At 37.8% G+C, this 72,089-nt stretch overlaps 2 protein-coding genes across 4 annotated transcripts; both read left to right on the top strand.

Moving 5' to 3' along the window:
* Positions 1-26,883: 26,883 nt before the first annotated feature.
* Positions 26,884-36,194, top strand: LOC131248554 (transcription factor LHW-like). 3 transcript variants are annotated; one of them, XM_058248887.1, is made up of 12 exons: positions 26,884-27,393; positions 27,495-27,778; positions 30,435-30,524; positions 31,031-31,139; positions 31,592-31,633; positions 31,924-31,983; positions 32,320-34,158; positions 34,240-34,341; positions 34,477-34,626; positions 35,126-35,251; positions 35,363-35,666; positions 35,783-36,194. In XM_058248887.1, exons 2-11 carry the CDS (start codon positions 27,684-27,686, stop codon positions 35,549-35,551), a joined length of 2,802 nt encoding a protein of 933 aa, XP_058104870.1. In that variant the 5' UTR covers positions 26,884-27,393; positions 27,495-27,683; the 3' UTR covers positions 35,552-35,666; positions 35,783-36,194. The 3 variants fall into 3 exon arrangements, with proteins under 3 accessions (XP_058104870.1, XP_058104868.1, XP_058104869.1); XM_058248885.1 differs by having other exon boundaries at positions 31,031-31,145; XM_058248886.1 differs by lacking the exon at positions 26,884-27,393 and having other exon boundaries at positions 27,419-27,778; positions 31,031-31,145.
* Positions 36,195-59,741: 23,547 nt separating this feature from the next.
* On the top strand, positions 59,742-63,375 carry LOC131249562 (aluminum-activated malate transporter 10-like). Its single transcript, XM_058250367.1, has 6 exons — positions 59,742-60,063; positions 61,405-61,545; positions 61,711-61,983; positions 62,183-62,298; positions 62,411-62,554; positions 62,881-63,375. Exons 1-6 carry the CDS (start codon positions 59,742-59,744, stop codon positions 63,373-63,375), a joined length of 1,491 nt encoding a protein of 496 aa, XP_058106350.1.
* The last annotated feature ends 8,714 nt before the right edge of the window (positions 63,376-72,089 follow it).

The raw sequence follows: 72,089 nt of genomic DNA, 5'->3' as shown, positions 1-72,089 counted from the left end.
TAATTTTTTTACTGAAGAATCACACATACACACACACACACATACACACACACACACACAGAAGCACACACGCATACACACACTTTTGAATAAAGTAGTTTTATCTTCTTCTTTTTTTCTCTCTTTTTCTTCTCTACTTTCTCTACACATCTTGTCTTTCTTCTTTTTCTTTTTCCCTATGGATGCCAACTTTTTCTATAGCCTTCTGTGTTTTCTACATAATCACAAAGTCTCATTAGTAAAGGGGTTAGTCATTTTTTAAAATATTTTTTAGTCATTTTGAAAAATATGATTTTACTTCTGGTTTGTGTTAGCTTTCCTCTTTCAGAATTTTTTTTTTTTTTTTTGACTCGATTATGTCGACATCAAGTACTATTGTTCCTTAAGTTCTTATAATGAAGAACTATGAAAATTAAAAAAAAATCTGGTTACAAAGCTACTTTTGGGCAGAGGTTTTTGAGATATTATAAATAATAGCAATCTTAAATCGATAAATGGTCATCAAGTAAGACTTGCAAGTTCCAAGAAGAATAATAGAAATGATTCACATACAATATAAATCTTGCATACATTAAATATATTTTTATATCTTAAAGAATTATATTTAATGAAAAAAGTGTTAAATCACTTGGCTATTGTGCACAAGAAAGTAAGTGGCACTAGAAAAGCTTTTTTAGAAGTAAAATTAAGGATAATTCAACAAAGAAACGACTCCTTGATGGAGTCTTCTTGAAAATGGAAGGATTTATGCCATTAGGTAGAGGAAATTAGCATCACATTTGAAAATAATTCTCATGTAGCAATAATCTTGAAAAATCTATACAAATTAAGTCTGACTCTATGAGAATGTTAATTCAACAAAATAAGTCTATTATGAAATAGGCAGTGAATATATTATTACAAGAAGAGACTTTAAAAATAAGTAGATTAGAGCTTAAAATGGTTTTTAAAATGTGAAGATTAGTAGTTCAGATATTTAGCGTGTTGAATCACATGATATAAAGAAAATCTCTTCATTAAAAAAGAGTCAACACGAGTGCATTAAGTGTAACCGTTAAGGACAACACCTCTCTAAAAGTTGAAGGCAAGGATAGAATGATCATACGAAGATTCTAATATAAATATCAAGCATATTTTTAATGTCTTGCATATGCCAAAGATATGTAATAATCTTATGTTCGTGGGACTTTGTATATCGAGTTGACAATATTATATTTAATAATAAGGAATATGAAATTCTATTAAAGGATGATGGTAAGACTATCTCTCATAGAAGAAAAGTTAACCAATTATTTACACTCACGATGAAATTCTCCTATTTTATTTTTATTTTTTTGTCTAAAGTTACCAATTTATAGCATATGAGATTGAGTCACTACAACTTTAGAGAATCAGAGACATCTTATGAAAGAGACTTGTTACGGGAATGCCGACTATAAAATACAATAGAAATTAGACATGTGAATTTGCAAAGGCGACAAGACATCCTTTTATGCCGTCCATGACTACTTATTATTTGTTTGAAGTTATCCATAATAATGTTTGGGAGCTAAGCTCGGTGAAATCATATACATACTTAAGATACTATACATATCATTCATTAAAGAACTTTTAGTAATATTTGAATTTATTTTATACGTTAAATATCCAAAGTATTTAAATACTTTAAAGAATTTAAAGCACTATTAAAAAAATAATTCAATAAAAAATACAAATTTTATAAATTGTTGATAATTTTAATGATTTTATTTTAAAAAATTACATGGAATCAAACGACCAATCACTTATCTAAGAAGACCTCAATAAAATAGGATTATTGAGAGGAAGAACTTTCACATAGTTGAGTTCATTCCAGATATTATAGTTAAAAAAAATTACTTAAAATTTATTGGTTTAAAGTTATACATATTGCAATACTTAATCAATTAGATGTTATTAAGATCCAAGTATAAAGGTTCTAGATCAAATTCTCTATAAGAAGAATGAAACTTGACGCGTCTGCATGGTGTTTAGATATATAACCTATGTGAAGTACAATAATAAAAATTACGACAAACTTAATGAGAATATTATAAAATGAGTTTTTCTTAAATACTTATTTGAGAGAAAAGTATTCAAATGTTATAATTTAGTATAGCGTCTAATTTATGAGAGCATAGATGTGAATTTTGATGTGAATTCACAATGGATTTAAGCTTTAAATAGTAAAATAGAGTCTTTATTTTTTTTTACTAGATGTAAAATCAAATATAAGATCGTTCACTTCATAATCATCTACGTTTGTAAAAGATTTTAAGCCAAATAATTAAAAGAAAAAAAAAACTATATCATCATTAAGTAGTGATACAAAAAAGAAGATTATTATTTTTATAAAAGATTTCTTTTAAAAGATTTACATATTATTATGTCTTAAATATACACTATGCGTACATATGCATGCAAGACATGGATTCATATGTATTGAATACCTTCAAACGAAACGGTTAATGATCCTCAATTACAACATGTCATGGAAGAAGAAATGAGTACATTTTATTTTTTATTTTTTAAAAAAGGTTATTAGCTGTAAGTAGATATATAAAATAAAGTAAAATAATACAAGTAAAATGAATCATTACAGTGCATTTTGGTGACTAAATATTTCTCTCAAAGTCACAAAGAAGGCCATGATAAAATAAATAGTTCCATGACTAAAATCTCAAGTGTGTGTTTTTATAGTGTTGATAGTTGCAAAAGGTTGAGTGCTTTAATGGATAAACGTGAAGAATGTATTCTTTAAAAGAATTTTTTTTACAGTAATAATAAATGAAAGAAGAATATTGATTCTTAAAAAAATAGTCCAGACTTAATTGTAAAATTTGATTTATTACATTTAGAATTAATTACAATGTCAATTGAAGTTAATCATAAGCTGCGAAGGATAAATGAGAACTACTCACATATGCATAGGCTTATCAAGAGATGGTTGGTACCTAATATGCTTAACCATTACTTGTTCAGATTTGGCATATCTGGTTGAGGTTATTAGACAATTTATACAGGAGCGTAAAAAAAACCATATATACATTAATGAAATCTTGTGATATGTGAAAGCAACTATGAACGAATGGATATTGTATAAGCTCGATGTACCAGTACAGCTTGAAGGTTAATGATGAAGATTGGGCCAAGGATCCATGTATACACCATTCAACATTAGATTTTTATTTCAATCTTGATTCGAGAAGCGTGTCATGTGAAAGTAAGAAGAAACTCATTGTTGTATCACTACCAAAAAAACGAGCAAAGGCTACGGATGATTGGAGTCTTTAGCTACGGATATAAACCGTAGCAATATTACCATGGATTAAATCCGTAGCTAAAAACTCCAATCATTCGTAGCCTTTGCTCGTATTGATGGTCTCTTAGAAGTTCTATGGGGGACCCACCACAATTTTTGTGTTCAATCTAATCCATCCATCCATTTTGAAAAATCATTTTAATGCGTTAGCTCAAAAATTAGATAAAGTTAAAGCTTAAGTGGACCACACCATAGGAAACAATGGAGATTTAGTCCCTTTTGTTGATTTGAGGTGTGGTCCATGTAAGTCTTCTATTTGCCTCATTTTTTGGGATAAATCCGTAAATAATTTATTGAATTGAATGGAAGGAATAGATAAATGACATACGTCATGGTGGGCCACACGGAACCCCTAACATGACCGTCCATATCAATTTGGCGGCTGCGTGCGCAAAAAAACAAAATAGCCCGCCCGCCCGCTGCATTTTTCATTCTCGCGCCCACCTCTCTCTCTATCTTCTCTCACTTCTTTCTCTCTATCTTCTCCCCACTTCTCTCTCTCGCTCCCTGCCCATCCTCAACTGCGTGAGGGACTCGTTCGGACGGCTCCACTTCTCTCTCTCTCTCTCTCTCTCTCCCTGCCCATCCTCGACTGCGTGAGGGACTCATTCGGACGGCTCCACTTCTCTCTCTCTCTCTCTCCCTGCCCATCCTCGAACGCGAGGTATTTCTCTCTCTCTCTCTCTCTCTCTCTCTCTCTCTCTCCCCCTGCCCATCCTCGACTGCGTGAGGGACTCATTCGGACGGCTCCACTTCTCTCTCTCTCTCTCTCCCTGCCCATCCTCGAACGCGAGGTATTTCTCTCTCTCTCTCTCTCTCAATCTCTCTCAATCTCAATGTTAATTTATGAATTTGGGGATTTAGTAATTTGTGGATTTCCAATTCGAATATGGACCATCATTTAGGGATTTGGGGATTTTAGGGCTTACAGATTTAAATGTGGACCTTGAATTTGGGTTTTTCTAATTTTACAAATTGGGGATTTGGGGATTTTAGGATTTTGTTTCATGGGCTGTGGATATTGTGAAGAAAACATTGATGGACCTTTTAGATTATGAAGAAAATGTTGAATCAATGGTTTTGTCAAATTCCGAGAACATCGAACGGTTAACAGCAAGTTTTTTTTTCAGCATCTGCATACTCACGCATCGAAGCACTCTCTCACTATCCAGTTCTATGCTTGCCTGTTCAGAACTCGCAATGGTTTCCACCAGCTTTCCATCTGATTCCATGGCCTTCTCATTTAGAACAACATCAATCCCAGTAGCTAGATCGATATTTTTGCATTTCGCGTCTCCACCCACATCTGATGTAGAATGAGTGGCCATTTGAATTTGATCAACCTTATCAGTCATCACCTTTTCTATGTTCCCTACAGCTGTTTGAGTCTGATTAACCTCATCCATCGCTTTCTCTTCCATATCCACCACAGCCAAGTTACCACCGTCTCCTGCAGCAGCTGTCAGGGGATGACCAACTTGCTTGATGGGAAGAGCATCTCGGTTTTGGCCTTTTGAAACAGAGGAATGATCCTCAACCAGTAACTTGGATTCGACATAACTATTACTATTTGTTGCAGTATCTTCTTCACCTGCAGCTTCAACATGGTTTCCTAAATCACAAGCTTTATCTTCCTCTACAACTTGAACATCATTTCTAAAATCACTTGCTGGATGATCAACTGGCATCTTCTCCTCCCTAGTCATTGAATTCAGAATGGCAGTCCCTTCAAGACCCATGTCAGCTTGAAAAGGAATAGAAGGATTTTCGACCAAAGCGCCTATCAGGTTGTCGCTACTCCCAACAGGGAACTGATCTTCACTAGTATTAATCTCTTTGTGATTCTCACTGTCTAACAGAGTCATCTTTTCCTCATTCACAGTGGCAGCACCATTATCGGATAGGCTCATATTCATGCTAGTAACAAACACGAAATTAAAATTTAGATCGGGTAACACAAACCTTGTAAATTCCACAAGCGTACAAATAGCCCCTCTACAAGCTGCCACATCTCTCAAATTGGCATGTGTGCCAAACAAGAAATCCCCAATCAGGTGGGCTTGCTCGTGTATATGTTTTATCACCAAAACAGGCATGTACCACCATTGGGTACACTAGTCTATGAAACAAATGGATGACTAGAAAGAAAGATATTCGGCCAACTTTCTTCGGTCATCTATTTGTTAGGTACACTTTGCATAGCCCTCATGAAAACTACGGCTTAATCTTTTCGCGAGGGATAATATACACACAGGGCCTGCTTGATGGAATGCTTGGATTCTTGCATGCATATGCCACATTAGTATATGTGATCGCTTGTAGAGAAACTGATAGATGGTTTGGATCTCAAGCATGTACCACAATCCATAATAGTACTATGTGGCTTCTAGAGTTACTGGGATATACAAGCATCACAAGGATACAAATGAGGATTCTGTGGATTTTCTTGCTTTCTTTTTTATTTGTGATGTATGCATTTCTATTCCCCAACTTCTTAGAGGGCATTATTGCAATCTTCTCTTAGGCACTTCACAAATAACCAAATTGTGAAAATTCATCAACCATGAATTTGTATATCTGCATCCAGACTGTCCACATCTTGTGCTCATAGTTGATAGAAAGTAAGCTGAAAATTACATCCATCAAATGATTCGAACCATCCATTTTGTGGTTGATGTCATACTTGGGCAGAGTGTTGGACCATGTAAACCAACAATATCTTTGCATCAATACCATGGAGTTTAATAAACTAAATGCGTACCAGGAGATGTTGGGTCATTGTTGAATCTTGAGGAGGCTCAGAGACTTGTTCTTGCTTGCCTTCTCTCCCTTTACATCACTTTCAAGATAGGGAAGAAGTGGAAGACATAAGAGATGCTTGGGGACCAATACTTCTATATACAGGGGACTCTTAAGAACATTCAGCCCATCAAGGTTCCTTAGCCCTCAAGTCTCTATGCTTTTAGAATGCCCACACTTGCTAAGATCCCACCACATGAGTGTCTATGATCAGCCCATATTATGTAGGATATGATCAAATCATAAGTGGGGCTCACAAACATGCTCATTAGTTAAGATCCAACAACTTGATTCAAACTATTTAATCAAATCATTGATCTATGATGGCCCACTAAACGGACAATAGTCTTACATTCTCCTCTTGAGCCACATAGATCAATGCTTTACTTGTAAAAATGAGTTAAGTGTTAACTGACAATAGTCTTGGTATTGATTCCCTAGTGGGGGTGGCTAACAGTGAAGTGTTAACTGACAATAGTCTTGGTATTGATTCCCTAGTGGGGGTGGCTAACAGTGAAGTGTTAACTGACAGTGGGGTGTACTAACAAGCTATAAAAAAAATTAAATTTTTTTTTTTAAAAAAAAAGAGTTTGGAAATATTTTTTTATATTCAATTTTCTCATACCATGGAGGAATCCGGGCCATTTTAGGATGCAGTCCCAAAACTCAATCAGATTCAAATCTCAAGTGAAACACACAAGATCTTGTTTTTAGCACGATATAACTTTGTGCTTAGCATCTCCAAACTTTAGTGTCAGGTTGATTTTGTCCAAGAGGTTTATATGGTGCCTAGCTTGTTGTTTGGTTTTTGGTTTAAAAACTTGACACTTACACATGCTTCATATTAGTCGAAGCTCGAATTGTTTTAATTTTTAAATCTTGTTAATTTTGAAAAGCTTCTCCATATTTATCTTTTTCATTTGAATGCATTTCAAATTGTATTGGATGGTATCAAGGTTTTATTGATGTTAAGTTTTACCTACTTGTCTCCTCTTTTATTCAACTATGGAATGTGGATTTTTTTTTGTGTGTGTGTGTGGTTTCTTTTGCAAGAATAATACTTGATTTATATTTGATTCCAGGTAGATCTCCTTTTGTCATATGGCTATGAAGATGACTTAAAAGCCCTTATCCCACATGTCCCTCGACACTACCAATGCCTTCTCATGTCTGCTACTTCAAGGTATGGTATCTCAATTCTTTGTGTACTGGATTTGAAAGCTCATTCCTTTTCATTCATCACTTACTGTTACTAGCTTTTAAAGTTCATATCTATGTTCTTGTACTACTTTAAAAAAAGTTCTTGGAATACTTTAATGGCTGTCAATGTCAATAGCCTTAAATGGTCATGTAGAAGAAATCAATTATACCTATTTACAAGTGCGGGCATGGTCCGGTGATCCAGCTTGTTGATCTGATGGACCACACCTTGGATGGAATGTGCTCTAACCAATTCTGGTTAATTTTTAACCAAGTTACTGATTAAAGTTAGCCAAGTTGGATGGAGTCGATCTGACTGGGCTAGTTTTTTAGTACACGACAGTTTTCAGGATACTGCGTTAGTTGTAGTTTATCAGCTAACTTTGAAACTGTGCACAGGTTGCAAGCTGGGGTGCTTACCTGTTGAAAAGAAATGTATTGGCAATGTCCTTTGCACTGAGGGACTCACACGAGGCACAAGTGCAATTTGCTTTGGAAAGAGGTGTGCCTACCAAGGTACCCCTATTACTAAACTTGTTGCCGCTGCATGCGATTGGAACTTGGAACCGTAGGAGCAACCTAGATCTAAGTCTCTTCATAACTTTTTGTTGATTTTATGCATGTCTTCTATATTCTAGGACTTATCTGGCAGTTGCTACTTAGCACTGATACAACCAGATATGGTTATTCATCCGGGATTTCTTTCTGATGGATCTACTTACACTTGTTTATATCAAGAAGCTCCGGAAAACATCTATTAACATCCTTTTGGAACTCAAGACTGCAAAAGATATTCATAAGATACTGATGTGTGATGCTCTTCACACTGTGATTGATTGACCTCATTGGTGGAGCCTGTACTTCCCTTCTTATAATTCTTCTAAAAATGTCAATAGTGACCAGATTTGATGTTATCTATTAATACCTTTAAAGTATATGGATCTCTAATAACTTCAACTTCCAAGAAGCATTTAATTTAGCAGGGTGCTATTTGCTTTAAAGTACAGGTGGATGTTGTACATTCCTGTATTGATTACTCAAGCATGACGGTTATGCACATTCTTTCAAGTGGATGTTGCATGTGGGAGGGTTGGAGTTGTATATTTCAGATTCAAGCATTTGGTACGTCTCTTGTCAAGAATGCACATGTGTAGTTTATCAAACAATACATTATGTGATATCGTGTGCATGATATCTATGTTGTAATTTCTCTCATGTATTTTGCTTAAAATCCATGTTTATGTATGATTCTCATGCATTAACATGGATTTGGGCTAAAAAAGATCGAAATGAAAAATTTGAGAAAACAGGGGAGATTTTCTTTTATAAAGTAAGTATTTGGGACCAAGTGGTTATGTATTTGCTCTATTAAATTTGCTCAAAATTAATTGAGCAGACCCGGATGTGCGTCGGAGCTATCCGGATGAGCGGGAGTCCCTGGAAGGTGGGAACCGCTGTTATGACCATGATGAAGCTGTCTATTTCCTATGGACAGCATTGGAGGAGCCTGGCCATTTGGACAGGCCGTGTTTATGTATTTGATCGAAATTAATGGAGCAGACCCGGATATGCGTCGGAGCTATTCGGAAGAGCGGGGTTCCCTGGAAAGAGGGAACCGCTATTATGACCATGATGAAGCTGTCCATTTTTTATGGACAGCATTGGAAGGGCCTGGCATTTGCGTCGGATGGCCGTGTTTATATTTGTATTTGCAGGGACCATACCCTTAACCTAAACCAAAACCTATGACCTAAAACCTTAACCTATAACCTAAACCTCAACCTTAACCTAAACCTAAACCTTAACTTAAAACCTAAAACCTAAACCTAAACCTATAACCTAAATATATTCTCAAATCCCTAAACCTAAACCTACACATAATCTTAATCTTAACTCCCTAACCTAAACCTATACCTAAACTTGAAAACCCAAACATAAACCCGATCCCGAACCCAAACCCGATTTCCTAAACCTAAACCTTAACTTATTCTCAATTCCCTAAACCTATATCTTATAACCTAAACTTTAACCTAAACCTAAACCTTAACCTATACCTATAACCTTAACCTAAACCAAAACCTATGACCTAAAACCTTAACCTATAACCTAAACCTCAACCTTAACTTAAACCTAAACCTTAACCTAAATATATAACCTTAACCTAAAACCTAAAACCTAAACCTAAACCTATAACCTAAATGTATTCTCAAATCCCTAAACCTAAACTTATACCTAATCCTAATCTTAACTCCCTAACCTAAACCTATACCTAAACTTGAAAACCCAAACATAAACCCGATCCTGAACCCAAACCCGATTTCCTAAACCTAAACCTTAACCTATTCTCAATTCCCTAAACCTATATCTTATAACCTAAACCTAAACCTAAACCTAAACCTTAACCAAAACCAAAACCTATAACCTATAACTTAAACCAAAACCCATGACCTAAAACCTTAACCTATAACCTAAACCTCAACCTTAACTTAAACCTATAACCTAAACCTGAACATATAACCTTAACCTAAAACCTAGAACCTAAACCTAAACCTATAACCTAAATGTATTCTCAATTCCCTAAACTTAAACCTACACCTAATCCTAATCTTAACTCCCTAACCTAAACCTATACCTAAACTTGAAAACCCAAACATAAACCCCATCCTGAACCCAAACCCAAACCCGATTTCCTAAACCTAAACCTTAACCTATTCTCAATTCCCTAAACCTATGTCTTATAACCTAAACCTAAACCTAAACCTTAACTTATACCTATAACCTATAACCTAAACCAAAACCCATGACCTAAAACCTTAACCTATAACCCAAAACCTCAACCTTAACTTAAACCTAAACCTAAACCTATAGCCTAAACTCAATTCTCTAAACCTCAACCTAGACCTAAACCTAAACCTATAGCCTAAACTCAAATCCCTAAACCTTAACCTATAACCTAACCTAAACTTATACTTAAAACCTAAAACTATTCTCAAATCCCAAACCCTATAACCTAAACCAAAACCTAAACCTAAACCTATAACCTAAATTCAATTCCCTAAACCTCAACCTAGACCTAAACCTAAACCTATAGCCTAAACTCAAATCCCTAAACCTTAACCTATAACCTAACCTAAACTTATACTTAAAACCTAAAACTATTCCCAAATCCCAAATCCTATAACTTAAACCAAAACCTAAACCTAAACCTATAACATAAACTCAATTCCCTAAACCTCAACCTAGACCTAAACCTAAACCTATAGCCTAAACTCAAATCCCTAAACCTTAACCTAGACCTAGACCTAAACCTAAACCTATAGCCTAAACTCAAATCCCTAAACCTTAACTTATAACCTAACCTAAACCTATACTTATAACCTAAAACTATTCCCAAAACCCAAACCGACACCTAAACCTAAACCTAAACCTAAACCAATAACCTAAACTCAATTCCCTAAACCTCAACCTAGACCTAAACCTAAACCTATAGCCTAAACTCAAATCCCTAAACCTTAACCTATAACCTAACCTAAACTTATACTTAAAACATAAAACTATTCTCAAATCCCAAACCCTATAACCCAAACCAAAAAAACCCTATAACCCAAACCAAAACCTAAACCTAAACCTATAACCTAAATTCAATTCCCTAAACCTCAACCTAGACCTAAACCTAAACCTATAGCCTAAACTCAAATCCCTAAACCTTAACCTATAACCTAACCTAAACTTATACTTAAAACCTAAAACTATTCCCAAATCCCAAACCCTATAACCTAAACCTAAACCTAAACCTAAACCTATAACCTAAACTCAATTCCCTAAACCTCAACCTAGACCTAAACCTAAACCTATACCCTGAACTCAAATCCCTAAACCTTAATCTACTCCTAGACCTAAACCTAAACCTATAGCCTAAACTTAAATCCCTAAACCTTAACCTATAACCTAACTTAAACCTATACTTATAACCTAAACCTATTCCCAAAACCCAAACCGACAACTAAACCTAAACCTAAACCTAAACCTACAACCTAAACTCAATTCCCTAAACCTCAACCTAGACCTAAACCTAAACCTATAGCCTATACTAAAATCCCTAAGCCTTAACCTATAACCTAACCTAAACATATACTTATAACCTAAAACTATTCCCAAAACCTAAACCGACACCTAAACCTAAACCTAAACCTAAACCTATAACCTAAACTCAATTCCCTAAACCTCAACCTAGACCTAAACCTAAACCTATAACCTAAACTAAAATCCCTAAACCTTAACCTAGACCTAGACCTAAACCTAAACCTATAACCTAAACTCAAATCTCTAAACCTTAACCTATAACTTAACCTAAACCTACCCTAAACCTCAACCTAGACCTAACCCTAAACCTTTAGCCTAAACTGAAATCCCTAAACCTTAACCTATAACCTAACCTAAACTTATACTTAAAACCTAAAACTATTCCCAAATCCCAAAACCTATAACCTAAACCAAAACCAAAACCTAAACCTATAACCTAAACCCTCTCAACTCCCAAAACCCAAACCTCAACCTAAACCTAAACCTAAACCTATAACTTAAACACAAATCCATAAACCTAAACCAAAACCTAAAAAAATAACCTAAACTCAAATCCCAAAACCTTAACTTATAACAAAACCAAAACATATACTAAAAACCTAAAAATGTTCACAAATACCAAAACCAAATCCCAAACCCTATAACCTAAACCTAAACCTAAACCTAAACCAATAACCTAAACTCAATTCCCTAAACCTCAACCTAGACCTAAACCTAAACCTATAGCCTAAACTCAAATCCCTAAACCTTAACCTATAACCTAACCTAAACTTATACTTAAAACATAAAACTATTCTCAAATCCCAAACCCTATAACCCAAACCAAAACCTAAACCTAAACCTATAACCTAAATTCAATTCCCTAAACCTCAACCTAGACCTAAACCTAAACCTATAGCCTAAACTCAAATCCCTAAACCTTAACCTATAACCTAACCTAAACTTATACTTAAAACCTAAAACTATTCCCAAATCCCAAACCCTATAACCTAAACCAAAACCTAAACCTAAACCTATAACCTAAACTCAATTCCCTAAACCTCAACCTAGACCTAAACCTAAACCTATAGCCTAAACTCAAATCCCTAAACCTTAACCTAGACCTAGACCTAAACCTAAACCTATAGCCTAAACTCAAATCCCTAAACCTTAACCTATAACCTAACCTAAACCTATACTTATAACCTAAAACTATTCCCAAAACCCAAACCGACACCTAAACCTAAACCTAAACCTAAACCTATAACCTAAACTCAATTCTCTAAACCTCAACCTAGACCTAAACCTAAACCTATAGCCTAAACTCAAATCCCTAAACCTTAACCTATAACCTAACCTAAACTTATACTTAAAACCTAAAACTATTCCCAAATACCAAACCCTATAACCTAAACCAAAACCTCAACCTAAACCTATAACCTAAACTCAATTCCCTAAACCTCAACCTAGACCTAAACCTAAACCTATAGCCTAAACTCAAATCCCAAAACTTTAACCTAGACCTAGACCTAAACCTAAACCTATAACCTAAACTCAAATCTCTAAACCTTAACCTATAACCTAACCTAAACCTATACTTATAACCTAAAACTATTCCCAAAATCCAAACCGACACCTAAACCTAAACCTAAACCTAAACCTATAACCTAAACTCAATTCCCTAAACCTCAACCTAGACCTAAACCTAAACCTATAGCCTAAACTCAAATCCCTAAACCTTAACCTATAACCTAACCTAAACTTATACTTAAAACCTAAAACTATTCCCAAATCCCAAAACCTATAACCTAAACCAAAACCAAAACCTATAACCTAAACCCGAACCCATTCTCAAATCCCAAAACCCAAACCTCAACCTAAACCTAAACCTAAACCTATAACCTAAACTCAATTCCCTAAACCTCAACCTAGACCTAATCCTAAACCTATAACCTAAACTCAAATCCCAAAACCTTAACCTATAACCTAACCTAAACCTATACTCATAACCTAAAACTATTCCCAAATCCCAAAACCTATTACCTAAACCTAAACCTAAACCTAAACCTATAACCTAAACTCAATTCCCTAAACCTCAACCTAAACCTAAACCTAAACCTATAACCTAAACTCAATTCCCTAAACCTCAACCTAGACCTAAACCTAAACCTATAGCCTAAACTCAAATCCCTAAACCTTAACCTATAACCTAACCTAAACTTATACTTAAAACCTAAAACTATTCTCAAATCCCAAACCCTATAACCTAAACCAAAACCTAAACCTAAACCTATAACCTAAATTCAATTCCCTAAACCTCAACTTAGACCTAAACCTAAACCTATAGCATAAACTCAAATCCCTAAACCTTAACCTATAACCTAACCTAAACTTACACTTAAAACCTAAAACTATTCCCAAATCCCAAACCCTATAACCTAAACCAAAACCTAAACCTAAACCATAACCTAAACTCAATTCCCTAAACCTCAACCTAGACCTACACCGATTCCTTTTTTTTGGTTGAAAAATGATGAATTTATTAAGCCTAAAAAAGAAATACAAAACCCAAGCAATCAACGGCAACAGGTGACCCTCTTGTCAACCCACCAAGATCAAGAGGCAGCACACCACTCAACAACAACAACACAAAAGAAAACAACAAAAAGCCCGAGCCCCCTAAACCATGCCCTAGAAAGGGAGCATCACAAATGAAGAAATTGTAATTGCCAGCAATTACAATTTACAATAACTAGGCATTGCAATACCTTGTAATTGAAATATCTAGGGCATCGAAATGCCCCAAATCCAATTGACCCCCTAAACCAAATTAGGTTGAAAGGGTAGCTGGATACATCATATCAATGCAATTTTTACTATAGCCCTCGCAAAAGGCTCTTGAAAAATGATGAATTTATTAAGCCTAAAAAAGAAATACAAAACCCAAGCAATCAACGGCAACAGGTGACCCTCTTGTCAACCCACCAAGATCAAGAGGCAGCACACCACTCAACAACAACAACACAAAAGAAAACAACAAAAAGCCCGAGCCCCCTAAACCATGCCCTAGAAAGGGAGCATCACAAATGAAGAAATTGTAATTGCCAGCAATTACAATTTACAATAACTAACATAAAACCTAAAACTATTCCCAAATCCCAAACCCTATAACCTAAACCAAAACCTAAACCTAAACCATAACCTAAACTCAATTCCCTAAACCTCAACCTAGACCTAAACCTAAACCTATAGCCTAAACTCAAATCCCTAAACCTTAACCTAGACCTAGACCTAAACCTAAACCTATAGCCTAAACTCAAATCCCTAAACCTTAACCTATAACCTAACCTAAACCTATACTTATAACCTAAAACTATTCCCAAAACCCAAACCGACACCTAAACCTAAACCTAAACCTAAACCTATAACCTAAACTCAATTCCCTAAACCTCAACCTAGACCTAAACCTAAACCTATAGCCTAAACTCAAATCCCTAAACCTTAACCTATAACCTAACCTAAACTTATACTTAAAACCTAAAACTATTCCCAAATCTCAAAACCTATAACCTAAACCAAAACCAAAACCTATAACCTAAACCCGAACCCATTCTCAAATCCCAAAACCCAAACCTCAACCTAAACCTAAACCTAAACCTATAACCTAAACTCAATTCCCTAAACCTCAACCTAGACCTAATCCTAAACCTATAACCTAAACTCAAATCCCAAAACCTTAACCTATAACCTAACCTAAACCTATACTTATAACCTAAAACTATTCCCAAATCCCAAAACCTATTACCTAAACCTAAACCTAAACCTAAACCTATAACCTAAACTCAATTCCCTAAACCTCAACCTAAACCTAAACCTAAACCTATAACCTAAACTCAATTCCCTAAACCTCAACCTAGACCTAAACCTAAACCTATAGCCTAAACTCAAATCCCAAAACCTTAACCTATAACCTAACATAAACCTATACTTATAACCTAAAACTATTCCCAAATCCCAAAATATATTACCTAAACCTAAACCTATAACCTAAACTCAATTCCCTAAACCTCAACCTAAACCTAAACCTAAACCTATAACCTAAACTCAATTCCCTAAACCTTAACCTAGACCTAATCCTAAACCTATAGCCTAAAATCAAATCCCTAAACCTTAACCTATAACCTAACCTAAACCTATACTTATAACCTAAAACTATTCCCAAATCCCAAAACCTATTACCTAAACCCATTCTCAAATCCAAAACCTATAACCTAAACCTGAACCCATTCCCAAATCCCAAGACCTATAACCTAAACCAAAACCAAAACCTATAACCTAAATCCGAACCCATTCTCAAATCCCCAAAACCCAAACCGACACCTAAACCTAAACCTATAACCTAACCTCAGCCTAGGCCTAAACCTAAACCTATAGCCTAAACTCAAATCCCTAAACCTTAACCTAGACCTAGACCTAAACTTAAACCTAAACCGATAACCTAAACTCAAATCTCAAAACCTTAACCTATAACCTAACCTAAACCTATACTTATAACCTAAAACTATTCCCAAATCCCAAAACCTATTACCTAAACCTATACCTATACCTAAACCAAAACCAAAACCAAAACCTATAACCTAGACGTGAACTCATTCTCAAATCTCAAAACCTTTAACCTAAACCTAAACCTTAACATAAACCTATAACCTATAACCTAAATCAAAACCTATAACCTAAACCAAAACCATAACCTATAACCTAAACTCAAACCTATAACCAAAACCAAAACCAAAACCAAAACCAAAACCTATAACCTAAACCCGAACCCATTCTCAAATCCCAAAACCTATAACCTAAACCGAAACCGTAACCTAATCCTATAACCTAAACTCAAATCCCTAAACCTTAACCTATAACCTAACCTAAACCTATACTTATAACCTAAAACTATTCCCAAATTTCAAAACCTATTACCTAAACCTAACCTCTCCCTAAACCTATAACCTAAACTCAATTCCCTAAACCTAAACCTACACCTAATCCTAATCTCAACTCCCTAACCTAAACCTAAACCTAAACTTGAAAACTCAAACTTAAACCCAATCCCGAACCTGAACCCGATTTCCTAAACCTAAACCATAATCCATTCTCAAATCCAAAAACCTATAACCTAAACCTAAACCAAAACCAAAACTTATAACCTAAACCCGAACCCATTCTCAAATTCCAAAACCTATAACCTAAACCCGAACCCATTCTCAAATCCCAAAACCCAAACATAAACCTAAACCTAAACATAAAACCTAAACTTAAACCTATAACATAAACTCAAATCCCTAAACCTAAACCTAAACCTAATCCTATAACCTAAACTGAAATCCCTAAACCTTAACCTATGACCTAACATAAACCTATACTTATAACCTAAAACTATTCCCAAATCCCAAAACCTTTTACCTAAACCTATAACCTAAACTCAATTCCGTAAACCTCAACCTAGACCTAAACCTATAGCCTAAACTCAAATTCCTAAACCTTAACCTATAACCTAACCTAAACCTATACTTATAACCTAAAACTATTCCCAAATCTCAAAACCTATTACCTAAACCTAACCTTTCCCTAAACCATAACCCATTTTCAATTCCCTAAAGCTATAACCTATAACCTAAACCTAAACCTAAACATAAACCTAACCTAAACTTATAACCTTTCCTAAAACCTTTAACTTAAACCTAAACTTAAAACCTAAATGTATTCTCAAATTCTTAAACCCAAACCTACACCTAATCCTAATCTCAACTCCCTAACCTAAACCTAAACTTGAAAGTCCAAACCTAAACCTGATCCCGAACCCGAACCCGATTTCCTAAACCTAAACCTTAACCTGTAATCAAGTTCCCAAAAGCTATAACCTATAACCTAAACCTTAACCTAAACCTAAACTAAAACCTATAACCTAAACCTTAACCTATAACCTAAACTTAATTATAACCTATAGCCTAACCTTAACCTAAACCTATAACCTAAACCTAAACCAAACCTAAACCTATAATCATATGGTGAGACCATTTCTTTTGTGTCAATTTCATTCCTCTTTGAGTTTTTTTTTTAATTCATTAAGAAAAAAAAGTGGTTATACGTGATGCACTTCTTTCACTGTCTTTCTTTTCTCTAATGGGCATTTTAATTTATAAATGACATGACTGTTTGTAGGATGATGGAATATACGAAGCTGCTGAAATTCGGTGAAGTCGAGCACATTTCTCTAATGAAGCCAAAGATTTGTATTTTCAGCATTATTGCATTTGTAACTGTAATTGATTGTAATTGTAATTAATTGAATAAAGGATTGTAATTGTAATTGAATGAATGAAGGATTGTAATTGTAATTGAATGAATGAATGATTGTACAGGTGGTATTTGAATGAACAGGTGGTAATCGAATGAACAGGTGGTATTTGAATGAACAGGTGATTTAATTTTTCAATGTACAAAATAGCTACGGATACTGACCGTAGCCACTAGTCAGACAGGTGTAGCCTTTTTAATTTTGGCATATTACTACGGACTTTCAACTACAAATAATATCCGTAGCTGTTTGAAGTTTTTGCTACAGATATAATTGCTATGGATTATATTTGTAGCTATTTAACATATAGCTACGGATTTAATCCGTAGCCAATAATCAAATAAGTGTAGCCTTTTAAATTTTGGCCTATTGCTACGGACTTTCAGCTACAAATAATATCTATAGCTGTTTTTTTTTTTTTTTTTTTGCTACAGGGGAAAAGGCTATGGATTAAATCCGTAGCCATAGACCTATAGCTACGGATTTAATCCGTAGCCATAGGTTCCAGACCTATCGTTATGGCACCTACGACGACGGTCGTGTTACGGACTAGCTACGAACTTAATCCGTAGCCTTAGGTCTATGGCTACGGATTAAATCCGCAACCTTTGCCCATTTTTTTGGTAGTGTATTATTTACTATAGAGTTTGTATATTAGGTTACAATGCGTGCTATACATAAACGCATATTGTTAACATAATTATTAAGAGACTTTAAAAAAAAAAAAAAAAAAAAGGTCGACTATCTTGTTCATTATAAATGAGTGTTAGCCTAATAATGTTTACATCAAATTTAAATTTTCATACTCGAATAATGCATGTGAAAGTCTAGTATTGCTTTATTTGTAAAAAAAAAAAAATGTCATGAACAAAGAGGTTTAGTTAATGTACATCTCTATAAGTGATGAAGTAACGAATTTTTAACTAAAGTAATGAACACAAATAAGTTCAATCTCTTCAAAATAAATCTGGAAAAGGATTGATGCGAGTGTGACTTTATAATGAGGGGAGTATTGAAAATCATTAACAAATCATAATCTAATTAAAAAACTTAGTTATTAAGCATAATTTGGTTGACTTAACTTATGAAAGTGGCTAGTTATGAAATTTCATTTTTAAAAGTTATTGTATTAATAAGATTATGAAGTAAAGAACACCTCTTTTTATATAACGGGCCTAATTTTTTACCAAGACGACTGAATTCTACATTATATATATATATATATATATATATATATATATATATATATATATATATATATATATATATATAAAAATCTTTCAAGCCAGCAGTCTCTACATCAACATAACCTTACTTTTGTAATTTTCTATGTATTCCAACTTAGTGTCTTCTCCTAGGTAAAAAAATATTCACTTATCTTATAAAAATAATAGGAAATGTATTTATAAAAAGTGAAAACGGAAGAGATGTGTTTATAATTGTCATGAAACGGAGGATAGGTGTTTGCAATTAAGATAAACTGGCCAATCAAGGTTGATGTAATAATTTCTCAATTTCTTAAGCGTAGATAGGTAATTCTCTGGGGCATGGTTGGAAATTGTAAAAAGATGAGAAGAAAGATGATTTTTTTCATGATAAAACATTTTACCATTTTTGAAAAGAAAATGAAATATTAGATTTTAAAATGCTATTTTGTACCATCTAAACACGCCCTTAACTTGAGTATAGTAAATTTAACCTTACATTTCTTTATACGCAATTCTCTACTTCCAACTTATGCAATAAGCTTAGTGTACATGGTGTATATGGGTCCCACTATGGTATGTGTGTTGTACCCAACCTATCCAATACGGTCTCTCCAACATGAAATTTGGATGACTAAAAAATTAGGCCAACCCACTAATGATATAAGACACCACATGAATTTGGAAGTTTTGAGTTGGTTCCCATTAGTTTAGCCCACTTAATGGTTGGATATCTTTAATTCTTTAAGAAATTTCTATACTGTAAGGATCACATAATTCATAGGTTAGATGGCATAAATGCACTATGTTGTGCAGCATGCACCCAATAAAAGGAAAAGTGCAAAAGCAAGCAATAAGTAGGTGAATCAAGCCAATGACTCAGGGAACTGGCTCATTCTGTCCTTCCAAAGAGCCCTCATAAGGAATGCAACAATATCAAAGTGGCACGCATGTGAAACATTAGCTTTTTTTCTCGATGACTTACCACACGTTTAAAATCCTTGGTAAAGGAAACGGGTCGATTCATCCATCAGGTGGGTTACATGTATACAAAAAGAACTGGATGGTTAAAAAAATTGGTGAATGACCCACATTCAATGTACATGTGTAGCCCATATGATGAGTGAATTAATAGGCCATTTGCATTGTGGGCTCAGTTGATCGCTATGGATCTTGTAGGACATGCATGAGTAGCTAGTCCCTCAAACAATGAAAATGCATTTTGGATGTGGTCCAGTCAAGGCTATCAATGAGCCAGGTTACGCAGGCTTTGTTCCAGCTCCAAATCCTCTAGGCTACCCATGCACGACTCATGTCTAAAAGAAATACAAAGCATTGCCTATGCCCAACCCATTTCACAATTCATATGCCTACTCACACACACATGTTGTGAGAAGCATTGGGACATTTTTATCCCTATAATTAATTTTTATTTTTACAAAATTTAAAGAATGTGATGAAGGGTATTTTAGGATCTTGAAAATGTGATGGTTGTCCAATAAATTTATTTAAACATTTAAATACTCATATTATCTGAACCATATGAATTTTAAAAAATAAAAAAATAAAAAATTAGAAATTATTTTTGATTTCATGATGAAATGTAATGGCACGTTAATGAATGGGCAGATCTGATCCATGTTTGTCTCACGGAGTGATTAGTTGACACAAGTTACAGTCTTCATGTGCTCTTACAGTATAGAGTTGATGTGGGGTCACAGCTAACGTACGCCTAGAGGCTACATGATGAAGCCCTCGCGCTGTAGGCAAGCCGCTAGCAGTCTGAGACGTCTGACTCTGGTGTACCACCGTGTGCCCGCTGGCGCAAGTTAGATAACCTTTCTGTATTCAATGCATGTCCTAATGTGGTAATAATTACCAATCGCAGACGATATGATAATATTACCTTATCACGAAATATTGGGATGCGAGAATTTATTTTCTTCCCTCGATCCAGTCCGTTGGTAGGTCTGGCGTACGATTCATGGAGACCAATGAAGGGCGCTGATTGCGCAGGGGAGTCGATTAGGTCAGACCCGGGACCCACCGAGGTGGGTGGGACTCCTGACTGTGGGACCACAGTGATGTATTTTCCTTAAATCCACACCGTCCAACCGTTTTGATAGCTCATTTTAGGGTATGATCACAAAAAAGTTAGTATACCCAATACTCTACCACAAGAAAGAGTAGAGATTGAATCCCACTATTAAAAACTTCATGGGGACGACTGGAATGTTTATTAGCCATCCAACCTGTTGATAAGGTCACAAGGATATGGATGAAGAGGCCATGCAGATTTCAGCTTGATCCAAAACTTTTAAGGCTCACGATAAGTTTTTAATACTCAATTATCACTGTTTCTTGTATTATAGTCTACTTTAGATTTAGATCTACTCCATTTTTAGGATCATTTCCTAAAATGAGCTTTTCAATGCGGGATGGACGGCATGGATTTAATCACATACATCACAGTGGGCCCTAATCCGCTCCCATTGCGCAGTAAGGCGGTCACCGCCCTTTACCTTGGTGGCAACTCGGTGGGTCCCACAGTATCATATATGCCATCCATCTATTCATTTTCTCAACGCATTTTAGAAAATAAAACCAAAATTAAAGTATATCTCAAATTCAAGTGGACCACACCAAAGAGAATGATAGGAATGATGACATGACACCCGACGGATTGCATATTGACTCTGTGGGCCCCAAAACGATGTATGTGTCATATCCATGCCATCCATCCATTTTTTTAGATTATTTTATTTTATTATGTCAAAAATGAAGAAGATCCAAATTTCATACCGATCACACCACAGTAAAGAGTGGTGATTGAACACTCACCATTAAAATTTTCCTACGCCACAAAAGTTTTGGATTAAGCTGATATTTGTGCTTTAGCTTCATCTAGGTGTATGTGACCTAATCAACAGGTTGGATGACAAATAAATATTACAGTGAGCCCTATAAATTTTTTTATGATAGGCATTCAATCTACACTTTTTTCTTGTGGTGTGGTCCGCTGGAGATTTGGATCTCTCTAATTTTTGGTCTCATGCTTTATAATGATCTAGAAAAATAGATGGACAACTTGGATAACACACACACACATATATATATCACGAGGGCTCACGGTGTTGTTTATTTGCCATCCAACCTGTTGGGCCCATGAACAATTTGCACCGTCCATTTTTCTGTGGGCTGTCATGGATTGGTTATGGCAGTAAAAAATCGATTTGAACATAAGATTCTGATGATGCAATCGTGGTTTGGAAAATGAATGGATATAAAAGAGGCGGTCCACTTTTGGCTGGATAGTGGCGTACAAAGTGGATAAGCTCTCTTTTTTGTTAGTTTTGACTTAGGGCCCGTTTGGCCGGGGTGGATTGGGAGGGATTGAATGGTGTTAGGGTGGATGGCGTGGATTTCTAGGTAATGATGGTGTTGTCAGTGGATTGTCTTGAGATCCATGGGATTGCTATATCCTTGGATTTTCTATATCCAGGCTGTTTGGCACGCCCGGCCAATCCCAGGATTCAACCTTCCCATCCTTTCCAATCCCTCAAACCAAACACGTCCCAGGCAAATTTGAATGAATTAGGGTGGATTGGATGGGATTTAAAGGTAATGATGGTGTTATCAGTGAATTGTCTTGAGATCCATGGAATTGGGATCAGATTACCGGCGCTGTTTGGCACGCCCGGCCAATCCTGGGATTTAACTTCCAATCCCTTCCAATGCCATCCAATCCCTTCCAATCCGACCGGCCAAACGGGCCCTTAGGGTACATGGGTGTTGTATCGTAAGATATAAATAACGTCCCTCCCTTATGTACACATGCCATTTGTCCATAATCCAAGCTACCCACTAATCAAATTGATCAGGTAATCCTGGCCGTTGATTAATGGACATTTTTTCCTTGACTGAATTAGGAACGTATAATGTTTCATTTTTTCTTATTGGATTAGATGTCATCAATGTATTCATAATTTCAATGTGATCTTTGGGTTATAAACCATATACAATGGGTCCTAACCATTTGGACAGTTTGGATTTAAGGTACATGCTACACGTATGCAGGGAACCACATATGTAACTTGGCTAAAGCTGGCTAGTGTTTAGAGGTGAGCATCGAGTTGAGTCGGATTGAGTTAGGTCTAACTGAACCCAACTCGGTATTGTGAAAACCCTAACACGAATTCGATTAGACTCGGGATCGAGTCCAGCCGACTTGACTCGATCTGAATCGATTCTTTGCTGGGCTGACCTGAACCAAGTTCGACTTGGTCAGAGAAACCGAATCGGATTGAGTGATAGGATTCGGATAGGCCCGGATGCAACATAGTGGACCAGGCCAATCAGAGCCATCTATTTTAATTAAAATAATAATAAATAAATAAATATCTCAAAAATCGAGCTCGAAAATGGGTTGGGTGGCCAAATCGGTGCTGCTGTGCGGACAAGTGGAGGAGAGAGAGAGAGAGAGAGAAAGAGAGAGAGAGAGAGAGAGAGAGAGAGAGAGATAGCTCGAAGCCGGACGGATGCTGAAGTAGGGGACATTGAGATCAGGTTGGGTGCGACAGTCGACGTAGGGTAGAGAGGGGAATGAATATATATATATATATATATATAAAGAGATAGAGAGAGAGAGAGTATAACATTCCTGTTTGAGTCGGGTTTCTCATCGGATCGGATTGGATTTTGGATTGGGTTGGTTCGGATTACTACATAATCCGAACTCAACTCAATCAAGATTCGGATCAGGGTGGGTCTACTCGATTCAAACCTAACCCTAACGTTTGATTCAGTCGAGTCGGATCCGCTGGATCGAGTCAGGTTCTGCCCAGCTCTACTCGTGTTTGTACCGTATAAAGAAAGAGTAGTGCTAAGGGATCCACTCGGGGGCGATTCGCCGAGTTACCGTGCTACAACGACACCTGTCCTGTCCTAGCTCCTTACCGAGGCAACATGAAGCTCTGTGGGGCCCACTATGTATATCTGACATCCAATCTGTCCATCATCTGAGCCATCCCATTTTAGGAGGTAAGCCCAAAATCATGCTTGATGCAAAACTCCAATGGGCCATACCGTAGAAAAATGTGTGTGTAGAGACGTCTACCATTAAAATATGGAGTCCACTGTAATGTTTATATTACATCCTACCTGTTCATAAGGTGATTAAATAAAGTATGAAGCGAAAAACCAGATATAAGCTTTATCGAAGACTTTCATGGATACAGGGAGATTTCAATTGTGTGCATCCCATCCCCTGTTCTCCTGTGGTGTGGCCCGTTGATGTTTTGGATGGGCCTGATTTCTGGGATCAAGTCTCATACTGATCTGTCTGAAATGATGAACGGAGTAGATTTCATTCATACACTGTATTTATGTCCCACCGTTTGCCTCATAATATGCGTGGTACAAACGTAACATGCGGCGTCGTTTGATGCATGCATTTAATGCTGATTTGAAAGAAATTACACGAAAAATACATGTAATTACATCAAACAAAATAAGCTATAAAACCTCCAAATTAATAATGATAATATGATATGTCTTACCCAAGTCTTGAAATACTATAAATTTTTATTTTTCTTGTGGAAGAAACGCATCTAATCAATGAATTGTATGACATATTAATATACTACTGTGCCCAGTACAAAACTAATGGTGGACATCCTATAGGTTATGAGTTAAAAATCATCATGATTTTTGGATTTCATTATAATAGCAGGATAGATCTCACGAAAGTTTCACCCACAGAGCTTTAGGTTATTATGGTACTAAAAAAGGTTAAGACAGTACTTATACGAGGTACACTAGCACAGTTAATCTTGTAAGTTTAAACCCGGGTACGGTTGTTAGGTGCGAAAGGTAATTGAAAAGTAATGGGGGTCTACTCCTCAGACAGCTGTTTAGCTCAAAGAGTCCTGATTTACTTTCACAAATCACGCGGCTCTGAAAGCGATGTGAAATTATCATTTCAACAATGAATATATTTAGCAAAGATCAATGTCTTTTTTTTTTTTCCCAACTTTTCTTGATTATATTCTTATTTAATTCTATTATGCATGATATCAAAAGTTCTGGACATTTTTATCATTGCAATTTGTCTTCATAGCATTGATTAACATAGGATAATTTTGTCATAAAATTAAAACTACTTAATAATGAATGGTTAAGATTATATTGATAAAGAATTATATAAATTATATTTATTATTCACTTTTTTTAATGCATGTAACTTCACACTCTGCACTGTTCATCACACGAGGTTTACTCTATTATTACATGACATCTACTTTATATACGTCGTTGGCATATGTTAGGCAGTCAATGTAAAAGTTAGGCACTTTTAGGATTGGAGTGGGCCACCATAAGGACTAATGGGGATGGATTACCCACCATTCATTCTCTCTTTCTCATTTTAAAAATCACTTGAGACAGAAATGAGATGGTCTGCTTCTCATGTGTTAATATTCCAATGGTCTGACTTATTGAATGGGTGTGGCTCACCTGATGTTGCCGATTATTTCAAAAATTCCACCACTTGATTTTCATGTCAAGCTTCACACTTTTACATGGCCCAAATGTCCGATTGAAGCAACAAATAAATAGGAAATAAAAGTGTTGCTCCTCATCATGTAAAGCTAATATAGTTCTTGAGAAATAAAGATTTGTTTCTTATATCTTACCCTATTTCTTGTAATGCAATTGGTCCATCTCATCACTATGACATCAGTCCACATTGAATGTAGCAGTACTGAAGCCATTAGTGATGATGTGGTCCAAAAAAAAAAAAAGTACAAAATAAGAAATTATTGTACCAGGGAAAAAGAGAAATGAAACTCTTAATCCTCCTAGCTTGTTTGATTTTTCATTTAATTGATATATACGTGTAAATGGGTAATAAGTATACGCTACTCTTTCAAATAGTTGCTTTGACCAAGATGTGTGTCGCTTATCCATATTATTCATCCATGTGCCATCATAATTTATGACATGAGCCAAAAAATGAGGCATATCCAAATCTCAATTGGATCACACCATGAGAAAATGGGTATCAAACATTAACCATTAAAAACCTTTCAGGGCTACTACTTCTTTTGGTGTAGGTCACTTGAGTGTTGAATCTACTTCATTTTTCAACTGTTGCTTCAAAATATTGTGATAAAATAGATGCATAGAATAAATATATAATATATATCACTTTGGGGTTTAAAAATTTAAAATAGCTCTTTTAAACCAGTTTTTAAGGCAAAAATTCGGTTGAATTTTCAAACTCCATGGAATGATAATAATTAACCATCAGGTATTTACACCAGCTTTGAAAAATAAAAGAGGCCCTTATATTCTTTTTAAGCTGACCCAAAAAAACCAATAAATGACGTTTGTGTGATTTCATATTTTTATTAATTTTTTTATTCATTTTATAAACTACATGTTTATTTCAGGTTAAACTGTGGTAACTCTTACAAGTGCCATGGAGGCAAACCAATCTAGACCATCCACGTCATGTAATCAAAACCGTTGATGCTACCAATCGGATAACTAGAATGTCTAATCAATGTGTTGGAACATTCTCTATGCAAAAAAGAATGACCGGTTAAAAAATCCTTTACTCCGTTCCATATTCAACTCACGAGTGGCCCACCAGATGAGTGGATCTTATCTTCACATGATCATCCTCATAGTGAGGGCCACCGGCTACCCGATGCTCCGGTAGATTTCCCACAAGCTTACCAGAGTGACACTTGTGCTGCGTGTAAAACTGCTGGAATATAACCGATACGATAATTTAACTTCTCGCGAGATGAAAAAAACTTAAGGACCCCACATCCGCTGTTACCGCCGCTAGCCGGTGAAAAGGTAGCAGTTACCGGCTCGCGGGAGATCCTCTTTCAAGATATTTACCTCTAAATGCACGAGATCGCAATTCCTTCATTTCCGAACCATCAGATTTCGTTGCCGAGATTAATACCCACCAATTTCTGCCCTAAAACCGCCCATTAACAGTTAAAACTACTCATTAGCATCCCAAAACCGCTATTCGGACTGTAAGAAACTGCTTTTCCTTTCCCTCCTCCGCGGCAACAAAATCGCCGTTTTCTCGCCGTAGAATCTTTTCCTGCCTCTTTATAGAGCTGAAGACGTGCAGCAACCGACGTTTTTACGGTTGGAGACTCTTACAAGCTTGAAGACAGTTGAAATCGCCGACTTTTTACAGAAAACCGCCGGTTTTTATTGGAAAACCTGCTCCTGTGCTGCTGAAAACCGATTTTTGTAGCTGGATGCTTACTACTGAGTGGAGAAAACTGTCGAATCCTGTTTACATTCAAACATGCAGCGAGAAAACCGGCTTTGGTTTGCCTGATAACCGCTTTCTCTGTCAAAACAGCTCTGGAAAACCGCTTTTCATCAGAGCCGCTTGAAAAGTGGTTCGATTTCTTCATCTTTTCTCTTTGAGTGTAGAAAATATCGCTTCGAGCTGTTGGAGAGTGGTTTCGGCTATTCATTTAATCGGATCTTGCATTTTCAGCTCGGAGATCTCTTCATTCATGGAAAGATACGATCCGTTGCTCTGGATTGCTGAGCCGGAGAGGAAACGGAACGGAGATCTGCGACGGACACAAGCAGGGCGGGGATCTTGCCGTGGAAGTTAGAACGGGATCGAAGTCTCTGTTTTGATTGGAACAGGTTTCTGTTTTTCCTCTTTTGTGAAGGAGAGATGGGTTTGCAGATAAGAGAGTCTCTTCGGAGTCTCTGTTGCAGCAATGGATGGTCGTATGGGGTTGTGTGGCGGGCGAAATGCCATGATTCGATGTAAGATTAAGCTGCATTTGTGGTTTTCCCTTTTCATGCATGTGATCTGTTTGATTGAATGCTTTAGATCATCTCTCTCTCTGTTTTCGGCGACTTTTTAGTTCATTGATGGGTTTCAGCATTATGTTTTGTTGTCATTTTTGTTTCAGATTTGCTTTTTTTTTTTAAAAAAAAAAAATAATAATAAATTTTATATAAATCCTGATTCTTTTTGTTATTTTCATTTTCTTCAGTTCATTTTTTATTTATTTATGTTGTTGGTATTGTTATTGTTGGTGTTGCCTTTGTTGTTGTTGTTGTTTTGCAATGGCGTGGTTTAGCTAGAAAGCTGTAATTTTCTTTTTTCTTTTTTAGCAGTTCTTCTTTGTAGTGTTCTGTTGAGGGAAGTGGAGTGCCTGGTGATCGTGCCACCATATCCCTGGTGGCAGGCGCTGTGGGGTACTCTGTGTTTTATCCATGCCGACCATCTGTTTTCGTAGCTCATTTTTGGGCATGATGCAGATCTAAAGCTCTAGTGGACCACACCACAGGAAACAGTGGTGATTGAACGCCCCCTTTAAAAACTTCTTGGGGGCCACAAGAGTTTTGGATCAAGCTGATATTTGTGTTTTCCCTTCATCCAGGTCTGGGTGACCTTAAGAACACGTTGGATGGGAAATAAACATCACGGTGGGCCCTAGGAAGGTTTCAACGGTCGGTTTCATTATCCCCACTCTTTCCATTGGTGTGGTCCTCATGAGCTTTGGATCTGCTTCATTTCTGGCCTCTTGATCTAAAATGAGCGGGTGAAACGGATGGAATGCATGGATCTAAAACGCATACATCACAGTGGGACCCACAATGCCTACCACCAAGGAATCTACTTCCTCTGATGAGAGGGGCAAACTGGAGATGCTTTCTGCAATTTGTGTGTTCTATTTAAAAAAAGAAAACAAAAAGGAAATATGATGTGGGACTAATTCCCCTAGGCGATAAAGGTTAGAGAAAAGCTTGGCAATCAGAATGGTTGATTTGGTTTATCAACGTGTGAATGGACCACACCCCAAAAAGAAAGTAATTGGGAAATCCTAGCTGTCCAATTGGTGATGTTTTTGTCCTATTGCTCTTTTTATACTTTTTTCAGCTCTACTTTTCTACTTTTCTTGACCATCCATTGCAGGCTACTAATGCAATGTCTAAGATAGTCCATTCGGTGTAATTTTTGTGCTGTATCCCTTTCTTCTAGTGGGCAGTTAAGGAACAACATGTTCATAGGATGAGTGTACTGAAATGTGGTGTTGAGATGGATGAGTGGCAAGGTGAAGGAGGATAGAATTAAAGATGGATGCATTCGAGAGAACATAGTAGCACTGATAGCTAATAGGATGAGGAAAAGTTGACTTACATGATTTGGTCATGTGCAATATAGACTAAGAACTGTGCTTGTTAGGAGTGAGTTTGTGCAAGTTGAAGGCTCTAAAAGGGGAAGGGGAAGGCCCAAAAGGACATGGGTTGAGGAAGTAAGAGAAAGACTTGATGACGTATGGTCTAACTGAAGTCTTGGTTCTTAATAGAGTGGAATGGTAGAACAAGATTCAAGCTGTTGACCCTAGTTAGTTGGGATAAGGATTAGATGATGATGATGATCCTCTTTTTTTCTTTTTTTCTTTTTTCTCTGGTGATTCTCCATATCGACAGTTGTGATTACCCTAAAAGTGTGCCACTGTAGGCTGGAGATGTTGAAGACGAGCAAGCCTCCCTAGAAAACTTCATCTGACAATAACTTAACAGACATAAGAAGAAAAGCTCAGGAACTGACGAGTTCATACTCCTAACATCCCATATCACTTTTAAAGTCGAACCTTTTTTTTTAATCGCCATTGTGTGTTTGCATTTTTATTTTTATTTTTCCCTTTCTACTTTTGATAAATAACAACTTTCTATTACAAAGGAAGGAGCCATTGTCCGCTAATCATAAGTTCTTCATTCCATCATAATGATAAAGTTGTTACACATTACAGAACTGTTGAAGAGATGAAATATAACAAAGGCAATCTTTTTGGATCAGGGGTTGTAACCAGATTTGAGGATTCTCTTTCTTCTCCAAATGCATTAATTCCCTAGGATAGAAAATACTGAATTTTGTTTACGAGGGTTTAGCCAATCAATCATGAGAAAATTTTGGCCTCAAATTAGGATACCTCCTAGGAAATGAAATTTTGGCATTTTTGTTACATTGGCTGTTGGGTAAATGTCCGTGATAGCAATTTGGGATCTTTTTTTTTTTTTTTTTGGGTCAGTGGATATCGAAAGTTAGTGCTATTAGCTACCTATTACCTTTTTATATGTATGTTGTATATGCGTCCCCATAGTATTCATGAGTATTTCTGATGCACCCCTCATTTTCATTTTCTATCCTTGGTTATAATGGGAACGTCACATTTTATGGTGACTTCCCTAACTACTTTTTTCTGCATAAGATTGCTCCAGTTTCTTTTGCGTTGGCTTTGAGAACTCAGCTTAGCAGCGTAGAAGGTCCTTGCTTTATTTCTAGTGTTGGCACTTGTTCGTTAATGGTTTACAGTCTTGAGCCTAGTAATTGGAGGGACTTATGCATTATAAATTCCAGTTTCTGAAGATTTCTTTTTTTGATATTGGATGATGTTCTGTATACAAGGTTGTTGATTTCGGGAGATGCTTATCATGAGGAGCACATTGCGATGCTGGCCAACAAGATGCTTCATCAGGTTCATGTTGTGGGAGAGGGGTATGCTTGCCATTTTATTGGTTTTTATTGGATTTAGTTCTTCATTACACATTGTTTTCTTTGAAAGGTTATGGTTTGTCCATCTCTGGGGTTTTGATTGGACTTTCTTCTGCAAACTGATACTACCTAGTCTTGTATGATCAGTCAATGGCTTAGGCTCCCTGTGGCTGTATCTGTTCTTTTATTATTATTATTATTTCTTTTGTGGTCATGAAAGTGATTTTCAAATCTTGGCCTACATTTATACTCTCTAGATCATTCTTCTCATCCATACTAATTACCCAGTTAGCAGATCCTATGCCTCCTGAGTCTTGATAATAGTGCCTGTTTCTCTGTTACTGAGCTCTGGGTTTCTGTGTTTTCTACCCATTACTCCTTGACAATCATGCATGTGCCTCTTTCTTTAGTTTGGCGATGTCTGCAAATACATGCATTTTTTGTGTCACTGAATGATATTAGAGGGAGTTGCTTTATAGAGCTAATTTTGTGAATGTCATTTTTCTTAGGATCATTGGACAAGTTGCTTCTACTGGGAAGCACCGCTGGATTTTCTCAGATACATATTTTGGTGTATCCAGTCCAGAAGGCCTTGTTGACAATCAAGCTGCATTCCAGGTACAGGTGGCTATCTGATTCATCTTATTTTCCCCTCCTGTTCCCTTCTCCTACACACAAATCAACCAATGGTTGGGCAGAGGTTTAAATCGTAGATCTGGTACTGGCTGCTCAAAGTTCTTCAAGTGTAATCTTAGATAGGCTATGATGCAATTTAATAGGCAAATGTATGCATGTTTAGCCAAGAAAAAAGAAAAAGAAACAAAAAAAGAGCCAAGTTTTCATACTTACATTAGGGTTAAATTAATGGGCAAATTTCCTCTTGAAAATAATGGACAAATTTCCTTGTGAAAATCTCAATTCATTTCATTTCCAGCTATTCATGTGCTTTCTATTGGTCTTTTTTCCTTTTCCAGAACTACTTTCTGTTCCTGGTGAAGGCAGTTGGATGTAGATAGATGGATATTGAGTTGGTTTTATGCACTGATTTGGACCTGTTTATCTTTTTACAGGACACTGCTGAGTGGTACCATCAGTTTATGGCTGGAATAAAGGTCTGTGCCTATTCCTTATTAGTTATGCCAGCTTTGAGGCATATAGACTCTTTCATTATATCTTTGAGCCTGAAATAATTGGTTCCCTGCCAGGGCTGGCAATGAGTTGGCTCAGCTGAGTAGGCCCAGCCCGTTAGTCCTGATACCTAAGTTCAAAAATCGGGCCTGAGACCTTTTTAGGTCCACAATTGCCTCTCCTATTCCCACAACTCTGTATGGTGCATGCCATATTAGTTTCTGCATGTTTGATTGAATGACATGGCTCCTGACAATTGGTTTCTGTTTTGTAGACAATTGCTGTAATTTCTGTATCACCACAAACCGTAGTTCAGTTTGGTTCCACCCAGAAGGTAAGGACATGGAAAAGCATACATTAGTTCCTTTTTTTTTTTTTTTTTGTGCCAATTGGAAAAATAAACTTCTGCACTTGAAAGTTTCTTTAAATAGCTGATTCCAGTTAGCTGGGATGAGGCTTAGATGATGATGATGATTGAAATTTTCTTCAGATCATTCATCCAAATTTTTATAGTTCTTGAAATTAATTGAAGTTGAAGATAAAGTCGTCTCAAGAACATGGCTCATTTCACCATAACTTACTTTCAGGATTATATATCAAGTTAAAAAGTTAGTCTCCATGGGCTATTGTAATATTCTGGAACTGACCATTTTTTCCACTGCTGTTACAGATTCCTGAGAAGTTAGGGTTTGTTGATCATGTCAAAAGTTTGTTTCAGCAGCTGCAAAGTGTACTGGGACCTTCTCTATCCGGAAATGCATGGAAGCCTGTTAATCGTCAAACTAATGATCTGAATGGGACTTTTGCTTCTCTACTTCTATCTAGCAACTCCTATTTCAGTCATGCAAACATCAAACCCTTGCATGACAGCATATGCAAAGAGATGATGGCAAAAGCACGAAGTTCATCAAATCATGCCCAATCCCTCGATCATTTGACTTCACGGTTGCACCATGGTTGCCTGCAGCCTCATGCATTAGCTGTACCGGAAATCTCCAGTTCAATATGTGCAACAAATGATTCAAATGGCTTGCATCAGAAGACAGCCACCTTCATGAACAATTCTTCATTTCACCTCAAAAATGGCTTCCAAACAGAAGGTGCAGAAGCCCAAGTCATATTCTCATCACCTAACATGCAGTTACCACAAGTCCTCCAATCTAATTCAAGTTCTGCTAACAGTTCTCTTCTCAACAACACCAGTATGAGTACATGGGGTAATGAAGCTTCTGCTTTGACGTCAACAACCCAACGGCTACCACCTGCAACTGGCATAGGGTCTCGAAACACATTTCTTACAAATTTACGTGCCAATGTCTCTTGTGGGAATACATTTCCAAAATTTCACAGGAACCCATCCTCACCTCCACTATACAGCACAAACGGATCAGTTGATGGCATAACTGATACCATGGTTAACAAAAGGTATGGAATGCAGGAATTGGTGGATAGTCAGCATCATTCTCCATTATTTCATGCTGCTGAAGGCAAACAATCTACTTCTAAATCATATTCTAGTGTAACTCCTCTTGTTCCACAACTTCCAAGGGAACCAGCGAGCATACAAGCATTTCTGGGGAACTTCAGACCCACGAATCCTACATCTGCCCCTTCTAAACCAAACACAGTAAGCAATTTAAACCAGTGGACGGTTCCAGTGCTAGAACCTGTGAAAAATGGCTTGCCCACACCACTGAGAGGGGGGCCATTACAAGCTGTTGGTGGTGCCCCTATTTCATCCGGGTTTATTGAAGGTGATGTGTTGAGAGGCATCCCGATCAGTGACGTACTTAGACCTGTTCAGAATCCCACTGCATGTGATATAAATTCTCTTGGTGCAGTTTCTGATGGGAAAGAGAACTCTTTGAGTGGGCCCATGCAACTGGACAACGACTTGTTTGATTGTTTGGGATTGGATCTCAAGCAAAACCAGGGGCTGGAATGTTGGGAGGATTTTATGCTGCCAGAACAGTGTGGTAATCACTCAGATCTGATGACTGGTGTGTCAGAGTGTATATCCGAATTGGATGCTCGATCTATGAATGGTTCTGCTAAAGGACTCTTCTCGGATCTTGGGCTTGAACAGCTATTAGATGCTGTTGTTGGAAATGCAGGCTCCATTACTAATAATTCAGATGATCGATCATCTACAACCACGATCACAAGAGCAGGAAGTATGTCGGTGTACAGTAATCAAGTTCCATTAGCAGGTCTTTCTTGCTTGAGTGAAAGTATGGGTTTGCTGCCCAAAAATAATTCAGAGAAGACAACACACGGATGTCAGAAAGAAGCGCCTTCAACATCTCTGATCAGTTCATGGATCGACAGCAGTTACAATATCAACGCCGAGAGTGCAGTGGTCTCTCAGCCTAAGAGGGTTGATGAACCTCCAAAAGTCACCAGGAAAAGGGCTCGACCTGGAGAAAGTACTCGACCGAGGCCAAAGGACCGTCAGCAGATCCAAGACCGAGTGAAGGAGTTGCGGGAGATTGTGCCTAATGGTGCAAAGGTACTTTTAGCTCTCCTTACGGATATGTGCTTGAATCATTGCATGTGGAATTAATAATGTTGAATTTATGGAATGCAACAGTGTAGCATCGATTCTCTGTTGGACCGGACCATCAAGCACATGCTCTTCTTGCAAAGTGTGACTAAATATGCAAAGAAACTTAAAGAAGTCGATGAGCCGAAGGTGAGAAAAATTTCGGGAGTATGGTTTTATATCTTTTGAAAACAATGTTCATCCGTATTTAACCACTCAAGTTGGGAGGATTATGAGTTCATGGTGACTCATATAGATATTATTTTGTACTTAATGGTTTTGCAGATGATTGGCAAGGAGAGCGGTGTAGTCTTAAAAGACAACTCGAGTGGCAGTGGTGGCGGTGCTACATGGGCATTTGAAGTAGGGGGTCAAACCATGGTCTGCCCTATTGTAGTTGAGGACCTTAACCCCCCGGGCCAGATGCTTGTGGAGGTGAAATTTGTTTCCATACAATTTAAATTCTCTCAAAAAGAAACCTAAACGACCATGTTTTCCACCATACCTTGAACAGTGGCAATTCATCCAACACACACGTGATATGTCAATCCAGACCTTCCATTCATGGGTGCTGTTGTGGATGGAGCGCGCCCCAAAATTCTCTGTTCAGATCCTGACCATCCAATTGCTGGCTATGAAATGGATGTTTAAGGAAGGAAGTGGCAGGGTTTCAAATTCAAAGGGCCGATAGCAAGTCATTAAGATTGGTCTAATCAGTTTGATTTTGTTCTATGATCCATCAATAATGGGCCAATGATTTAGGCTGTCTGGATTGACGTGCATGTATGCTTTGTATGCGCTGATTAGTGACCACCATTTAAGAAATGGTGGAACACACCCATGGTGGTGGTCCAGCCCACCAATTTATCATCCCTATACTCGATTGTTGCTTGGATAACTCCAATGGTCACTCACTTGAAATCTCCTGTTACAGATGCTCTGTGAGGAACGGGGTTTCTTTCTCGAAATAGCAGACATAATTCGAGGATTTGGCCTGACTATCCTGAAGGGAGTGATGGAAGTTCGAGACAGCAAGATCTGGGCACGGTTTGTGGTTGAGGTGAAAACAGAAAACCCAAAAGCCTTCCATTTACGCAGAAGATCAGTCCTTGTTTCTTCCATATTTTTTTCCCCTCAAAATCTCAATCACTTGTTCTTAATTATGCTGCAGGCAAACCGTGAGATTACTAGGATGGATATATTTCTCTCTCTTGTTCAACTTCTACAAGAAACAACAATGGGCGGCATCAGTTCTGGTGGTCAGCCAACTGCTGCTCCCGATGGTGGAGTTCCAGTATTTTCCAACTATCAGAAATCTCCCATGCCACTCCCAATCAGCTTAGCAGACAGAATGCAGTAATTTTGGCATATGGGTCTGGTCTGGAATTATTGTGAGTTGGCGACTCATGAGTGCCTACAATGACTGGTATTCCAGATTCCGAACTCAACCCACTGTGGTCAGCATTTTGGATACTGTAAGTTCTTTATGACAGACTGGGAATGTACATGAATATTTGAGTTTTTTTTTTTTTTTCTTGTTTTTCTACTTTTTTCAGTTTTGAAAAGTATTGATATATATGATGTTTAACAGGTGGTGGAGATGATGAATATGGCTGGGAAGGGTTTGTTTGTTTGTTTGTTTTTTTTTTTTTTTTTTCTTCCAAAGACTGGCCATGGCTTCTGTTTTCAGACAGCCTTGCAAGAAAGGGAAATGACAATCGAATATCTATGTGAATGCACTTCAGGAGTCGAAGGACGGGATGGGATCTTAGGAAGGTCTAGTCGAAATGGTGGGCCCTATGTTGGTCATGTTAAGGTGGAAAAAAAGGAAAGAAAGAAAGAAAGGGGAAAAGATGAATGGATGAGATTTAGCTGGTTGTTTTGGGTTCTTTTGATAAACTGTTTATATGATGTTAACCTAGTTATAGACTGACTTGTCATTGGTTCTTGGGATTTGTTAGATATAAGTTTCAGTTTAATAAAATGGGCTCTCTCTCTCTCTCTCTCTCTCTCTCTCTCTCTCTCTCTCTCTCTCTCAACCGTTGATATTCTAGGAATTACATTAGCTGTAAGATAAAGTGTCCTGTGTATGGAAACCTTTCCATGAACCCAGGATTCTTGGTATCCACATCTCCTATCCAGACAGTCCATTAGGTTTACTTCACTCTTCCACCACTGCTGTGCAAATATCACAGCAATCTGATGGTCCTAAAAAGTTGTGACTGGACCTACTACTGCGAATGATTTTTATCCATCCATTTTTGCATGCCATTGGATTTATGGTTTAGATCCTATTGAGTATTGGGTTTTCAAGAGGGCACTGGATTTAATGAATGGTTTAGATGGGTGATGAGGTTGCCAAATCAAGTCCAAATGCAACTAGGTGCGTGGAGAGAGGTTTTGCACACACAGCACACTAGAATATGAGAAGGTAGGAAGAAACAGTTGACAAGGTTGCTTACAGGATGATGTGACATGCCCGCCTTTACACGTGGGATTTTATTCTAACAAGTGGGCTCCATGGTTCAGCTATCAAGATCATTGTCCATTTCATAGACGGACCCTGCCCCAGAAAGTTTCCAGATTGGCTAAACCCGGCGACTTAAGATTGATCCGCTGAAGGGACTTTCTGAGCCTGAACCGTTTGCAAGGAAGCGGATTGCGTCCGACCAGAGCTCCGTGGGCCCCACTGTCATGCATCTGTTTATCCACGCCGTCCATCCATTTTCTCAGATCATTTTAAGGTATGACACCAAAAATGTAGCAGATCCAACGCTCAAGTGGACCGCAACAAATAGTGAGCTTGGGTTGCATTAAATGGAAGAGTCATCTCTGGTGTGGTCCACATGAGCGTTGGATCTGCCTCATTATTGGGCTCATGCATTAAAACGACATGAGAAAATGGATGGTAGTGCCGGTATATCTGATAATTGGATTTATTTCATTTTTCGGATAATGTGATAAAATGATCTGGAAAAACGGATGGACAGCGTGGATACATAATACATACATCAAGATGGGCCCCACGGTAAGGGCCGCACCGTCTTAAGTGAGGCTGGGGTGTCTCACCTAATCCCCTCTCATGGAAAGGGGAATATCATCACACTAATGATCGTAAAGGTGAATGTTTTCCCGGACCCTAGGTGATTTTCTTTGTAATGTTTTCATTTTTTCTCCAGTTTATTCTCGTATTTCAATGGGATTTCTAATCCCTTTTTATAGACATCCGAATCGATTATCTCAATGCTCGGATCATCCATTCTTCTAAAATGGAATATGCTTCTCATTTAGGAAAAGCTAATCCCTTCTTAATGTTAATTTTTAACGGTTCAAAATGATTTTATAAAATAAATAATGTTAATATCAATATTAATACAAAACGGAAACCAATTAAAAGCTTGATTAACAAAGTCATTTGGAAATTACTCAGAATCTCTACCACGAACAGCTAGGATCAAAAGGGAATCATGACCATAGATCCAACACCAGTGGCCACTCCATGGAGGGGGTCCACTAGATGAATTACAAGTTAACGGTGACGTTGCAAGGCCTTAGTGGCCTGAAAGGATCAGAGTTGCAAGACAGCTACCCCATGTATGTCATGCTGATCATCATGCCACATGTTTACCATCACAGACGTTGATTTGGTGCCACATCATCAACCCCACATGGGTCTGGTCCCACATGCAATTTGAGCCATCGGATGACATGTTTACAATAAAAAATAAAAAATCAATAATGGGTTCATAGTCACGCTTACGGGCCATACCACTAAAAAGCTTAGAAGAAATGAGAAATGAATAGCCACCGCACAAAGACATGACCACATTCCTAATCATCTAAAGTAGCTTTCCTTCGTATCTATTTCTTTCGTGTGCCTTAGTGGGTACCTACTGGATTACCCACTTAATTATATGCATGAAATCCACCCATCCATCCGTTCCATCTCCCCTTGTTTAAACTTGATCATTTAAATAAGGATTATTCAACACTTAGGTGGGCCAAACTATAAAACTAGAGTAAAAACCATAATTCATATGATATGGAATATTTTGATTTTTGGGTAATTTTCCATCCTCATGAGACACATCAAATGAATGGTTTGGATAGCTTTGGTGGATTGGGTCCTTACTTATGCCTTTGTGGTAGACTAAGAGTTTCAACACCAAGTCACACACCTAAAAAAAAAACCCAAGGCACTCACATCACAATAGGTGCTTGAACCCATGACTCATGTTGAAACTCCTGTGAGTCTACCACTAAGCCATAGGGTCAAAAGCTATTTAAGATATGATGACATTTCTATTCTACCTTGTTATTTCCCCGTGCGTGGTACTAAGGTCTGAAGAATTATTCAAAAACCAATCCATATATGTGTAAGTATAGGAGTGAGTATTTTGTTAATCATATAGAAATAGGTGGGGCATGGCTTCAGTGGATCCCGGGATCCACCGAGGTGTGTGAGACCCTTGACTAGGACGCCCACCTTCTTGTATGTGACTACATCCTCATTGTCCATCTGTATTGAAATCTCATTTTAGGGCATGATCCAAAAACTGAAGCAGATCCAAATCTCAGATGGACCATAGTACAGGAAACAATAGTTATTGACCATTAAAAACTTCTTGTGGGCCACAAAAGATTTGGATCAAGATAATATTTGTGTGGTCTCTTCATATAAGTCTTTGTGACCTTATCAACAGGTTGGATGGCAAATAAACATTCCGGTGGATTTCATGAAGTTTTTAATGGTGGGGATTCAATCACAATTGCTTCCTCTAGTGTTGTCCACCTAAGATTTGGGCATGCTTCATTTTTGGGATCATGCCCTAAAATGATTTTGAAAATGGTTGGATGGTGTAGATTTAAGGCACATACACCATTGTGATCCCCACAGTCAGGTGTCCCACCCACCTCGGTGGATCCAAGTCTCAACTAATCCGCTCCCATATAGGCGGTGGTAGTAAGAAGTGCCTCACCCCAGTACTTATGGGGAATGGCTATTTTAATAATTATAACTCTTGAGTTACTTTCAAAGGCTATTGATTTTCATGCTAAGCTACCCCATTGTGTTGAGGATTGTATATATGATTAGTTAAAGATACCACATTTTTCAATCCAAACTTAATCCACTACTCATTTAGCTTAACTCAAACCCACTACATAAGCAGCTCAGGCCAACCCAACCCATTTCCACCCCTACCTACAAAAGATAAATCAAACAATTAAGACCAGGGACAATAATAATAATAATATATTTGTATGCTAGTACGATGCATGAATGATATGGTTGAATTGGCCTGTAAATGGTCCAATATAGGCGATACAATCTGTGTTGGTGGTGAACAATAAAATATACCAAAAACTGATTTTTGTTTCTTGCATGGCATACATGGATAGGATTTGATCTTCAAAAGCAAATGTAGTTCTTGGTTCAAAAACCCCAATGTTTGGATAATCCTAACCTTTTAATTAGTAGCATGCAAATAAACATTAAAGGACAAAAGTTATTCATTACCATTTTATTTTATTATTTTATTATTATTATTATTATTATTTTGGGGGGCTTGGCTGGTTGTTTTTTGTTGTTTCTTTCTGTATTCTTTGTCACCTGTGGGTGCCTTCTTAATAAAGTCCATAACTTCTAAAAAATATATTGTAAGGACAAAAATTAGAAACCATTTGATGAGAGAAAGCTCATTAATCAAATGCATGGTTTTAAAACTCAGTTACTCAAGACTTAAAACTGGCACAAGTCAACTCATCTTGATGAGATCTCAAACTCAGTCACTGTGAAATCTCGCCGGCACTGTGTTTTGTGACTCGTCTCTAACTCAGTGATAGTGAAATCATTGTGATTCGAATTTTGAATATCTAATCAAAACATAAGGCATGGGTTCTATGGAGCCTACCGTGATGTATTCATCCTTTTTCCTTTTCCAAGTCTTTTGAGTATGAAGCCAAAAATGAGGTAGATCCAAGGCCCGAGTGGACTACACAGTAGGAATTAAAATCCCCCATGATTAAAAACTTCTTGGGGGCCATAAAAGTTTTGAATTAAGCTGGCATTTGTGCTTTCCCTTCATTTAGGTTCATGTGTCTTTATGAATATGTTGGATGGTAAGTAAACATCACAATGGGCCTTAAGAAGGTTTTACCGGTGGGCATCATTATCATGGGTACAGCTTGGGTGGATCCCTGACTATGGGATCCACATTGATCTATTTGTCTTATATCCATGCCATCCATCTGTTTCGACGACGGATCATTTTAGGGCATGATCCCAAAATGAAGTAGATCCAAATCTCAGGTGGATAACACCATAGGAAACAATTGTGATTAAAAGCCCATCATTAAACAATTCCCGGGGGCTATAAAAGTTTTGGATGTGTGGTCCCTTCATCTAGGTTTGTATGACCTTATCAATTGGGGTGGCAAATAAACATTACAAGGGCAATTTTTTATGGTGAGTGTTCAATCACCACTGTTTCCTGTGGTGTGGTCCACCTGAGATTTGGATCTACTTCATTTTTTAGCTTATGTCCTAAAATGATTTGGCGAAATAGATGGATGGCATGGATAAAACTCATAAATCATGGTGGACCCCACAAAGCCCTTCTTAGACTGAGTCCATCTAGACGGGGTAGGACGCGATTTGCTTTCATTTTTATTATTACTTAAATGTTTAAGATATCACAATCAAAGCAATTTATGATAGGGGCCAATCCATGATGGAACCTACAAGATGCCTAGATCAGTTGATTATACACACACTCCACGTTCTATGGTATCCAATCTAGAGGCACAAGGTAGTGTAAATTTATAAAGGGAACATTAATTGTACTAATCTTATTTGATTTGGTAGCCAACTCTCATTTAGGGAATTGAAATATGCACTTTCAATTCGAAAACGGGTGGATGCAAATGACTCAAGACATTAATTCCATTAGTTATATTACTGGTACTACTAAGACTATCATATTCAGTGCAGCTGGAGAAAGAAATCTTTTTCAAATGATAGGAGAGAAATTAGAAAGAAAAATGTAGACTTGTTTTGGTTGAGAAAAGACCATCTATTAGTTTATAACATAACTTCACGTTAAAAGGTACACTGATCAAGAGATATGGGTATCCCTTCCCACTTTTAATTGGACCAGGATCCTTGGGAACCATTGTTGCAAGGATGGCATGCAACAAAAGATCTATGGTGGGACCCAACATGATGCATGTCTGATATCCATTCCGTCCATCGGTTGCCCCACATCATTTTAAGATGAGAATGAGCATTCAATGAAAGCTTTATAGTGCCGACCATGATGCATGTATGACATCCATTCTATCCATCTATTGTACCATTTCATTATATGTTGGAATTTAAAAATAAGGTAGATACAAAACACTAGTGGGACACGCAATGGGGAGCATAGGAGTGGGGATGCCTACACCAAAATCTTCTTAGGCCCATGGTGATGTTTATATACCACCCAACCTGTTCATAAGATAATTACAATTAGGATGAAGGAGAAAAAAAAAAGGTGAATCCAAAACTTTTGTGGGCCCAAGAAGGCTTCAATGGCATGTATTTCCCCATCTTTGTTGTTCCTTTGTTTGGGCTCTTTTAGTTTGGCTCATCATACTTTTTGGGCTCTAAGTCCTAATATGATTTATAGCAAATGATGAATAAAGTGAATGTCATACAGTCATCATGATGCAAACACATGCTATTTCTTGAATGTGCCCCCTACAAAAATTGTTGTTGGGAATTCCAATCCAAGGAGAGGGATTCATTGTAGCATCCCCTCCTTTATATTTATCAGATATTCAAGCTATTTAGGATATCATCTAACCAAATTGACACCTGATCAGAATCATAAGGAATCCATCATGGACCCAATGAATGGATGGTTCATTTTGTTGATTGGGCCTATGAGTAGATAAACAATCTTCGCGTCCCATTTCATAGGCAATTGAGTTCATGGTTCAAATTGCTGATTGGTAAGTTTTATTCAACAGATGATGAAGCGTGGGATGGACCTAATAGACGGTCCAGATTAATCGATTAGACTGCCCACATGTTCCTATACAACTATGAGCACTATGAGTGCTCTCTCCAATCATTTCAAACAAATCAACACATACCAATTAATTGTGAGAGGCCTTGGAAATGGTTTTAAATTATAGGTTTGCTCCAATACATCCTCACATATTACAATAAGACATATTACGACTCTAGTGTTGGATTCCATCCTTTTTTATTGACAAAAACCCCTAATTTAATAAGGCTCTACTTGAATGTGAGATGTCCCCAAAAAAAAAAAAATAATAAAAAAATCTCTCAAATTAAAAATTTTAACAAATTGAGTACACAGACTACGCATGACCATTCCCATTCGTGTTCAAAGCAAAAGAGCCAAAGCATCAGATGGCCGAGATAATTCAATTGAGAACTTATCATGTAAACGATTTGGATTATTGGAATGATGCAGATTCAAAGGCAAAAGCCGAATGTGTCTGAATACATTTGCACAAACCTCTTTAGAGCATTTAGCTGAGGTTTTAAGCAACACCCATTTTCTCTACAACAAAGCTCGATTCAGGCACTCTCCTTGAGTCACCAGCCAACGCCCAGTGCAATGCCACAGGCCTATGTGTTGCACCATAGGGCGTGCATGTTGTGTGGTTTAAATTGAGAACCCTTGAACCCCATCTTGTACTGTGGCCCACTGCAATGACGTGTGGCACCATCACAAAGTGCCATGTGTAACTTTGACATGTAGACGTCACGCCGAAAGAGAGTGTCACTGTATGTATTTCTCACATAAGTAGAGGAAAAAAAAAAGAAGAAAAGAATGGCCTACTTGTGGATGGCACATCAAACCCTAATTTTAATTACTTCCAAGATTTTAAAAGTCAAAATAGGCTTTTGGTTTTGTTGTCATCTTGGATTACTGATTTTTATTTTTTCTTTTTAAATTAATCTTTGATAAGATCTGTTTTAGAGATGGTGGTGATAAAAAGGAAGAGATCCGTTAGAATATAAGCCAACCCTTTTGATGATACCATTTTTCAATATATGCAAAGGCCTCTTCATGAATGAGAAAAAAAAAAAAAAATGCTAGATTAGTGATATCATGGGACCACGTAAGGTTGCATGGTTTTTGTTCATGAGAAAGGATCACAGCTAGTCCACTGCAGTGGGGCCCACGACCTGTGTTTTGACATCCAATCCATCCAACAGGTCCACTCCAAGACGATCACCTGGCCTGAAAAAAAGATCAGGCCAATCCAACCATCAAGTGAGCCGCATGTGAATTTTAGGATTTTGGGCGGTTTCCATCGTCATTTGCAGTATGGACCACATGATGATTGGATTAGCCTGGTTTTTGCGCTGGATGATCTTCATGGTCGGGTGAACCTATTGAATGAGTTGGATGTCCTACAAACATGAGGTGGGCCCCACAATAATTCATGTACATTGTAATTTACCATGCGATTAACTAAATGTGATTATTTGTGTTTGTACATGACCCAATTTAGAATGGAAGAAAAGGATGATATGCAGTGTAAAGGAGATTACATTATCATAATAAGTGATAAGTTGGATGGTGTCAGCAACAAAAGGGAAGGGTGAGACCACTTAATGGATGTCATTTTTCATTCGTTTGTAATTAGTATTAAATTGAGGTACCAAAACTATAATGGTTTTCCACTTAGACCACTATGGAAAGGTCTAAAATTAGGTTTTCCCACTGTAAGTCTTGGCTTTTAAGGTGCTTTCCGTTTGTACATTTCCCTGATCAACGGTTTTGATCAGTCGCCTCTCAAACATACATGTGGCTTGTGCGGTTGGTGGATCCTATCCTTCCATTTGGTTGGTCCTGCCTGGGATGGACCATAGTATAAATTGCATAAGCTAATTGGAGAATCTTAGCCATATAAGTAATAGTCTTTTCATTTTTAAATATGGACTACTGACTTTTTTCCTCTGGAATTGATTGGTGGGCCATGAAGGTGCTTTTTGTATCAATGGCTATCATTAAGTGTCAGATGATTTGGCCATGTGCAACAGAGACTGACAACTCTCTCAGTTAGAGTGAGTTTATAGGATAGACAGAAAAGGAAGAAGCAGTAAGAAAAGACATGATGACCTATAATTTAATTAAGGATATGGTCGTAAAAAAGTGGAATGATGGAACAGCATTTATGTATAGATGACATTAGTTGAGATAAGACTTAGATGATGATGAGGAGGAGTCATTTCTTGGTGGGGCTTGATGAAAGGATGGTAATTGAATGTTGGTGAAGTTTATACATGCATATTCAATTTATTATTCCTCAAAAGTGGATTTAAAATGGTGGAGCTTGCACAATGGCTAAATTTTAAAATCTTATTGCCAGCTGTCTTCTTCTCATATAGCCCTTGTAATTTCAGTCATAGGCTAGTGGTTGAGGTCTTCGTAAACAAATGGTGGAATACGGAATCGTCCAACCATTGTCTAATAAACCCCACTACCTTCCGGTCCAATTTCTTTCAATCATCATCTGACATATCTTTTGACTTTGCTGATATGTCTTGAATTAGAGAATACAAGTCCTTGCAATAGAGTAAGTCCTCCATCTTAACCTTTCATATGGTCCAATTAGAACCATTGAGACTGATTATCCTTAATGAGTCACCTTCCATAATTTAAAACCGATCCCACTCCATTCAATGAACTTAGCTCTGATACCACTTTGTTGGGGGCCTTGCACAAAACCTTAGGATCTAGCCTTCGAAACAAACCAAAATTATGGGATAATAAAGCAATGAAATAAATCAAAACACAAACCACACAACGCAAGAGATTTTTACGTGGAAAACCCTCAAAAAGGTAAAAATCATGGGACCTCGTCCAAATCAACAATCCACTATGAAGTAGAACGTTACAACCTTCTTCACTCACGCAGAAGTGAATAAACAATAAGAGAATAAAAGGAAAATGGAGAGATCTCACCGATCACGAGGACGTAGAAGCGCTGAGATCTTGATTGCACAGTAGATTACCTTTACAAGTATAACTTCCCTTCCACAAGCTTCATCTCTCTCTTTCACACATTTGATAGCCTTAAACCCTTTAGCAAACCCTTACAAAGCTTTAAGAAACTCTCTTGCATTATCTAAAAAAGCCATAGGCACCCCTATTCATAGTTTAGACAACTTCCTTCCACACTATGGCGAAAACCGCCTCAAATTTTCACAGTTCGCATAAGATCCGGACTCAAATCTGTGTAAGCTTGATTGGTTGAGCAGAGTTTTCAACCGGTCGAGCGGCCCACTCGACTAGTGGAGCACCACGAAAAAAATAAACCCAAAGTCGCTAAACTTTGAGTCGAGCCAGGGCTCGACTGGTCGAGTGAGGCTCACGACCGGTTGAGCCTGGGAGGAAATCTCATTAAAATCGACCATAAAATGGGTTGGTTTTTTAGATGAGTTGGGGTATGGGCCAATCTAAGGCAAAGGTTTTCTTCATGTCGTGTTTTAAGCTATTGATGTTCTCTGTCTAAGCCAATGGTAAAGTCAACAGTTAATATTTAGCTTTGCTTTTGAAAGGGGGGTGTCTACAATGACTAAACATAAGTTAAAAAGTAACTTATTTGGTGGTATCCAAACAGGCCCGTAGGGTGGCTTCGATACCACCCAATACGTAACTTACGCTAATAAATTACTTTTTCAACTTAAGTTTGTTTGATTATTAAACTTAAATAAGTAACTTATAGCGCTAAGTAGCTAATTTTTTGATATATTTAAAAAAAAAAAAAAAAAAAAAAAAAAAAAGTTCTTTTCAACTTAGAAAAAAATAACTTATAGTGGGTCAAGGGAAGCAAAGTAACTTTTACCGGTTCATTGTGAGTTGATGAATGAACGTCCCATGTTGAGAAATGCGTCCCATGATGTTTTTGAGAAATCCATCCCGTCAACCATTTTATTCATATCATTTTATGGATGGGCACAGGTAGATCCCATACTCAAGCGAGCCATACAAGTTGCAACAACCGGTAATACTCAAGTGGGCCATACAAGTTGCAACAATGGTATTTAATACCCATTGTTGAAACCACAGGCATTGTCGTTGTCGTGTGGCCCACCATGATGTTTCTGAGCAATCCACTATGTCCACCACCTTTTCCAACTCATTTTATACGGTATGTCCAAATATAATGAAGATCCAAAAGGTGGCCACATAGCTTGAAAAATTATTATTAAACCCCACTTAGGATGGAAGAGCACATAAAATTTAAAGAGTCCTGCCATAATGTTTGAGAAATCCACCTGGTCCACCATTTTCATTAGCTCATTTTAGATTGTGGACCGAAATATGAGTAAGATCTAACACTTAAGTGGACCACACTACTTAAAACAGTGGTATTGAACCTCCACATTTGAAATAGTCATGAGGCCCACATTTATTTTCTTGAAATATTCACCTGTTTCTTCGTGTGATTATTGGGTAAGAATGACCTTATGACCGGGTTGGATGGCACATAATCATCATAATGGTCCTCGGAAAGATGTCAATGGTGGTTGTTCAATCTCCATTTTTATCATCAATGTGGCCCATTTAAACTTAATTTGGATCTGCCTCATTTGTTGGCCCACCTCCTAACATAATTCAGAAAAATGGATGGACAGGGGTGGATTTCTAAGAAACATCATGGTGGGCCCTAAGCACGTGGAGTTGGGTTCACCCAACAATCCACTTCCCCCAGACATCCTGTTCAGTCAAGCAGTGACAGTGGACCTACTTTGATGTGTGTTGTATGTATAGCCATGTCATCCATCCATTTTTCCAGCTTATTTTAGGGCATGAGCCCAAAAATGAAGCAGTTTGAAATCTTAGGTGGGCCACACCATAGGAAACATGATGATTGAATGTCTGCCATTAAAAACTGCCCAGGGCCACAAAAGTTTTGGATCAAGCTGATAGTTGTGTTTTCCCTTCATCCCAAACTTATGTGACCTTATGAACAAGTTGGATGGCAAAGAAACGTTACGGTGGGTCCTATAAAGTTTTTAACGGTGGATGTTCAATAATCATTGTTTCATGTGGTGTGGTCCACCTAAGATTTGGATCTGGCCAATTAACTAAAATGATCTAGCCAAATAGATGGATATATAACACATACATTAAGGTTGACACGGCATTACTGGATTGGGTGTTTGAATAATCCAATATACTTACACGCTAATTAAGTAGAAACCAAGATAAGCTACTTGAGGCATATGTAATTTATTTAAAGAAACTTATCATCCAAACACGCCCTTAAGAGTCATAATCATTTTCAAGACCAACTTCTTTTGCCTATTTTTTGAGGATGACTGTAACCCAATTTTAATGAACTTTTTTCCTTAACCATGTTTTACTAAATTCCATCAAAGCTTGATTTATTTGTATTGGTTGTAATTATAACCATTTATGGGTGCAATACAAGTGTGTCATATCAACTTGAGAAATTAATGGATCCAATCTAATGTTACCACATTAAGATAATAAATAGGTTTGGATTTGAATTTGGACCAGTCTTTTTGGGTTAAGATTCAACAAAATGCCAAATAATCACATGGACCAGATCTAAAACCTTGCAAAGTTAAGTCAACCCACCCAAGCCTAGGACTTTTTAAAGTTGGTTAGGTTTGGTTAACCAAAAATAGAATCCGCCTAGAACCACCAAAGGATGTATTACAGCCCAAATACCAAAGTTGGTTGGGTTTAATTTCCTGAGTACTTTCCAAGTAGGAGTCAGAACTAAAAACAGAATAGCATAAAGAAGACTTTTGATGGATGCTTTATGGAAAACCTATATAGGGAAATACAAATTAGTCAAATAAACATGCACCTGCTCCAAACTTGGAAGTAGATCAGACCTAAGGGTGGGTCTGGTTCATCTTTGTCTAGTCCTTACCTAAAGCCTGACCCAATCTAGCCAATCTCTACTTAGACCTGACCCATACTAAAACCCAATATTAATAGGTTGGCCATGGGCTAATCCTATATTTAACCATTAAGTGGATTGGGCGAAAACTCCACTCACCCAACATAAAATCACCAAAAATTTCAAGGCCAATTTGAATATGCAATTAAATTAGTTACCCGGAGACAAAATCATGGTTTGCGAGGGTTTTCCAACCTATTTAGAAACCCATTCAAAATCAACCACCCAACAAAATAGGCACTAAAAAGCCCACTCACCAATACAAGTGAGACAAACATCATCACTTACACAAGAAAATCCAGCAGCGCATCCAAACAACTCATGGGCCATTTGGAAGCTTGTATTTGGAATGCATTAGATTATAAACCACAAATCAAGGTGGTTCCTAATTCTCAAACATTCTTGGCAGCATGTAATTGGAATGCATGGAATTTAGAAATAGAAATGCATTGAAATTTTGTAATATAATAATAGAAATTTGATAGAATTATTGTAATAAGTTCATTAAAATATATATTCTAATCTAAAATGACAAAATTATAAGCCTCGAGTGGGCCATAAGCATAGAATCACGAATGAGCGACCTGACAATGTTTATTAACTGTAGATTTACATGGCCAATATTTGGACTGTTTGGATCATTTTGTTGATATAATCTTAGTGATGCGGGCAATAATTTAATTGTTTTATGTATTATCAGTATGTCATATGTATAATAGATGGTACCCTAGCAATACTTTTGTTAAACGTACAACTTTCTTACCTTTAAAAATAAATAAATAAATAAAATCCTCTAAATAAAATCATAACAAATAATGATTTCAAAACACATCCAAACTTTGTATTTCATTTACTTCCTATTTTACTGCCAAACAACTTTTGAATTCCGAATGCACTCAAATCCATGTATACCGTTGGATCACCGATTAAATGTCTATGATACTAATTGGTGGAGATAATGGACACTTTAATGAGAGGTGGGGCCAACCATGTATTATATGCCATCTTGGGTCTCACCACTAAACCAACCATTTTTTGTGCCTTCCACTGAAATGTCACCTCCTGCGTCCCTGCTTTGTTACAAAATGCTCTATTGTCTCATTTCTCATCGCTGGCCGTATCTTTAAAGTCACAAGAAAATCCTGATTATCTTCGATGTATGTTTGATTATCTTGTCTCATGCTTAAATGGATCACATGGCACATATTTAAAATGATACGAGCCGTTCATTAATCATAAGCCTCCACAATCGAACCATTGATGAAAGTTTAAGTACTATGGCACAATCCTAGCCGTATGAAATTTTGTTAAAAATAAAAAAAATATTCACTGCAGTAGCCTGATCACTACCAGTAGGACCGTGCGGAGGGTATCAACCACCCATAGATCAAACTTTCATTAGATCCAATCCGTTCATCAGGTATCCTGACTCTCGTTAGGTTGCACCATTGGAAACAATTGATGTGGAGCGCCCACCATTGGTTGTGTAGGGCCCACCGTGTGATCTATAGTTCATCCAATCCATTTATCAAATATCTCTGATCAAGATGAAAGAATTTATCAGAACCAAGCTATTCTAAAACTCAGGTGGACCAAGACACATTAACTTAGAGGTTTGGGTATTAATTCCCTATGGGGTGGTCCAGATGAGTGTTGGATCAGCCTGATTTTTGCAATGAAGGGCAAACAAGGTGTTTTACACCTGATGGACAGCATGGATCTCATGCACGTAAAGTCTTTCCCTCACAGAAGCTGAGACACGTTCTAGGGTGCCTACTAGGTCAAGGATTAGGTGAGACCCCAGAACCACCGAGGTGGGTGGGACCCCTGACTGTGGGGCTCACAGTGATGTATATGAATCAAATCTACACCGTCCAACCATTTTGAAAGCTCATTTTAGGGCATGATCCAAAAAATGAAGCATTTCCAAATCCCAGATGGACTATAGTACATGAAGCAGTGGTGATTAACCATTAAAAAAGTCTTGTGGGCCTCAAAAGATTTGGATTAAGATGATATTTGTGTGGTATCTTCATCTAGGAGTTTGTGACCTTATCAACAGGTTGGATGGCAGATAAACATTTTGGTGGAATCCACAAAGTTTTTAATGGTGATAATTCAATCACGACCGTTTCCTTTGGTGTGATCCACCTACGATTTGAATCAGCTTCATTTTTTGCCATATGCCCTAAAATGATCTTCCAAAATGGATGCACGGTGTGGATTTAAGGCAAATGCATCACTGTGAGCCCCACAGTCAAGGGTTCCACATGAGGATTAGCTTCTACAAACATCAACCCCATCCACTCATCAAATGGACCATAATATAAAAAACAATTATAGCCGTTGATAAATAACAAAAGGAACATGTGGTCCACCTGATGAGTGGATGTGGTTGAATTTTGCATAATCCTCACTATAGGCCCAACCTATTGAATAGGTTGGAAGTTACCCACTGGGTGGACTGTAACCTGTGGTCGAATTGGTTGGACGTGTGACTTGAGTCATTACCTATTCATGGGTGTATATGCTTGTATATATAATATCGACATAAGTCCACGTACAAAATATGTAAAATGAGAGGGCAATTTCCACTTACAAGCAAGTAGTTCTTTTTTAATCACAGTGTTAGAAATTGTAGTAACCTTTTTTTAAAACGGGCGCATATATATGATGTGTGTCTGACATCTATTACATCTAGGGGTGCACATTTAACCTCATGATGCCCAAAATTGAGGCCCATCAAAGCTCATATAGACCAGAAAACAGGTGGCATTTCATAAAGATCCCTACGATCAAAAGCTATAATGGTTTATGTTCTTGCATTCCATTTATATGATAGTGTTGCAACAAACATGGTGGAAATGGTAGTCATCACGAAGGCTGGAAATAAATAAAGTAGTGCCTTTTTTCAGTTTTCATAGGTTTTCTCCTCTTTTGTGATACAACCTTTTTCCTTATAATGACTGGATTGGTCTTTCACATAGCTATTATGGACATGGATTTCATTTGCACGCAAGTAGCGTGCCAGCCAATGAAAACGTGTCATTTGTGGGTGTCAGATGTAGGACCCACGATGAAAAATAAAGTATATCTTACATGTGCACTTTTCATGTACAGGGCAAACGGAGCTACAGGGAAAAGTTAGGATTGGGACACACACCATGCCATTAAAAACCTTCCAAGAGGTGTGTGGTGCATGCCGCGTTCTGTATATGCCATCCAATCCATTCAGAAGATGTGCCCCACTAGGATGAATGGACACCCAAAAATCAGACTTACAAATCTCAGGTAGGCTAGATTTTAAGCATGACTTTAATTATATGCTGGTTTGGATACTACCAAATAAGTAGTTTTTTTAACTTAAGTAAGTTAATAAGTTACTTTTCTTAAATAAGTTAATTTGATTATTAAACTTAAATAAGTAACTTTTTAGAAAAGGTAACTTATTTTTATAAACTTTTTTCTTCTTTTTTTTTGCTTTTCAACTTTAAAAAATGACTTTTTTATTCATTTTTATTGGTGACACAGCAGCATGGATAATTATTTAAAGGAATGTGCTCTCGGTGGCCATGAACCCCTTCTAAGTTCATAAGATTAGAAAATCATATAATGAATGGGCAGATGATCTAGTGGGCCCCACATGATGATGGCTCATATTAAGGTTCCCCCACATGATGGAGGATCCACATCAAATGTCCGCCCCTAATGATGAATGGTCCACATTGAAGGTGGGGCCCATATGATGGGCAACCCACATCAAGGGTAGGCTCTACATGACAGGCAATTAATAATTGTGGGCCTCACATGGTGGATGATCTACATCAACGTGGGCCCCACATGATGGACAATCCGCATCAAAGGTTGGTCTAACGATGAGTGGCCCATATCCAAGGCATGTCTCACATGATGGACGACCCACATTGGAGGTGGGCCCATATGATGGATGGTCCACATCAAAGGTGCGTTCCACATGATGGGGCAATGGATATATATTAAAGATGGGCCCCATGTGATGGACAATAACATTGATGGTGGGCCCCACATGATGGATGACTAACATAAAAGGCACCTAATGAGCTGTGCACATTAAAGGTCAACCTCTAATGATGAATGGCCCATAACCAAGGTAGGCCTTGCATGCTGGACAACCCACATCAAAGGTGGGCCTAGACAATGAATGATTCACATCACAGGTTGGCCGCACATGATGGATAGTGGATGTGAGGGGGACCAAACGGACTTTCGATATATTCACTTATAATATTAGAAACCAAATATACTTTTCTACTTTTTAGATGATAAGTATGTTGTTTACCAAACATACTTATCTACCGATTAAGTAGAAATCAAGATAAGCTAATTATGGCATAAGTAACTTATCCAAAGTAACTTATGATCCAATTACCCCCTACTACATGATATGGCCCAACTAAGTTTCCCATCTTGATCATGGGCACCAAGGAAAACATGAGGGGGTGGACATGGTGTAGAGGTTAGATGTCATGAAAACATCACGACAGGCCCCACACGTGTTGTAGCTTAAGGACGTGGATTGTGCAATGAGTAACTCAACAAGTTATGGTGTGTTAATTAAACTTTGTGGAGCCCACCATGATGTATTTGTCTTATCCACGCTGTCCATCCATTGTTCCCCCTCATCTTAGGGCATGAGCTCAAAATTGAAGCATATCTAAAGCTCAAGTGGACCACACCATAGGAAACATTAGTAATTGAATGCCTATTGTTGAAAACCTTTTAAGGTCACAGAACTTTTGGATCAAACTAATATTTGTGTTTTCCCTTCATCCATGTTTGTGTGATCTTACGAATAGGTTGTGAGCCCCATGAAGGTTTCAATGGTAGACATCATTATCCCTATTGTTTCCTATAGCGTGGTGCACTTGAGCTTTGTATATGCTTCAATTTTTGAATCGTGCTCTAAAAAGAGTGAAAAAAAAAAAAAAGATGGATGGATGGTGTGTATAAGACACATACATCACGGAGGGCCCCACAGAGTGTACTTGGCACGCTTTAGAGATTTATTGAATCCGGCCTCAAAATCAAGATGGTGGGATAATCCTAGCCACTGATTACATGCTTTTTGAGATTATTCATTAGACCGGCCCATGAGATTTTTTTGGCATGTTGGCCAATTTCATAGAAGAGCCAGATTTATTGGATCTGGCCTCAAAATCAAGATGGTGGGATAATCCTAGCCGCTGATTACATGCTTTTTGAGATTATTCATTAGACCGGCCCATGAGATTTTTTTAGCATGTTGGCCAATTTCATAGAAGAGCCAAAGAGATGAAAGGTCCAAATTTTGTGCACGCATACCATGCATAAAAGATTAAGTGCTTGATAACTAAGACATTACCCTTTCTATAACATTTGATACTTGCACACACAATCTCTCTCATTGTCTTTTTCCCCAACTAAACTCTCTTATCAATCTTTATCCTTGTTTTCTTTCCTAAAACCTCTCCACATCTCCTCCCTTTCACTTCATTTCTTTGACCAGAATAGAGATAAAGGCTCATATAAGTAATTTGGTTGTCTATGCTTATTTTAGTAGCCCAAATATATTAGGCTACAGTCATAGCGTTGAAAGGATTCTTCTATGGAATACTGACCGTGCATGATAATCAAGACCCATCGAAGAAATAGAAATTTGGTCTAACAACGACATTAGATTGAAAAAAAAAAAAAAAATCATGGTTTTTTATGTTGATTTTCATTTAAAAGGAGAGTGAGTCAGGTGAGAGTATACATATAAGATTTCCAGTGTCTTTTTGGTAGAGAGAAGAGGAGAAGAAAAGAAAGCTAGCTTAGCTAAAGGTATGTTAGTGTTTTTTTTTCTCTTTTTTCTATTTTGTGTCGACGAATAATACTAGATGAAGTAAAAAAATCCTTAGTTTTAAAAGAAGGATTTATCTCTTTTCTTTTGTTAAAAAACCCTAATTTCTCAATGGTAGATGTTTATGTTGGAAGTGGAGATCACGACCAAGATCTTCATGACAATGCTCATTTTTGTTTTTAACCCAAACGATTGAACGCTTTTCAGACTTTATGCTTAGTTCATAAGCATTCCTCGAAAACCTCCTTACTTTTAAAGATTCGATACTCTCTTTTAAGTATAAATATATAATTAAAGTGAAATGATATGTGCAACATATATTTTTAGGGAGATAGGCTCATGTCCAACCAGTGGACCGTTAATTGACTCTCCAAGTAAATCACCTTTTGATAAAAATATTAGCCCAATTCCCTCATCAAGTGGGTCGCTCTTATATTACTACAAACCGGTCAATCTGAGAGGAAGATGATAAGGTATATTCCCCATGAATCTGAATATGGTGGAGTTATCTCTCTACCAGGATAATGAGCAAATCGGGTCCATCTATCTACTGGGACCTAGCATGGATGGCTAATGTTTCAAAAATCAAACCTAATAAACAGTACAACACCTTTTCTTGCTTTCCTAGGATTAGATAGAAAGGGTTTTGTATCATTGTCTGGACATTAACCATCCATATTTTTTTACCAGTATATGGATGGACCAGATAGTTCGTCTTGCCAATGTGTATATTCCAGAGAGATGGCTCTAGTTCCTTGAGCTCTACCGGGTGGATTTGGATCGGAATAGTTTGAAACACCTACTTCACACCGGGCAGATAACACACATGTTATGTGGGATCCACCACAGATATTTTTTTTAAAAAAATGCAAGATCCACTCCGTTCATTAGGTTTCATCCTCATGACTCTAGGTTGTATCTAAAATTCAATCAGGTACGTAACTCATGTGGGCCACAACATGGGGAACAATGAATATGGACTCGTGTAAAACAAGTGTTGTAGACTTACTCCTATCACAATATCAATGTGGTTTTGTGTATCTTGAATGAGAGGTAACTCCTTAGAAAGTTCATCGAGCACAATCACCTTAAACTCCTACAACCTGTTTTAAATCTCTTGAGATGTTCGCTGGCTCCACATCTTTTTTCCTTTCCAACTAATGCATTTATCTCTCTCCTCTTCTAAGATTGTTTGAAAAAATCATGATCAGTCATGAGAGACCGTCCCTCCACTTTAAAAGTCTTGGGTTGGTTCTTCGTTTATGTAGGGGCGAGGATAATATTTTTACCATTTTTAACAAAATTAAATATATTATTCCGACCTTTATGCATAGCATCAAGATCATATTGTTATGGCCGATCAAGTAACATGTGACAAGCTTCCATATCAACTACGTTACATATTACTTCGTTCTCAAATTTTTTTACAAATGAAAAAAATGAATATAATATCATTCAATTACCTTTATTTCACTGACCTCTTTGATCCATTCAATTGTAGATGGAGAAGGGTGTTTTTCTATTTTTATTTACAACTTCTCAATCGTATATTTTAACACCATATTCTCACTGCTCCCACCATTTATCATCACATCACAAACTCTTTGGTTCACGGTACACTTTGTTCGAATGATGTTGTGCCATTATACATCTATCTCCTCCTTTAATGTGTACAACAACTTTTTCATAACCAAAGTGGTGGCATGCGATTCACCATTATCAAATGGTAGTCTGCGATTCATCACCTATGTCACACCACGAACATTATGATCATGAGCTCCGTCATCGGTCTCATATTGCTCATTATTATGAATACGTGTCTGTCTTAAAACTTTCGTCATGTGGTCAATCACGACCTGTAGTCCTTACATGGCTCGCTGATTCTCCAGTTGCGCTGCCTCAAACACCGCCACTCTCAAAGGATAATTCTCTAGAGCAACATACATGAGATTGTTGTCCACACCTTCGTTAAATGACATCAAACCGAAAAAATTATATATATGCAATTAAATTATGTAATATATTTATATGAGTTTGAAATTAATTACTAAATCAACTTTAATATTCCTAATTAGTATATATATGTGATGTTTAATTTAATAATTATAAAACTCTAATTTAAATATATACTTTAGCAAAAAATAATGAAATTTCAAGCCTTGTATAGGCTGCAAGCATAGGATAACAATTGAGTGACTAATCAATATTTTTTAACCGTTGATTTATAGGATTAAATTTTGATGTGATTATTTTGAGATATGATGAGTGGGCAACGGCTATAATAGACTAAGTTCTGTGGGCCCCACCATGATGTATATGTTGTATCCACACTGTCCATCAATTTGGAGAGATCATTTTAATGAAGAGCCAAAGAATGCAGCAGATCCAAAGCTCAAGTGGACCCCACCATAGAAAACAGTGTGGATTGAACGCTTGCCATTTAAAACTTCTTGGGGCCCACATAAGTTTTCGATGAAGCTGATATTTGTGTTTCCCCTTCTCCATGTCTGTTTGAACTTATGAACAGGTTGGATTTCAAATAAACATCATGATGGCCCTAGAAAGGTTTCAACGGTAAATGTCACTGCCCCTCTGTTTTATGTGCCAGGTCTCCTTGAGATTTGGATCTAATTCATTTTTTAGCTCGTGCCCTAAAATGATCTATCCAAATGGATGAACGGTGTGGATACAACACATACATCGTGGGACCCACAGAACATGGTGACTTTACTTCAGTATCGAGATAGCTACTGAAGCCGTCAGCTAATCCGCGTCCAATGTGGACATCCCGTAGATTGGTGATTGAGTGTATAATCATGACTCTGATCACTTGACTTTTTTTCTGCTAAATCTAGACCGTTTACTGCTATCATTCTTAAAATCATTTGACGTCTATAATGAGATCTATTGTTACAATCCGCCTAACCCGAGCGATTATGTGGATCCACCGAGGTGGGTGGGATCCCTGGCTGTACGGACCACTGTGATGTACGTGATTACATCCACGCCGTCCATCAGTATTGAAAGCTCATTTTAAGGCATGATCCCAAAAAAATGAAGCAGTTCCAAATCTCAGGTGGACCATAATATAGGAGACTGTGGTAATAGATCGTTGAAAACTTCTCATGAGCCACAAAAGTTTTGGATCAATTTGATATTTGTGTGGTCTCTTCATCCAGATCTCTGTGACCTTATCAACAGATTGGATGGAAAATAAACATTCAGCTGGTCCACATAAGATTTGGATATGCTTCATTTCATTCATGGGATCATGCCCTAAAATGAGCTTTCAAAAACGGTTGGACGGTGTGTATTTAAGACACATACATCACTGTGGGTCCGGAGTCTCACCGAATATGCTCCCCTATCTAGCGGTTCCGATCAGGCAGTTGGACGGTGTGGATCTGTTTCAATTCTGGGATCAAGCCCTAAAATGAGCTTTCAAAAACGGTTGGACGGTGTGTATTTAAGACACATACATCACTGTGGGTCCGGAGTCTCACCGAATATGCTCCCCTATCTAGCGGTTCCGATCAGGCAGTTGGACGGTGTGGATCTGTTTCATTTCTGGGATCAAGCCCTAAAATGAGCTTTCAAACGGTTCGACGGTGTGGATTTAAGGCACATACATCACTGTGAGCCCCACAGTCAGGGTTCCCACCCACCTCAGTGGATCCGGGGTCTCACCCAATCCGCTCCCCTGTCTAGCGGTTCCGATCAGGCAGTTTGGATTTGAGCTACATGCCACGTGGATGTGGGAGAGCCCCACGTATCTCCGAGCTGCAACGCACTCACGTATAGGCTGCATCAAAGCCCTGGGCGATGATACGGTAGAGCTGGGAGAACCCTAATATGGTAGACCCATCTCTCCATACGACACGTGGCAGGGTGATGTATGGATCTGTTCCACCCGTATACTTGCATCTGTAGAAATGCATTCCGTTTTTAAAATAACCATGAGTCAATCCCATCCGTTACTTTTTCTACTGTTTATCCAACCGCATACCATCACTTTAACGTCCACGATCAGATGCATAAATTGGTCTATTATGATTGATTTTTGAGAAATGAATCACTCATGTTAAGGCCCTATATATGGACAGATCTGATTTGTACATCACCATGAAACGTGTCCTGTGGAGAGATGGAGCTAACATACTACTACAGTTCTTCCATTTCTACCTTATCATCTCCCCACCTTGATGTACGTAAGATACTCCAACATGTGGCTAGGGTCATCTAAACATTGTGGTTTCAACATGTGTCCATCCACAGCAGCGGCCAGCATATGATCGGCTTGAATCCGTTACACGTGCCACGTATAGCCATATTTATCAATAGATAGCGTCTAGCAGTGTAGGACTGGCTCATTTCCTATATCTAGGGAATAGCACCCATCAGATGATCCCAACCATCCAATCAGTGTCCTGCTGAGAATCACTTAAAACCCAGAAATAACTAGTGTTTCATTTCTCAACACATATCGGATCCGATCGGTCCAATTTCTGGGAAGTGGACCATTCAATGTGGGACCATCAAGATGAATTGCTAAAGAGAGGACAGGTGTAATATCACAGTGAGGTGGACCATAAGTCGGTTTGATGTGTTATAAAATACATGTCCCACGATGGTAAATGTCTCCATCGTTTCGTTATCAGAGTCATGGGCCATGGCAAACGTCCACCTTCAAAGTGGAAATAAAGTACGAAATGCACGGAAAATACTGTACTGACGTTGGCTGATGAAAGAGAATCTTGTTTTTTAGGTCATAAAGAAAGTATCTCTCACGTGCCACTATGACACATGTGTGCAGTATCTGAGCATGCCTATTTTTCAGCTAGAAGAGAACTGGCAAGTGTGACCCACTTGATGGAAAGCTCAGATCCTCAGCAAACTTCAACACTTTGTCATCTATGATCATGGCCATCCACTGGTCAGTAAGCTTATATAAACTAGTGACTGTGACCCACTTGATGGAAAGCTCGGATCCACACACGTGTGCCATTTTGGCGTGTGTGATTCTATCTAGACCGAAAGAGGTCCACACAGGCTAAGAAAACTTCAATTACATTGTCATCGATGATCATGGCCATCCATGGTCAATAAAATTATGCAAGTCATATATATATATATATATATATATATATATTATTCCAAAGTCCAAAGTAATTTGTTCTTATACATTGGTGGAGACAAACACACAAAAAAGCAAGCACGATAGGATGAAAAGCAATGTAAATTTAGGTCAGGATATTCCACATTTTCATGAAATGATCATGACCATCCATTGGTCTGTAAGATTTTATATATATATATATATATATATATATATATATATATATATAATATTCCAAAGTCCAAAGTAATTTGTTCTTATACATTGGTGGAGACAAACACACAAAAAAGCAAGCACGATAGGATGAAAAGCAATGTAAATTTAGGTCAGGATATTCCACATTCCCTACCTTTGGATGAAAGTTTATTTTAAGCAATCTACTCTTCCATTCCTTCCTTATATAAGCTTCCATATGCCACACATACAGAGCAAGGTCAGTCAGTCCTTGTATGGTACATGAGATTGGACCTTCAAGGATCCATTTCACCATTCCAATAGCCTTGATCTAGTGGGTCCACACCCACACCCTAGATCAACATTATCTACACTTTGTTTCAGGTTCCCCAGAGCGATCCACAGCCATCCATCCCGAATTCATCTACGATGGCCGGTATATTGGAGTGGAGATTGACCGTATCGGATGGATCGTCCCAGGAACTCACGCCGGAATTGAGGTGGACGTATCGAGCGTGGACGAGCGTGGTGAGATTGATTGTAGGGTTGAGATTAAGAATTTTGAAATTCATGGAGAAGATATGGAAATTGGCAGTTGATGATCCTAGAAGGGTGGCCCACTGTCTAAAGGTTGCGACGGCTCTGACTGTGGTGTCGCTCTTTTACTATGTGAGGCCTCTGTATGATGGTGTTGGAGGAACGGCTATGTGGGCAGTCATGACTGTTGTGGTGGTCTTTGAGTACACTGTAGGTAAGAGCTTTATATCATGCTACTTTTACTATACTTCCATATTCGATTTATAAACTAACGGTATCATCCGATGGTCCATATACCATCGTGTGGCCATCCAATTGATGGGCCACCTATTCAATGGACCAATCTGATGATCTTATCTGGCCATTCGATCAGTTATTTTTGTTCTGTGGCCCACCCAAAAGCGTATCACCATTGGATGTACGGCAATAAGATGGTAGATAAGGTTTATATACCATGTTTTGCTGTACGTTGATGTACGTACCAGATACTGGGAAATTATATTTAACGGCTGCAGGTTCCTCTGCAAGTCCTTGTAGAATTAAGTTTTTTCTACAAGTGCTGCGTGTAGGGCCCACCAAGGTGTGCGGATGACATCTAACCTGTCCAGCACGTTCTCCCCACCATAAAGGTTAGAAGTTGAAAATCAGGTCAATCAATTATGACGTGGACCATCACTTGAATTTTAAGGTTCTTGGATGGTTGTCCTTTGTTTTCTAAGGTAGGGTCCACCATGTTGGGCACATGCTTCAAACCTGTGTATTATATGAGCCCTAATGGGATGAAAAATCAAAGTCATTAGCACTATAGAAAACAATAGGCAACTATTTTAAAAAACTCTCTAAATCGATATGGTGGACCACATGGTTGGATCTCACGTGCCCCGCGCCATGGGATTGGGTGGATAGGGGGCGTTGTGGGGCCCACGTTGATGTATATGTTTTATATCCATGCCGTCCATCCATTTTTTTCTGACTCATTTTAAATAGCTCGTATGAAGCTCAATTGGATCACACCACGGGAAACAGCAGGGCTAATGACACCCACCGTTGAATCCTTCCTAGGGCCCCCTGAAATGTTTATTTTTCATCCAATCTGTTGATAAGGTCACAAAGACCTGGATGAAGGGACAAATACAAATATCCGGTTGATCCAAAACTTTTGTCAGCCCCAAGATGATTTTAATAGTGGACGTTCAATCAACACTCTTTCCCTGTGATGTGATCCAATTAATCCTCAGATCTTATTCATTTTTGGCTCCATTAACTAAAATGAGATGGAAAAACGGATGAACGGAGTGGATATAAAACATATACATCAAGGTGGGCCCCACAGCCCCAACACCTCCTAACCTACCTAGCTGGGTGGTGTTCGGGTTACCACCCAATCCGTTTTCATGTCGGGTCCTTCCGGTTCAAAATGGACTTCTAAAAAATTTATATTCTGAAATGCTTATGGATTCCCGCCCAACTGTCGATTTGGGTTTTGTGATGAAGGTCTGTATTGACCGTTATCTTGAAGAAAATGACGAAAATACCCTTAAACACTCTATTGCAGGTGCAACACTATCCAAAGGCTTAAATAGAGGAATAGCAACACTACTGGCCGGAGCTCTTGCCATTGGAGTTCATGAGCTTGCACATCGGTCAGGCGACAAAGCCGAGCCCATCATCCTCGGTGCCTCTCTCTTCCTTTTTGGTAAAATCCCATTTCCAATACAAACACTCAACTCCGATGTTTGGATGCACAATTGTAATAGATCGAATGTTTTTTAGGCTAATCAAATTGCAATTTGATTGGATGGTGTATACAAACACGCCCTACTACTCCCTAGTTCTCATTCTTAGCCTTGTTTCACCACAGCTTCCGCCGCGACCTTCTCTCGATTTATTCCGACGGTGAAGACCCGGTTCGATTATGGTGTATCAATCTTCATCCTCACCTTCAGCTTGGTTACAGTCTCGGGCTATCGGGTCAATCAGTTGGTCGAGTTGGCGCATCAGCGGCTGTCAACCATAGCCATCGGCGGCGCCCTGTGCATGGTAATCAGCATGCTTGTGTGTCCCGTTTGGGCTGGCAACGATCTCCACCTCCTCATCGCCCGAAACATGGAAAAACTAGCCATGTCCTTAGATGGTATGGAATTTTTCAGCTTACGTCCAGTATTGCATGCATGCATTCACGTATATGGGTGGGCGAAGTTTGGTGGGCCATTGTAATTGGGCCCACTTGTTTAACAATAACGCCCAAGCACAACAGATTTCATGCATATATGTAATAATATGTTTCATCTCTTAGGATTATGTATTTAATTATTTATTTATTTGAAATTTAGGATGTGTAGAACAATACTTCAATGACAACGGAAATGCATCCGATGACGAAGAAGCCTGCCAAGAGCTGAACGGTTACAAATGCGTGCTTAATTCGAAGGCGGCAGAAGAATCGCTTGTGAGTAATTGAAACTAATCAAAATAAGATTAGAAATGCAATAGGGAGACTCCATCTGTTGTAATTTCTTTTTTACATGACAATTGAAATTGCTTTTGGTTCGACGAAACAGGCCAATTTCGCAAGATGGGAGCCAGCCCACGGCCATTTCGGATTCTGGCATCCATGGAAGCAGTATCTCAAGATCGGAACCGCGTTGCGCTTCTGTGCTTATTGTGTAGAGGCACTCAATTGTTCTATCAATCCAGATATTAAGGTAAGATCAATAGTTCATTTTGGGCCAAAGCCGATCTAAAGGCCTATCTGGCTTAAATCAGATATGGGCCGAATTTGGGCTTCAAACCAGGCCTATTAAGCTAGGATGGGACTGATTTAGGGTTATAGATGAAATAGGCAAGGTCGATGTTCAGTCACCTAAGCCCATGTACTCACTTTTCTGGCTGTAGGTAGATTCATTTACAGGCCTAAAAGTGGGGCCCATCTATAATATATCATCCCTAGGTGGGCCCACCTGAACCCAGTCTAGTTTCATCTTAATATTATGGTACACTCCATAACATCAGAACTATGACTGAATTACAGGCACCTGAGTTCATAAAGAAGCATCTATGTGGTCCATGCATGAGACTGAGCCTTCACTCTTCCAACGTACTGAAAGAACTTTCAATCACAACCAGAACCATGAGGAAATCTTCCACCATAGACTTTTCCATTGGAGAGATGAACGGTGCCGTAGAAGATCTCCAGAATGCCTTGAGATCTCTTCCTCACCAGCTTCCACCACCACCCACATCATCAACAGAAGAACATGAGGTGGACAAAAACCGGCACAACTCGGTACCACCCATCGTATCGATCATGGAAGTCATGCCGCTCATCACGGCCGCATCATTGCTGATCGAGATTGCAGCAAGGATTGAAAGCGTGGTCGACGCAGTCGAAAAGCTGGCGGGCCTAGCAAGCTTCAAGCAGGCTGTTGACGACAAGCCTGATAAGCCCAAGCGGATTGAGGCCCACAACAAGCCTACATTGGAAGAACAAGGACAAGAAGGCATGAAAGCCCTTGAAGTGGCCTGAGTTCCACTTACAAAGTCCATAAATGTAACGACCTTGTAGTAAAAAAAAAAAAAAAAAACAATTGAATAGTGTATGCTTCCCTTTGACTTTGACTTCTTAATATAATGTATATCGAAAAGTAATTGCCGTAAGAGACATTATTACCCTCGTCGTCGTCTATGGATGATTGTCCATCAGCTCAGAGCTTCTTAATAAGATAGGGCAAGTTGGTCAAGCTCTGTGGTCACTGAGGACTTCGGCAAGACTTGCAGCTTTTCTGCACTTGTGGGAGCAAAAATATATATTACCTTTCAAAAGCGAAGTTTCAGTTTGGTTGCATCTTTTTAAAATTAAGAAATTTTTACTAAAATTGTATCAAATTGTGTTGTTTCCACGTGTTTATTCTCCTTTTATATATATATATATATATATATATATATATATATATATATAAAGCTTTGTGCTCACTGAATTACCGATAGCGAAAGCTTAGCACTCGAATTAGCTCGCGTATACTTGATTCGTTCGTTAGAAAGGGTTTTATATATATATATATATATATATATATATATATATATAAAAGCTTTTTGACACTTTTTTTGTAAATTGAAGGGATGAAAATGCCCTTGCGTTGAGCCCATTGCGATGTTACGATTCCGAGACACATGATATGATCGGCCCATGGTGATTGTGCTCACTGAATTACCGATAGCGAAAGCTTAGCACTCGAATTAGCTCTCGTATACTTGATTCATTTGTTAGAAACGGTTGGTCCCACTCATACTGCTAGAATATACGGCCTTGCATATCTATCACCCACTTGTTTCCAATGGCTCGCTTACCCTCCGGTAAAGGAACCCACTCCTAGGTATGGTTGATTTCTCTCGAGAATCCTTTATTGAAACGCTTAGCTAAGAAGAATCATTCTGGGAAAGAACAACAGTTTTGAAGAACTAAAAAACCAATATACATGTCCCCCTTGTCAAAAGGCAAATCCAATTCATTTATTCTCTTTATGGCCCACCATTTCTTTAGGAAGATGCTAACCTTGTGCTGATATGAGCTCTCCATGGCCCACGAATGTTGACAACCGATAATAGTACACATTCATTGCCAACTGTTTCCTACTGGTGTGGTCCACCCAATCAACAGATGTGGTTTATTCTTTGGTCATGGCCTTCCATGAAATTTTGGCAAGAATAAACTAAGTAGATTTAACACATACCCCACGGTGGTCCCACAAACGATGTCTGAAGGCCCTTTGGGTAGGGATAGAGTGGGACACCTAGCTAAACCGAGTCGAATTTGGCACAGCTCGACTTGGTTCGGCCGGTAGCCTACCTTAGCTCAAGTTTGGCTCGGCTCAGTCCTTAAGCCTGACTAGACAACTCAACTCGGTTTGGTCAATAGCTCAAGCCAAGTTCAAGTTCGACCTTTCGAGCTAAGTTCGAGTTCGAGCGCCCAAATAGGGGGGTGGGGGCGGCTTAACTGCTTAGGAAGGGAAGCTTAAATGCACAATCGAGTGCTCAGACAGGAACGACCGAGGGCTCAAACAAGGATAGACGGTCGGGCAAGGACAGTCCAGTGCTCGAACAAGGAAGGATAGCTGGACAGGGACGACCGACTGCTCGAACAGGGAAGGACGACCAGAGAGAGATAGAGAGAGAGTCGATCGGGTCGGCTAGGGCGAAATAAAAAAGGAAAGAGGATTTAGGGCGATATATATATATATATATAAGTCAAGTCGAGTTGAGCCGAACCGAACCGAGTCAATTTCAAGTCAAGTTAAGTCGAGCTCGGGTCAACTCAAAAATATTTTGAACTAAAAAAAAGAGGCTCAACTTGGCTCGAACTTAGCATTTGACCCGAGCCGAGTCAAGTGAGTTAACTGAGCTGGCTTGGTTTGTGTCTAGCTTTAGGTAGGGCTCAAGGCCATTCGAGGACAACCTTTCTACCCTTTACACTTTCTTTCTTACAGAGTCCTTTCTTGGAAACTTTTGGTGTTGGACCCATCACTGCTCTTCTTCTAATGTTCGATTTTCTGGCATCGAAGTCTCCAGCGTGACATTCTGCGAAGTTGTTTAGTCTGAAAGTCGTCCTCTTTAAAACTTCCTCCACCAGATCTATCACCATGATCATATGTTCTATTTTCCAACAAGTTATTCTCTAAGAATCCATTTTTTGTACGTACTGTTTTAGGTATAACTTTAAATCTTCTTGCTATCTGCTTTAAACCAACTATAACCCTTAACACATGACAACCTCGACCTGTTACACATGACAACATAGACCCTTAACACACAACAACCTGGACCTTTAATACATGACAACCTTGACCCTATTTTTGTAAGCATAATAATCTCCTCTCCCTTTTTTTAGGTACACCCATATTAGAAGATCATGACACTCCGACCCATCCTATGCTATTACAATGGGTAGTGTGTATGAAAATGAGAGATTCTCATACAAGGGTAGAGACTCGAAATGTGTTGTCGTGAGAAATGAAATTAAACATCAGGAGCTTGTAGGTAAAATGAATAAGATTACAAAGATAAATAAATGAATATAACTTGAGAACGAAGGTTTTGTACGCTAGACAAGTTCATGAATCACTCCCTATACATACCATCAAAGACAACATAAATGTCTTGGCATATATCCTCTTCTCCAGATAGAATCCATATTGTCAGATATCATTGTATATAGAGAAAGTGGAAGTGTATACATTTTGTCCAAGTAAGGATCACACACCTTCCTAGACATTCGAATATACTATATCATGATATTCAGCCTATTGTTCAAATTACCCTTGAACTTATTCCCGTCAGTGAATCTACGCTTATATATTTAAATGAGCAGCACCTAACAATGGATCTTAAATTGAGTGTGGGATTTCTCTACGCACCGAGATATGTTACAACAACAAACAGTTGTGAGCGGCCATCATTTCTCTTGTTGAATAGTGAAGATTGTATAGATATCCATTGGCCATCAACAAATGTACTGAAACATGTTTCAACAAGTCAACACTTACAAGTAGTCATCTTTTCGCTTGCTAGATAGTGAAGACTGTATAGATATTTTTAGACCATCAACCAATGCATCGAGATAAGATCCAGGGGTCGACAGTTGCGAGCGACCATCTTTTTGCTTGATGCATAGCAAAGACTATATAAATATCCCCACACCATCAACCAATGCACCGAGACATGATCCAACGGTTGACATTTACGAGCGACCATCTTTTTGGTTGCTAGATAATGAAGACTGTACAAATATCCACAGGTCATCAACCAATGCGTCGAGACATGATTCAAGGGTCGACAGTTATGAACGGCCATCGTTTCACTTACTAGATAGTGAGGATTGTACAAATATCACCAGCCCTTCAAGCAATACTCCGTGTCTTGATTCTTTGGTTCACTTCGATTTGTCATGATTTAACCTGAATTGAAGCTTACCAATCAACAAAGAATATGGAGATATTCTTAAATCATCAACTCAAACAAGACATACTCCAATAGATATCGTGGTTGTGCGATCCAATATCATGCCATTAGATATATGCCTAGTCGATGTTGTCACGCCCCACAATTCGAATACAGAGTGCACACCCTCATACCCAATTATGGTCCATGACTCATACACTGAGTATACCTAAACCAGTGGTCTGTGACTCGTACACTGAGTGTACTTAAACCAGTGAGTCATACTGTTAATTAGAGATAAAATTATATGTACCCTAAGTTTCATTTAAAATTCATCATTCACACACACAACATTTAACACTCCTATCTACACATATGAAACATTCACACACTTACATCTCCAATGTTCACAAATAACCCAACTCATTCATACAATGTCATTCATTATTTTCGAATAGGTCCACTCACTTGGAACCATATTAATAATTATTGTCCACAACCACCATATAGTTCATATCCAACTAAGAAATTTAAGACACCCATAATAATGAATTCTAAGTAAATAAATAATTTAAATAGCAATTAAGACCCTAAGTAGTTCATGTTCCAAATAAACAATCTAATTATTTCAGTACAGCAACTTCATCATTAGTTACATAGGGTCACATTTCCTATGGATCATTCACTAGCCTAACCCCATTCTCTTGTGCTTATGTCAAGGATTCATCATCAATCACATATGTATAGTTATTCATCGACAAACATAAGCTAGTCAAACCTAATTTGAGAACCCAACATGCTTCATGTACGCAAAATTAAAATAGTACCATATAACAGAATATAGGATAACCAACAAAGTACAAAAATCTTAAATGAGTATGAATGATATCATGCAATGTAATCATGAATGATACACATGATGTATCAAGTGGGTAAACCGTGCACTTGGTTAGGTTGGAAAACTATCAACCTGCATGCATCTACGCATGGCACGCTTCTACCATATTGGGTAGGCATGGGTAAGGCCCACATTTTCCCCTTAGGCAAGATTTTACATATTGTAGGCATCTACGGATGGTTCCCTAGGAACTCTACAGAAAGTGTGCATGTAAATCATCTAGAGTGGGCCTCTAGGAATCAGTATGAAGTGTGTTATGCAATTAATGAATGCTCAATGCAACAGTATAAACAATTTTGTTACGTGCATCTCTTCATATTACATATTAGAGGCAATACTGATTTCATGAATTAAACAATATAACTAGTCAATACATGACAATTCTCAATGGTAACAATTAAAATTATCGTTCATTAATCGCTAAATCAACTAAGATTAATAATAACATATGAAGCATATTAATCACATCAAATCTATTTTAATTCTAACGAAAGGAAACATAATAGGATTACTCACCTATAATTTAGTGACGATGATGCCAAGATGCTACCCTACAAAATTAACATATAAATCTCCTAGTTACATGGCAAAATCAAATCATACTTCCATCTAAGTTCACATAGCAGGTCTACCATTGATTCATCTAGTTCTAATTTGGGATCCCCATGAAGGATTGCACACATATCCAAATTGGATTTCTTTAGATCTCACCCTTAACACATGGTTTGTGATCATTAGTCCTCAATGTGGGGCCCACTTGATTAAGTTAAGGCAGTCTAAGTATTTCAATATCATTAGGATGATTTAAAGTTATTTAATACATTGAAACTTATAATTAAACAATATAAGGAGATCATATTTCGATTTTAAAAATTTAATAGAACTGTATAGATGCCTATCGATTAAATCGACTCGCATCGATGACATGTCTCAATCAAATTGAGGTTCGATCGAAGGTCACTCGATTGATTGAGAAAATCTTGAATTATTACCATTGGTCTCTGGACATTTTTTTACATTGTCGATCGAATTGACATCAATTGTCGATTTTGACTCGATTTTGAAAATCCGACTCAAAAGTTTTATGTTTTCTTTATTTATTTGAATTTAAGAATTAATTACTCATATGGATCATATCCAAATTGTTCATTAGTTTCCACAAAATCGATTTAGGGATTAGCCAATAGATCGTTTAATTTGGAAAATCCAAGATTTATATTCAATTCATGACGTATTTTAATAATATCCATTCTCTCGAACATCTTGGGCCCACTAGACGATCAGATCCATCTAAGATTTTGGATGTTATTGTACTTTAATCCCAAAATCAATATAAATGGTATAGATCGAATCTGATGCATCCGATGATCCATTATAGAATCAAATATACAAATTAACATCTAAGATTAAATATGATCATTGTGGCCCATTTGATATTCAGATCGAATTGAAAATTCGGGACCTAGTATGTTTTCGCTTCAAAGATCACATGATCTATACAAATCAGACTTGATACATCCAGATGTGCCCAAACTCAATATCTACGATAAGGAGATTTCTCATAAGATTGGAGTCTTTTCATCGTGTAATTTCATAGACCAATGCGATGAACATGCGTCTGATCCGCCCCGTTCATTACATAGATCTGGTGAAAGTAGATTAAATGCGTAAGAAATCAATAAAAGGGGGTTTATGAAACCTACCAATTTAAGGCTTTTCTCCAAAACCTTTCTTCCTCTCTCTCTAAATAGGTTGCTAGATTTAACTTTAATTGAATTAGGATTAATTCTCTCTCTCTCTCTCTCTCTCTCTCTCTCTCTCTCTCTCTCTCACGTCTCTTTCCTTAAGAAGGAGAACCCATTGGGGAAATAGATAGATTCATGGGAGAGATAAGGGGGATCAATTCTCTCTCAAATTTAAATTCAATTTTAAAAAAATCTATAACCATTACATTCTACCCCCTTAAAAGAAAATTTTTGTCCTCAAATTTTATCTGAAATTATTCTTTAAAATATGTGAGAATACTTCTCATGAATCTCTGCTTCTTACTCATGAGTTCAAAAAACCTTAACCAGTGGCACGGTCTTGGTTCACAACACATGCTTTTTACATTCTAAGATACGAATTGGCTTCTCAACATAAAATGTATCTTCTTGTACCTCAAGATATTGCCAATTTATGATGTGCGAAGCGTCTCTTTCGTACTTCCGTATCATTGACATATGAAAAATATTGTGAACACTTACAACTTGTGGCGGCAATGCGAGTCGATAGGCTACAACTCCAATTCTCTCTAATATACTTTAAAGGCCCAATAAAATGAGGAGTAAGCTTTCCTGTTGTACCGAGTCATATCAGTCATTTTATTGACGAGACCTTCAAAATTACATGGTCTCCTACTGTGAACTCTAAATCACGTTTACGACTCTAAGCTGTTTGCATATGTTTTCTAATAAGCTCTACCTTTTTAGTAGCCTCCTGGACAATATCTAGCCCAATCATACCATTTTCACCTACTTCAGCCCAATAATTTGGTGCATGGCATAAACGTCCAATAATGCTTCATATGAAGTCATTCGAATGCTTGCCTGATAATTGTTGTTGTAGGCAAAGTTAGCAAAATTTAGATTAGCGTGTCAATTTCCTTTAAAGTCGAGAGCGCGCACACGCAATAGATCTTCAAGCATCCAATTTACAAACTTTGTATGTTCATTGAACTGCAGATGATAAATCGTATTGTAGTCTAAGGGCCTGTTTGGTTTTCCATAATACAGGTAAATTGCTGTAAATCAATGTAAAAAAGTAATTATTACATTCTTTCACCTGTTTGGAAACGAGTGAGTAATTTTACCTGGGAAACTGGTCCAAAAATGTTGACTTAAATTCGTAAGCCACACCATAATGTATATAATATATCCATGTCGTCCATCTATTTTATTAGAATATTTTGAGGCTTTATCCAAAAAAATTAGGAAGATCTAATGTTCAATTGGCCCACATAAAAAGAAACAATGGACTTAATTTGTCCACCGTTGAAAGTTGATTCTTTTACTGGGCCCACGTTGAGGTTTATTCACTATCTAACCCGTTTATAGGGTCACATGGACATGGATAAGTAAAAAATATAAGTATAAGCTTGATCTAAAATTTCTAAGGGCCTCAACAAGTTTTTAATAGTAGGCATTTAATTCTCATAATTTTATGTGGTGTGGTCCACTTGACCTTTGGATTTGCCTAATTTTTGGACTCATGCCTTAAATTCATTTGGCATAATGAATGGGCGGTGTGGATAACCCACACACATTATGGTGGGCCCCATATTTATTTTACAAATTCCTCAATTTGAGTGCTTAAAAAGTAACCGGTCAAGTCAGCATCGGGAAAGATGAAGGTAGATGAAGGCAATTACCTTGGTAAATAATGATTACTCATTTACAACGTAATTACACTTGAGCCAGAAAACCAAACAAGCCCTAAAGTAAAGCCTACGGCTTCCTTCAAACTTGTCCAGAATCGCGAAGTAAAACAATGGTCACGATCCGACATAATAGAACTAGGCACACGATGTAAGCTCACTACCTCCTTAATGTATGTCTTGGCGAGTTCGTCCATCGAATATATAATGTGAATGAGAATAAAATACTCTAACTTTGTCATTTACTCGATGATCACTCATATTGAATCATGCTTCTTTTACATCCTGAAAAGTCCTACAAGGAATTTCATAGAGATGCAATCTTACTTTCATTTAGGTATTTTCAGATGTTGTAATAAACCCAATGGGTTCTGATGATCCACCTTTACCTATTGACAAGTAAAACATTGAGAAATATAGTCTGTGATATCCCTCTTTATGTTCTACCACCAAAATGAACGCTTCACATTCTTGTACATCTTATTATCTACAGGATGAATTGTGAACTTCATTCAATGCACTTCCTTTAAAATATCTTCTTTCAATTCAAAATATTAGGTGTACAAAGATGACTGCAATACTGAATTCATTTATCATCTCATACATTTCATTTTGATATATCATTATCTTGATGCTTAATTACCATTTCTAGTAATCATTCGGCATTCCCTTAGGCTTTTATAATCCTCTCCTTCAAAGTTTATTTTACCATTATATTACATAAATGAATGTGCTATTCTCGAAACTGCAACTTAACTTCGAAATCCTTTACGTAATTCATGCTGAGAGGATCTACCACAAGATTTACCTTACCGAGATGATAAGACAATTCAAAATCATAGTCTTTCAGGAATTTGACCCATCTTCTCTACCTCATATTTAGGTCTTTTTGAGAAAATAGATATTAAAGGCTCTTGTGATCGGTGGAGAAATCAAACCGTTCACCATACAATGTTAATCAATCTTTAAAGCAAATACAATGGCGGCTAACTCC

This window comes from Magnolia sinica, chromosome 6 (assembly GCF_029962835.1).
Source record: "Magnolia sinica isolate HGM2019 chromosome 6, MsV1, whole genome shotgun sequence".
Lineage (NCBI taxonomy): Eukaryota > Viridiplantae > Streptophyta > Magnoliopsida > Magnoliales > Magnoliaceae > Magnolia > Magnolia sinica.
This window is presented reverse-complemented; position numbering and strand designations above follow the sequence as displayed.

Coding starts and splice junctions, on each gene's coding strand:
- LOC131249562 (XM_058250367.1), top strand. CDS start 59,742: ATGGCCGGTATATTGGAGTGGAGATTGACCGTATCGGATGGATCGTCC. Junction 61,984..62,182: donor ACTAGCCATGTCCTTAGATG/GTATGGAATTTT, acceptor TTTGAAATTTAG/GATGTGTAGAACAATACTTC. Junction 62,299..62,410: donor AGGCGGCAGAAGAATCGCTT/GTGAGTAATTGA, acceptor TCGACGAAACAG/GCCAATTTCGCAAGATGGGA.
- LOC131248554 (XM_058248885.1), top strand. CDS start 27,684: ATGGGTTTGCAGATAAGAGAGTCTCTTCGGAGTCTCTGTTGCAGCAAT. Junction 31,146..31,591: donor AAGCTGCATTCCAGGTACAG/GTGGCTATCTGA, acceptor ATCTTTTTACAG/GACACTGCTGAGTGGTACCA. Junction 31,984..32,319: donor AGTTTGGTTCCACCCAGAAG/GTAAGGACATGG, acceptor CTGCTGTTACAG/ATTCCTGAGAAGTTAGGGTT.